This window comes from Cyanistes caeruleus, chromosome 17 (assembly GCF_971803275.1).
Source record: "Cyanistes caeruleus chromosome 17, bCyaCae1.hap1.1, whole genome shotgun sequence".
Classification (NCBI taxonomy): domain Eukaryota; kingdom Metazoa; phylum Chordata; class Aves; order Passeriformes; family Paridae; genus Cyanistes; species Cyanistes caeruleus.
In genome coordinates this window covers 5823325-5885843 of record NC_141717.1, presented here as the reverse complement: position 1 = coordinate 5885843, position 62519 = coordinate 5823325, and the positions used below count along the sequence as shown (strand labels likewise).

Sequence of the window (62519 nt, the reverse complement as noted above, 5' to 3'; positions counted from 1 at the left end):
TGCTGATGGCAGCTGAAGGCTCCTGCAAGAGCTCTTCCCTTTGTCTAACTGAAAGGCTGCGTTTTCCCAGCACCTTGGAACAAGTCAAAAACCATTTCCTCAGTAGCAGTGCAATTACACCTGCATGAAATGAGAGCTGGAGGAGCTGAGAGTGAAGTGGTTCCATTCCAGGGAACAGCCTTCAGCAGCTTTTCCACACAGGAAGGTTCTGCAGAGAAAATTGCCCAGTGGCCACAGAGACTGGAAAGTATTTCTGCCTTACTGCATAGAAGAGATGAATATCATAAGTCTGAACTATTAAAATAAGCAAAGCCCTAAATTGTTCAATTAACATGAAGCAATCAAGGTGAGAGTTCTCAGTGAAAAAGTACTGAGGCACAGCTTGAGTTCATAGCAAGCATGATAGCATGATGGAGTGAAGGTGTGTGACCTTCAAACAAAGCATGGTGAATTCCCAGAGTGTGTAAAAGCCATTTTCCTCAGGTTCCAGAGCTAAATACGATACATAGGATTGTTTACTTCAGTCATTAACAACAATTCTCAATAGATGAAGCCTTAGTACTTACATTCTGGGGAAAAGGTTTTGCTACAGCCTAGGTCTTAAATAATATTTTACTTCAGATTCTTGAAATTCCAGTTGAATTTCAACAGAAAAGATGAGTAAAATTATATTGGTGCACTTTTAGGTTGAGAACAAAGGCTCAATTACAAAGAGAAATGCTGCAGCAAAATTGACTTGATGTCTTTTCTTGTAAAGCTGCTTTTAATGTAATAAAGATTAACATCATTAATGCATTTTACATCACTGAGAACCATAGATATAAATTGTGCTGTAGTGTTACAAAATCCCAGATTTCTGCAAAGGCAAAGCAATAAATATCATCACTTATTCTACAGAAATACACAAGAATTCCAAATGTGAGAGCAATTAACATCTGTAAACAACTTCCTTATCTTTTCTGCTTTTTAAGGTAAAAACAATGATAAGAGATAGTTCTTTACTTACAGCATTCCCAAAATGTGCATCCACATTTTCTCCAAAGAAGGTGGATGGGGAATGGGAAGAAGACAAGGAGATGCAGAGGGGAAAGTGTTCCCAATGTTGTTCTTTACAGCTTTCTTGAGCTGCTCGTGCCTGAGACACCAACAGCAGCTCTGGCAGCTGCCCAAACACTCACCTGAGCCCAGGTACACCTCACAAGGTGTTCCAGCAAAGGGAACACTGAGTTTTAACTGTTCCCAAGCCCAGTTCCCCCTCCCACTGCCACAGCCAGCAGTAATACCTCAGTCACAGAGCACCTCTGCCTCCAGGAGGGAGGCACAGCTCATTCACCTGCATGCCCAGACTTCAAAAAAGGGATATAAATTTCCATTTTAGCCCTAAAGAGACAATATTTTCCTTGAACTACTGAATGCTTCAGTGGCTTCACTTGAAATCCTGAGCGTTCAGCAGCATTCCTCTTCCCAGGGTCATGCAAAGTTTATCTTTCCAAATCACTCAGTGCATCTGTAATCAAACTGTATCTTGGCTGTAGTCCTTGGGTTTACATCTTACTGTCTGTCACTTCCTTCACAGGTCTACAGGAGGTCAGAGCCCCCTGTCCTTCACATCTTCTCTCACTGAAAACATGTCTAGTTAAAGCCAAAAGACAACTGATGGAGCCTCTCACGCATGACTAGAAGATTTAAGATAATTTCCATAGTGGAAGGTTTTCCATAGGGTTTTGGTGTTTTTTTCAGCTGCCAAGTGGTTACTTATGCAAATTAAGTGTCTCATAACTAAAAGCATTTCCAGGGATGCACTCAGTACCCCTCCAGATCATTATATTTAAAGTTGTTGTGATGTTCCTGATTTAATTCAGTTCTTACTGTGAAAGCTACTAGGTTAATCAAAATACGAAGGAGCCCACCATCTATTTTTAATGAATAAATTACAAGTTATTGTGTAATCAGTAAGATTTCATCAAGGTTAAAATTAAGTGCTCATTCCATGATCCATGAACACAATTTTCAGCTGAGGATCATGCAACAATGCCAGAAGATGAAGAATGTAATTCCAAGCACAAATGTGACTGTCCCTGCAGCACTGTAATAAGGTGGCCTTGAGCTCACATGAAAGCTTTCAAACAGTTAAGGTTGCTTTGTTTCAGAAAGTATTTCAAGGTGTGTTTAAAATTCAGCACATCTTTCAGTCCCATTAATAAAAGAAATGTCTTTTAAACATATCCATAAATCTAAATAGAGACATCACTTTTTGCCTGACTAGACAATTTAATGAAACATTTATTTTTTCTGAGCAGGGGTTTGAGCCCCTGAGGAAAGCAGCAGCACGGGCAGCAGCACCCAGAGCCACCCACGGTGCAGACCTGCATTTTGGCCACATCCAGCTCCAGCCCAAACCTTTGCAGAATCCTGGAAATGCCTCCTCAGAATCCTGTTTTGTTTACATCAGCCTCCTCACCAGCCTGAAGAGAGCTGCTGCGTTCTGTAAAGTGAATGACATATCTGTGGGCTGGAGACTGATGTTTATATTACCTTCAGTGACTCACAGGAAAAATTAAACATTCCGTCTTACAAGGGCTTCATCTCTTTGCCTCACAATGTCAAGACAGGGCTCTGCATCAACCATTCACTGCAGCTACTTCAAGGATGGCTCTGGAGAGGGCTGAAGTGACTGTATTTCTTTAAAGATAACTCCTAGCTAAGGAAAAACTATAATTACTCATGCTGCAGGTCTGAGGTTATGATCTTCACACAGAGCAGCAGGACAACAAGCAGAATTTTTGACTCCATTTTAGATAATCAAAATACTTGTTCAGCACAAGAATTGGAGCCCTGACACCCATAATGTGACAGTGCACCCTCATGGTGCTCCCTTACAGCACTGGTTGGGCTGTACAGCCCCCCAAGGCCAGCAGGGCAAGTTCTGCAGCACAGAATGTGCTACTCTCAGAATCAGCCTTAAAAAAAGGAAACTTGCATAGAACTACCATTCACTACAAAAGGTGTTCCCACATGCAAAGTACATTTATAGGTTGTGCTGAAGAAGACAAAAATTCTTACATTTTCAAAAAAAAAAAAAATTTCGAATTGAGTTTGAAAAATTTAAATTGCTTTGAAAAGCAAATCAGGTTCTGGGTCCTGATAAAATTAAAGCCAATAGATATTGCAATTGATTTCAGTCATGGACTAAAATCTCTCTGATGTCTGGGGGAACTTAAAACTCACAAACTCTTTTGAAATAAATGCTCATGCTTTTCCCCCAGGTTCAAAGAAATTGGAGAATGATACTAATTCTGTATTCAAATCAGCCCATGAGGATTAGGCAAAGGTAGCTATTATCTCTGCAAAGCATGTGCATAACAATGAACATTTAAAGAGAAAAATCTTCCATTTCAGTAAAATTTTATGAGAACACGAAAAACAGTAAAACCTTTATCTCAGACACCTTATGCAACATCCCCCTCCTAGCAGCACTTTTCTCTCTGATGGGTTTTACAATATCCTTATTCAAGAAACCATTCTTTCCACAATGCTAAATTTCCAGAGGTACATTCTCTTTTCACTGTGTTTTAAAAAACAATAATTCGGTTTGAGAGATGTCAATGCTTTTTGGTATTGGAAGTGTAGATAAGGTAAGATTCAGCATATTTTATTGGCTCAGTTTTAAAAGTCTTGAAAATCAACAATTCTCACTGATTACAGCCTGGTTTGGGAAAATGTGATTTTTATTTAAGGCAATAGCTACTTCTCCAGCTACTTTGCAGTGAAATATTGGAATTCAGCTCTGACAGCGACTGTGGGTTTTTATTATTAGGAAGATATTTGGACAATATGGATTATTCTTAAGCTAAATCCAAACAAGTGCCAAGAACAAGTCCAACTAATTTGTAAATATAAACAAACCCATACTGCCACAACTCCCAGGAGCTTCCAGGACAGCATCATGCATTGCTTCCATGTCTCAGCATTGGCAAAAGTATTCTGTCGCCTGTGACTGCAAAGATAACTTGAAAATGTTCCATATCAGAGCAATAAGTGGGTTTAAACCCAGAAAACAGCTTTTATTTCTAAATTTGGAATTTTTTTCAGTCAGCTCCGTAATTCCAGTGTTTCACTCACAGGTCAAAAGTTTTAAAAGTTTATTTCCAAACAGAACAGTTTAGAAAGAGCCTGGACATGGCACTCAGTGCCAGGGTTTAGTTGATGAGGTCTTAGGTCATAGGTCAGACTCGATGATCTCAAAGCTCTTTTCCAACCCAGTTCACTCTGTGATTCTGTGATTCTCTTACATTAAGGGTTCTTGTATCACACTTGACATTTTTCACATTCCAATTCTGAAAGAAACATAACATCAATTCAGAAAAAAAATTACTGAAATACAATCAAATTTCCTTTAATTTAAAACAAAGTGGGAATTTTCCAAATCCAGAGCTTCCCTGTGGCACGAAGTGAGGTTTACACCTCCTACCTCATCCCCCAATAACATCAGCACACAAATACCTCCCCCCAGCCCTGCAGACCAGATCAGCAGTGAGTCCCCCCATGCTCACCTGCACTTACCAGCTCCTCTGATGCTGACAGAATGGACAAACCCTCTGTGAAAAATGGCATCAAATTATGGACACATGAGAAAAGCTTTGGTTTTTTACTCTTAAAACTTAACCTGTTCCTTCTTTTACATTGATTTTTCCATTTTCCTAGGTAAAGAGATAAATCTTGGCTGCCTGACAGCATGTAGAGCAGATAAAAACCCATTTGGTCTACTCTGCTATGGATCTGCTCGTTAGAGTACCTTTGGAGAATGTTTACTTCTCTGGAAGTCTGGAAATATAAACTTACTTGAGAATATGTTTTTCTGCAGAATTTTCTGCTGAAAGGTCAAATTCCTGCCATTTCTTCATTTCCTGGATTCTCTATCACATACCCCAAGAGTGCAGATTACCACTGGCCAATTAGCAATTAGAGGTATGGGATGGGTCTGAGTGGGTTTCATTGCTCTAAAACAGATTTCCCTATCAGCTATTGGATTCAGGATTCAAATTTTTAATCCCTTCTGGAAACTGCCTTTTTTGGGTCCTGCTTTCCTAAAGCAAAATAGAATATTCCTAAACTCCCCTTTCCTACAGCAGGGCCAATGTTCAAAGGTAAATTGTCACGGAAATGGTACCTGCAGGAGCTTGCTCTGAGCTGGACCTTCCTGCTGCCAGCTGTAAATATTCCCCACAGGAGCTGCTGAAGGATGAAAAATGTTAGCTCTCTCCAGACAGGATGCAAGGCTATGCAGTTCTGCAGGGAAACTGTGGGAATTGACTTCCCCTTTAGAAAAAAGGTTAATTACAGAGCCTTGGGAACATGTTTGGTATTTACTACAAGCAATAAAGAACCCACCTTTGACTTGGATGGCAGTTTAGGCCAGAGATTAAGCTTCCTAGTAATCCAGTTTTGCAGCTGAATAATCCTTGTTGTGGAGAGGGGATAGGGCCATCCCACCTGCTCCCAGTGACATGCTGGAGGAAGGTGATGTCCCCAGCACCCATCCTGCCCACCATTCCTGATAAATGCTCCCCAGGGGAGGCAGCCAGCTGAGGGCACAGCCCACTGTCACCTGGCAGTCAGTGGCAATGGGCACAGTCCCTGGATGAGCCACTTGGGCACTAAGGTCATTCCTGGTGCCAAACACAGCCTTGGCTTCTGCCAGAGCCTGAAGGGCCGGCCTGGTAGCACTGCAGCATTCCCAAAGGCAGCCAGAGCCCTCTGGCATGCACCCTGCAGAGCTCAGGGAGAGCTTTTGGGCCAGCTGAGCAGCCTGGCAGGAGGCACTTGAGTCATTCAGCCACCTGGTTTGACCAAACACTGCCCTTCTCTTTCTCCCTACTTTGTGTTCACATCAGTTCTCAGCTGAGTTTCACAGGGAGAAGATTTGATTTGTTTGGCTTTGTTTTTCCTCACAACAATCTCTATGAGCTGTTGGATCCAGCACCTTCCTCTGTGGCCGTGCTGACAGCCATGGACAGGAACCCTGAGGGCAGATGGGCTGCGGGGACCTCGACAGCCTGAGCGTGGCTCCTTCATCTTGTGGGGAGGAAGGGTGAGAAGCCTGGCTGCACTGCTGCAGTGCTGTGGGCAGCTGGTGTTTCTACCCTTGGAAAGGTGAAATGTCCCCTAGCAGAGCACTGGGAGTGGGCAGCACTGCAGAGCCCAGCCCCGAGGAACCCCTGCACAGCTCTGCTCCTTCTTGTCCTGCCAGTGCCAGCATGAAACCCCACACCAACAAAACCAGTCCATTCCCCTGATGAAGGCAACAACCAGAAGAGAAAAATGGGAGGAAAAACAAACCTGATCTTATGACATTTGTGACACACTGACAAGAACACAAGATGGCAAGAGGTCCTATTTTTAAAGGCCATCATCCTGCTGCTGTCGGAGCACACTTGTGTCAGCAGTAACCCACAGCAGCTCCCTGCATCACTGGCTCATCCATGGCAGGAAGCTGCCTCCACAACATGCCCTCAGGGCTAAAAGCTGGGCTACCACCTAAAGTCACTGCAACATGCCTCTATTTTGAGGTCTCTCTCAGGGAAACTGAAGTCTGTGGGTAAAAAAAAAAAATTAAAAAAATAAACAATGAAATTATCCAGTATTTACTTTATATCTGTGTGCTTAAATTCAGCCATGACTGATTCTGCAGAGGAACTCTGGCCTGTCCAGGAGAGAAGCAGAAGAAGGCAGAACCAAGATGCCAATAAAGAGCCAAGGTGTAAATAGGACTTACACACTCACAGAAACATGAAAAGAGCCAAAAAAAGCTTTTGCAAGAGTAGCTTCATGGTCTTACATTGCAAATGAACAGTTACAAGGAAACTAGCATTTTCTTAGGCTCTCCAGGTTAAGAATATATTTTTAAGACTTCAGATTAATGAGACCTAGTGCACTCATTTAAAGCAGGAAAAATTCTTCTTTAATTACTCAAAAGAAAAACCCAATAATTAATAGCCACCAGAAATAATAAATCAGCCATTGTAATCTCATTTCCATTACCCTTATTAGCTCAAGAGATTGGTAGATCAAACCCAATTTCATTCTTCCAGAAATAAATACACTATTATTTTTAGCTCATTTCCCAAGACTCTGCAGTCACTGTGCTTGAGCTCCCTGCCTGTTTGTCCACTCGGATAAGTTTGGAGCCTGCTGGCCAAGTTCAACTTGAATTAAGGACAACATAGTAGTCTCAGAGATGTTATTGTCAGACCTGTGACCAATCTCTGGCCAGGAAGGACTCAAACAAATGCCCCTGCTTTGGCAGGCAGAAGCAACGTGGTGTGAGCCCTTACCTGATTGCACAGGAATGGGTGGGCACAGGGAGAGAGAGGGAATACAGAACCACACATGAAGGATATAGACAGGTCACAGTCACCAATTAACCAGTAAATATATCTGTGACTTCAAACAGACTCACTTATTATCATACCATATTTATTTATCTGTAAAAAATTCAGATTATTTTAATACTAAAAATATTCCATTACCTATAAGGCAAAAGATATGTTAGAAAATTTCGTGACACTGACCCAAAATTCCCACAAACTTGGGGGGATAATCCTTAGCAAGCTGATGAGCAGGTTTTGTTCCATGAAGGAAATTCTTAACCTGTTGCTTACAACCTATTTCATGTTATTACTAAAATATTTACTGAATGGATATGATGCAATATCTCCTTCTTTTTGCAAAATTTTCCTAAGACCAAAAATAGGTTATGACTTAAAAATAACATGCACCACATTGGAAATCAATGAAACACTCTCCAACCAAGACCCAATAACCAAGTCATGAGCTGTCACACTTCTATTTTTAGGAATGATCATGTTTTTTTCTGGGCATTGGCAATGACTACTTCATGTATCAATTCTGTAACGAGACCAACCATTTCTAAATGAGATGTTTGATACACAACCTTGTGACAGTGTTTATGGCAAACACTGCAAAGTTAACGGCCAGCATTACCCAGAGGTTGGGCTGGAACACCAAGGTGTGCCTTGGGTAAACACCAAACTTCTCCCAGGTGCCTCTTTAGCTGGAGTGAACCAGCAAAGGGGATGACAAAACAGATCACACAGGAGCCAGCTGCTCCTACAGTCCCATCCATCCATGTTCTCCCTGGTCACAGCACTTGTGGCTGAGAGTGCTGGACTTGTACCAGGAGAGAAAAGTCTTTGACCAGCAGGAAGGAATGAGCAGAACCCACAGAACATCTCAAAGTCCTGCATTTGTGGCAAAGACAGCACCCACCTTAAGTGCTACATGACCTCCAGAGAAACAAATGAGGAACAGGAGCAGTGGAGCAGCCCAAACCAGCTCAACAGCACGGTTGCTTGGCTCTTACCATTTAGCAGTTGAACAGAACTGGCAGTGAAAGGCTGTAAAAGGCCCTAACCACCAGGAAAACTCAACAATCCCAGCATGAGGGTGATTCCCAGTCTGCCTAGCAGGAATGATCTGGGGAGGGACCATGCTGGGGACAGTGGCTGGCTGGATTTCCTCTGCCTTGGCTTACCACCAGGGAGTGGAAAGCCACTGTGGACATGGAGTGAGAAACTGCAAGAAGGAAGAAAATCAGTATTTACAAACTCACAGGGAATTTTTTCATGAGAACTTGTTACATTTCTGCTCAAATCCTTCTGCACTATACAATGGCCTTTTATGTTTGGGTTTTTTTCCTTCATTAATTCTGACTTTGACCATTATCACATCCTGCTTTCTGTAGTAATTATAGCAGACAAGAGAGATGAAACATCACTGGATGCAGGTAACACTTGACTTTATGGTGTTCCAAATCAATTCTCTGTAATGTGGACTTATCTTGAGCAAACCAAAAGCAATCTGTGAGAAACTAAGTGCAGCAGAGTGAAATGCGGGTTGGTAAGCACAGCAGATGAGGTCCCTGGCCTCCCTTTGGGGAGGATGTGACACATTAAGGTGCAGATACCTGAACTCTTGCTGGATTCACTGGGCAGTGTAAACTCAGTGTGGTTCTCAGCCCAGACCCAGCATGATCAATCCCACAATAGCTTAAACACATGCTAAAGGGATTACCTGGCCAACATGACATTTCACGTGGTGCCAGCTCACCTTCAAGCACGTGGCAAAATGTGGGCAATAAATTCCAGGATGCTGGCACAACATTCTAAATAACACCACAGCACTGAGCAGCTCTAGCTCTGTCAGTGTCACATGCTGTGACAAATTCAGGCTCATCTCTTTTTGCCCTTAAGGAGCATTTGACAACTAAACAGCAACCTGCTGAGATGCTCTAAAGCATCCTAGCCAGGACTGAGATGGGGATGTGACTGAGAACTCCTCTCTCCAGGTTTTGGGATTTCTCCTAGACCTTTACCAGCTCTGTTATGAGATGTGCACACATGTGACAAAGCTGGGGACCAGGAGCTCAGCACTGTGGCACCATGCTGATGGAAGTGTTTGTGGCTCTTGGCTCTCCAGTTCTTCCAACCTACAGCTTGCAGGTCAAGGCTCCAGATACTCGAATCTAATGATTTCACTGGTGACTCAGCAGCAAACAAGCATTTTCTGCACTCTTTAGTCCAGCAGCAAGATACATAGTTTTCAAAAAGTAAAAACTTGTCTTTCCTTGACACAAGGGAGATATATAATCACCTAAAAGTAAGTAGACAAACTCTAAAATTATGTCTTTTTACAGTTGCTGTGCTGGTTACTCTAGACTGATGTACCATGCCTTTACAACTGATTGCAAGTAAGATCTTGTCTAAATGGAGAGCAAGATTCATAAACAGTTGCCAGAAAAAATTACTTTTTGATTTCCCTTAAAACTCTAATTTATCAATGTTTTAGTCCATGTTTAGCCTTATTCCACATAGTCTTCATTAACTTTTGCCACTAACATTTCATTAACTTATACTACTAATATTATTGCTCACCAAAGTCTAAAGGAAAAGATGAGCCTGGGAATGGAAAACATTTGTACATTTTTATCCCTTATGCAGCATGCATAAAAGGAGTGCAGTTTCTGTTTCTCTGCCTCCCTGGGGGATTCACTGCTCCAAAAAAAACCCCACCACCTGGTGAAAATACCTTATTCCTTACCTTTCTCATTTGCCTGTAACTCTGAAAATAAAAACAACAGACTTTTGCAGGACAGCCAAACTTCAAACTGACCTGGTGAAGGGGGAAAACTCTGCAGCACTTCTGCTCCCCTTGGGAGAGATTTTGACTGCATCCTGACCAGCAAAACCTTGGAACAATTTCAGTGTAGCAGAGCTGTTACAAATCCATGAGAGCACAGCAGAGCTCAGAGTGGGGCCTGTCTCAAATGGCAGTTTCACACAGCATCCATGTGTCCCTTCTTAACCAGCATCTCTTAAAGCCTGAGAGCAAGAGCACACTGCCACTGCCCCCTCAGAGGCAGAGTGACACCTTCTGCCTCTTGCCATTCCCCAGAAATGCAGAATTCCACGTACCAGAGACAACAGCTCCACCTGGCAAAGTGAGAAAGGAACAGGGAGGGTACAAATTAAACTCAACACCACTGGAAGTGCTTCAACATCTACTTGCAGCAAAGTCCAACAAGGATGCCTGTAAATGGTTTGGAGTTATTTTAGTAGGAATGATCTAATAGTCAAATTGGTTTTGCACAGATCATTGTTATAATGGGTAGCATGAAAAGGAGGGAGAATTATGCTTCCTCCTGAGCCTCCTGTATTAAAGTTAATTTCATCAGGATAATCATTGCCTGGGAGTACCCAGCCCTGTGAAGACCTTTCTTTTTATGCATTAGTGAATTATGTTTTAATTCCTCATTATCAGTGATGGAAATACTATGCAGAAAACCCATCACACACTGATAATTTGGGACCATGCACCTATCTTTGCCAGCTGCCTCACCAAGGAGCTGCTGTGCTCCACACTGTCCTCACATGCCACAGCAGCACCTCAATTAACAATTCTGTGTCTCATTACCTGGACAGAATGTATTCTTGATCTTTGACTCCTTAATACAAAAAAATGCAATAATAAAGTGCCAGCCAGAGTTGGCTTTCCATAGATCATTCAGAACGCTTTTCTATTCCAAATTTGAGGCATTTAAAAACACTCCTACTCCACTGCTTATTGAGTCCTGTGGATGTTTCTTATCTCATCTGCTTCTCCTTGTCTCATCCTGTTAGAGACCCTCCCTGTTGGATAAAGTTATCAGGTCTTTGAATAAGGAGAAACAATTTCTTTCACTTGATTAACTGCATGACTTAATGCTATCAGCTCCATTAGGGGACAGGAGCATGAGACAGGCTATCAGGGAATCAAAGTCAGTCACAGCAACACAAATCTCTGCAGCAGCACCATGAGGTTTGAATAATCAATTGCACATTCCCAGGGAGTTTGCCTCCAATAAGAAAATATTTCTTGCCGCTTTCAAAGGTATTGTGCTGCACAGGAGATTGACAGTAAAAACAAAACTCCTACAGCATCACTTCTTAGGTTATTTGCAGAGCTTGACACAGGTAAGGTGCAAATTTGGGGCAATTCAGATATGAGAACATGACATTATGAGAAAGATATATGTAAGTAACTGCAGTTATTAAAATGAGATAAATTAACTTTGGCTCTATCCGGGTGCCCCTGGTCAGAAGAGCACCTATTGCAGAGTGAACTCTCAGCTGCCTGAAGGCTAAGAGAGTCCTGCCCAGGTTTTCATTGACTAATTACCATTCTTGGTAAGTGTGAGGTCCAAGGCAGTGCTAACCTGCTCGGTGGTTGTTGAGGATTTGAAAGAGAGCTGCCCAGTGCACCAGGTGGGTGTTTCCAAGCCCCAGGGAGCCACACAGTTCTGCCAGTGGAGGTAGCACAGCTCGTGTTGGACGTGGCACACAGACCCTGAGCTTTCCTGGAGCCCAAAGACAGCCAGGGCAGCCCCAGTGCCCCCAGTCCCTCCTGCCTTAGCCATGAGTTCCTGTCCCTCCAGACCATGAGCTGCTGGGCTGCAGGGAGGGTTGGGAGTTCTGCTGGGGAGGAGACAAAGTGCAGCATGCTGGCCAAGACAGATAAGGCTTTTGCTCTTAAACCAAGCAGTTTGGTTCAATCACTGATACACACAAGCTATTTTTGTCTGATGGGATTCGTCAGTCAATTCTGGTACATCAGTATCCACGTCAAAGCTGTCACATGTGGTAGATGTCTCAGGAAAAGGAACCAGGACTGATAAAGTCTAATAAGGCCAACCAGGACTTCAGAGAAACTCTGGAAATTTGGAGCCCAGGCCAAGAACCCAACTTGGTAAATTCCTGTCTGAAATTAAAACTTTTGTACCACCTCATTCCCAGAAGCTTCCCAGAATAAACATCACTACAGCTACCAAGAACATGGTGTGAACTGCAAAATAATTAAACTCATCATGTGCCAAGGGAAACCTGACTGATTGCTGCAATGCTGATTAGTTGCCCCCCCTGCTCTGGAGTGCATTAGCATGAGAGCAGAAGACACCTTTGATAGGCACTGAAATATCAAGGTTATCTCTTTGGCAGTGTGGCTGAGGTTACTGTCCCAGGAAAGGCTGCTTTCATCTCAGTATCACAGCCTCTTCCTCTCCTGTTGCCCATACCTCTGTGAGGGTGAGGCATGACCACCCCAAACAAGAATCCAGTCCAGTCTTGGGCACTTCCAAGCAACCAAAATTCTTCCTGCCTGCTGAGGACACTGCTCTCACACAGCTAGATGGCACAGTAACTTACTCCACTCTGCAGCAGCTGCTTGCCAGAGATTAGGACTTTCAGCACTTTTTCTTTTTAACTAAAAGAATTTACATCTTCAATTCCCAGTCAATTCTCAGCCCTGCTGAAGTTCAGCCGTCTGACAGAAGCACACCAAACCTCATGTTTGGGAAATTCTCATATACATATATATATAAATATATAAGTTCTCTAGTAAGATATATTAATTATCTGAAGCCCAGCCTCCAGGCCTTTTTCAAAGCTGCTCAGCTCCAGCCATCGCGTGCTGCAGGAGGAAGCAATAGGTCTCATACACAAGTAGATTAACTCTCCAGAGCTTTTCTAATTAGAGACACCAGCTCCTTGCCAAGGAGATGTGCTTGCTGCAGCTTATTTTAGCTCTGCAGTTCTGACAAACCAGACACTTTTCTTCTTATGATCTTGTGTAATTGGAAGACAAACTTTTTCTGAATAATGAATGCTCAGAGACACCACTGTTCATGAAGCAGCACACTTTCATGATAAAAACAGATCTACAAAATGATAGCTTAACTGTAAAAGAGAATTTGTTCCTGTAAATCCCAGAAGCAGTGAATGATGGCAGGAATCCCCACTCCAGCCCCTGCTCAATATCAGGTCAGGTTGCTCAGGGCTGTGCCCAGTGCAGCTCTGAGTGTCTCCAAGGACAGAGGTTTCCCTGCTCTCTGGGTCCCCATGGCAATGCCTGACCACACTCACAGGCAGAACAGTTTTCCTATCTAGCCACAATTCCACTTGCTGCAAACAGCTCATCACTGCTCTTTGCTACACAGCTCAGAGGAGAGTCCATCTCTAGTCTCTGCAATTTCTCACTAGATTACATTATAGTCATTCTTTGAATTGATCTTTGGCACTCTCCACATTTTTAGCTTTTAAATAACAGGCTTTATCTAGTTGTGAGAATTACTGGGTGGAAATGGGAAGAGATTCTTTTCTACAGGAGTGACTGTGGAGTGTGAGGGTCCCTTCTGCAGGGAAACACGGTGAACTAGGACCACAGCCTGAACAAAAGGAAAAGGAATGTACATTTTCCAACTTACCTTTCCTTTCTGCCTTACTCTGAGGGGTGTTTGATAGAGCTCCCCAGGAGCAGAAGCACAGCTCCTGTCACCACAGGGCACCATGCCCAAGTCTCAGCAGAAATTCAGTGCCTCATCCAGACAGTGATGAGGATTAACATGCTTTCCAAACTCCTTTTGAGCTTCTTCCTCAAGAAGAATTCACAGAAGAAGGGCTGAGGAACCAGCAGATGCAGGTCAGGGGTGTACTGGCTCCTCAAAGGAGCAGCCCAAGAGCAGGACAAAACCAACACTTAGGTGTTAGGGAGAATACCAGCACAGAAATGAGATTTCCATCTGCCCTGATGGTTTCACTCCGTGTGCTACCTGTGTGCCTCAAACCTCTGAGCTGAAATCGAGCAGGATCTGCAGTGCCCACCCTTCCCCACAGATATTGTGTGCCACATCACAGAAACCAGAAAAAGATGGGAGCAAACCAAAGGTCAATGCAATACAGAGGGTTTAATAGAGTTTTCTGTGCTTTTTCCCTTGGACAACACCGAGGGCTCAGCCTTTTGTCTTAACACACCATTACAGGTTTTGGCAGGTATGTAATAGAAAAAAATACCACAGGGACATTTTATTGTGTTTCCTTTTCTGCTTTTCTCCTTCCCCTCACTGTCTTGGGAAAAAGTAGGAAGAGGAATTTCAGCCATTGCCAACTGCTGTATTAAAACAATAGAATTTTGGGAAGCCTCAAAGCATTATTTGTAGCCACAATAAGCACAGTCTATAACTAAGCCTTTCACATCAGCAGATCACAGCAGGGCACTGAAGAACTGATTGTGCACCTAAGCACATTTGCATCCCACCTAAATATTAAGCATTAATTTAAAGTGTTAAATGCCCACAGCCCACACACAGCACCCTTCAAACTGCAGAGGGAGAAACAGCTGAGGTGAGCTGAATAGCAACCCTGATGTGCACCTCAGGCTCTGCCTCCTGCAGAGTGAGCCTACAGGGAATGCTGTCCCCTCCCATGGAATAAATGTCAAACCTCAGTGGGATGAACCCAAATCCTCCTCCCAACAGCAGCTACTGCCACCCACAGCTCCCCAAACACTGAGGCTCTTCATCTTCTGTATTATTTAAAAATTCAGCTGTTGATTCTAGCAGTCTGTCACATCACAGCATATTGCTCTTCTCTCTTTAGAACAGATAGTGTGGGGCGTGTAAAATAACAGACACCCCCTTTTCTCCTCTATTCAAGCTTTAACTCCACAGAAGCCCTGGCTCCTCAAACCTTTGCATGCTGCTCCTACATGCAAAGTACAGCCTAAGACAGTGACCCTGAATGAGCTCCTGATAGCACAAATTCAGCAGCAGCACCAAAGCACACAGCAGCTCTTGTAATTTGATTTCTACTCATTTACATTATACATTAATCTAACACTATACATCAGTCAATAGGTGAGAAGATTTCACTGCTCACTGGTTATGAGGAACCGATTAAAGGAGTGATAAAGAAGATTAATTTATTACAGGATCTGCTAGGAGGCTAAATGCTTGCAGGAGGAGAAGGATTATTGACTTAGATTTAACAGAGGAATAATTCCCATTCGTATATGTGTACATATATATAAAATAAGATGTAGGAATATATGGACCAAGCAGACTGGAGATGAAGGATTGAGAAAAGCAGCATGAAGCTTCCTTCTCTTGCAGGCCTCTGCAGTTCTGGAAAAGCACCACTGTTATTCTCTGAATGCAGAGACATGGAAGCCTTTAAGTGCTGAAAGGTGATAAAAGCCCCAGCAATGAGCCTCTGTGAGCTGTGCTGCTGTCAGGCTCAGCAGGGGCACGGGAGGGGACCAGACAGTGAGTGGCCCTGGGTGGGTGGGTGGGTGGGTGGGTGGCAGCAGACAGGCCAGCACAGCATCACACACGACACAGCCCCAGCGTGACCAAGCAGCAGAACCCATCCAGCAGCTGCACAGCTGGTTTTACCACCTCCAGCAGCCGAGCTGCCTGTTCAGTGTGCTGGGACACAGATGTGCCCCAACAGCTTCTGCATAAATTCTGCTCACAGTGCCAACCTCCAGGACTCTCTTCTGCATCTACCAAGCCATGGTGGGCTTGCCCCTTAATTCATCTACCTAAAAAAAGGGATCAGTTTTCCACTGGGATTTAAGTGCAGCCTCACAAAACCTTGATGCACACGTGGTACCGCTGGGGTCACTGGGGGTTAGACCACAGCAGCACAAGGAGGGACATCCCCACCAGAGCAAATACACACAAAGGCAGTGTCTGGGGGCCACGCTGGGCAGTGACCCTCTCCTGGCTGTGTCCCTGTGTGCCAGGCTCTGGAGTGCCTGCAGACTGTGCACGGTGCTTGTGGCACAGCCGGGACAGAGCGAGAGCCACCACAGCGTGAAAGGATTGGCATCTGCCCAACGGGCTCTGCTTAATGGGCTGATCCTAGATACATGTATTTGGACAGGGAGCAATCGATATTGCACAGAGCAGCACAGCACATGCATTGTCTGCAGCCCATTATGCAGCTCTCTCTGCCGTGCAATATTCATTTTAATGTTACCCTGAAAGGAGGGAGCACGGCAGGTCAGCCAAGGAGAGTGGCAGCGCTGCTGTACAATGCAGCCCTCACTTCTTTGAAAACTCATGTCAATCCAGTGCAAATCCTGTCAACCAGGCCCTTACAGAGCACAGTTCAAGGAAATCCATTAAGCCTTTACCCTGTTCACCGTCGCTGCCGTTTTGTCTTGCCGGTGCCACGCGCGCCTTTTGGGCTCTGCTCCACACCCAGCACAGCATCTCCCTTCCCACCAGCAGTAACAGCTCCACAGGGAAAAACAGGACAGTCACAGGGCCTCAGGTCACCCTCCTCCTCCTGACCAAGCCCAGGTTGTTTAGAGAAATATAAATGCCCAAATTGAGCCTGGATACCTGGGGGCCTTAGGCTGTGCCTTGGTAAGTGGCTATTGATTCACCCAGCACAGGGCAGCACCATAAGGAAAGTTGTATTATGGGACCAAGAGTGCTGCTCTGAGCCAAAGCACTGCAGTCTGTTGGGTCACAGCATCCTTCATCTCTTTGCACACCAAGTCAAAATCCATAAAATGCCTCCACAATCCCTTTCTCCCAGCCTTCATCTGACTCTTCTTCAAGGCTGAATCTCCCCTCACAGTGCTTGGAACTCAGTCTCATGCTACCTGGCCTCTGTTTTAAAGGCTCAAAATGACAAAAGAAAAAAACCCAACACCTAAAGAAAGCAATTATTTTAATTACTCATTTTGGGTATAAAAAGACCCTCAGCTGTTTGAAGCCCTTGATTCAAGGGTACGGCTATTACAGGCAGCTGACCAGCACAATACATACTGCTGCCATGCCCTCTGCAGTACCCAGAGGTGCTTCTCTATCCAAATTATAGGAAATTAACATTTTCAAAAGCTTTTGAGTGTTCCCAGGCAGGAAGCATTACAGGAGGCAGCAGAATCAGTATTATTTATATAGATCCCATTATTACAAAGAAGAACTCCACACTGTCACTGTAATAAAGCATTACCCAGGAGGCCACTGAAAAACCTGAATAAAATCCTGTAATACAGGATGAAATAAGAACAAAAAGGAGGCAGCCTTTCAGATGCCTTGATGTTATCCCTTTAAATGAAGCTGCCTTGACATATGCTGTGCATCACAGGGGACTGGCACGTCAGCAGAGCACTCCACGACAGCCACAGGGCTCCAAAATCCACCTTTCCTTCCCACCTGTATTTTTGAGTTTAATTCTTCCCATTTTGTTTTCCTACTGATGTGAATATGTCTCCTCTGTTGGGGGATTTGGCAGTAAGAAATCCCAGGGGACAGCCCTGGCAGGTACAGCCTGATTTGAAGGCAATACTGAACAATCTTCATGCAGAACATCCCTAACAGGGACAGACTGAGGCAAATTCCTCCTGAAAGACCAGGCTACTGCTCTGCAGAGCCCCACAAGCTATGATGTGCCCTCTCTTTTCAAGCAACCAGCTACAGAAATGACAGCAGCAGCACGTGCTGCAGAAATAAATATTGCCTGGCTCTGTACCCGGCCCAAAGGATGAGCAGCTCCTACCTGTGCAGCAACCAGGGTTTGTGCTGTGGCTCCAATGTGCCAGTGCTGCTGACTTGGGCACAGCTGCAGGCTTGGCTGGGGGTGGGTTTACACCTATGGACCAGGTGACTCTTTATTTTTAGGCACAGGCTTCCCAAATGCACCTCTGGGAGGTGGAGACCCCTTCCCTCAGCTCCAGCTGAGCCTTGAGCACCCCTGCAACAGGCAAGGCACACCCGGGGGACAGGGAAAGCCAATATCACTCGTGCTGTGGCTGAGGGAGCTGCAGAGAGAAGCCTGTTAGCATTGATACAGAAACACAAAACCAGGACACTCTGGCCCTGCTATTTGTAGAAGCAATAATTCTCTGTAGGTGCTTAAGGAATACAGAACAAACCACGTGTGGAGTGACCTCATTTCTGATCTGGATCCATTCCAGGACAGTTGTGGACAATTATCAACATCTGGTGATTTGCAGCAGAACTTTCAGCCAGCATCTCCATCATGCCCATGGGAGGCCCTGAGGACCCTAAGTGGGCTGCTCCAGTGAGAGGCTGAGCTGGGACTCTGCAGCACCCACAGCCCCAGCCCATGAGTGCCCTGGCAGTGCCAGCCCAGCCTGGGAAGGGCGGCTGAGCAGGGTCTGCCAGCACTGCCCTCCTGCCTGACACAGGCTGGGGACAGAGCCAGCTGGGACAGGCACAGCCTGACCAAGACAGCCAAAGTAAACCCATCCACAAGCACCCACCGAGCTGGGGCCAGCTATAGCTGCTAATTGTCACCAACAAGGTTGTTGTATTTTAACTCTCAGTGTGTTTCACAGCACTGCTGGGACCTTCACCTCTGGCCAGAAACACTCCCCTTATGACAAGCTCTCACTAAACAAACTCCTAAAGAAGCAGATTTGTATTACTTCCCAGCAATCATGTAGAGACCAGGTGCCAAGGAGATCCCTGAGCAGTTCAAGCCAATTATTAACACATTCAAAAAATATAGCAAGATCCACCTGAGGACTATGGATAAAGCTCAGTATAAGCCAATACCTACAAATAAATGGGGTACTGGGGACAGGTCAGCTAAAGATCAGCTAATCTGCATGTCGTCAACCATGGAAAATAAAATGTCAAGTAAATCAGGTGTTTGGGTTGCATCAGTACTTGGACAGAGACCTAAGCTTGAAGCAGACTTCCAGGTGCAGCAGCTTTTCAGTCTAAAAGGATTTTATAAAAGAAAAAATGCCACTCAAATTATTTTTAAATTAATTAGCCGATAGGTACTACACGATAAACAGACACATAGCCAAATGGTTTCTGTCCCTGATCCAAGCCTGTTCAGTACATCACTCAGTAATGTGGGAAATGAACAAAGCCATTGCTGATGCAGTGTGTGCACGGCAGCACTGGGTGCCAGGAACAGCATTGATGATGGGAACAGATCTGGAAAGCCGGGAAATATCCGTTTATTTGAGCAAAGTGCTCTCAATAGCTGCAAATGGCACAGTGCCTGTCTAAGGACCAAGTACACAGGTCATGCTAATCATACAGATAACAGCAATTAAGGAAAGGAAATGAGGAGGTTTGTACAGAACCAGCCGTACATGAACTCCTCATGTGATGCTGTTACTAAGAGGGGAAAAGCAATCCAGGGCTACATAAATAGGAGATTAACCAGCAAGTAGAGGGAAAGGGTGTTATTTCAGCATCCGGTATCCAAGATACCACTGCTAAATGCTGTGAGCAGCTCTGGTGACCATATTGCAAGGATAGGCCTGAAAATATGTGGAGGATTCAGACGAGATTCTGAAGTCATATTGGCTCTGGAAAAGTTGCCTCACAGTAAGAGGCTTTTGTGGCTCAGGCTCTGCAGCTTTCCCAAGAGGTGGCAGGGATAATTCAGCCCAGTCTGCAATTACCTATGAGAGGATGAAAATCTGAGAGCAGGTGGCTCCTGGCCCAGCCAAAATGGACACACTGCAGAAGCAGTAAATGCAGCAAACATTTTAAAGCAGGCTGTGGTCAGCTCCACTTCACTCAAGAGCGAATGGAGAAGCGTGAATGACATGTGGACAAAATGCCAAAGTCAGGAGCCCAAAGCAGAAGGTGCAGGTGGAGTTTTGATGAGCAAAGCAGCACCCCTTAGCTTGGACACACAAGTGAGCAGGGTGTGGGAGGTGACAACCCCCTCCCAGTTGTGCTTAATGGCCCTGCCCCATCTCTGACCCTTGTGTCACACATCCCTTAACAGTATCAAAAATGAGGTTAATGGCAGTGGGAAAAATTCCAAGATGCTCCAAGGAGAGTACCTGAGGAGCCAACAGCTCACACTGCCTGTCAGGGCCCTGTACAGCACAGGACATGGAGATCCTTGGGGTTTATTCCTCATATTGGCACGTGAACAACCTGAGGATGGTTTGTGGCTGTGTTACTGTGCCTTTCCACTGAGACCACTGCAGGATTCAATGAATTTAAAAAATGACAGATGATACCCAGGACAGTGCCTCCAGCTGTCTCAGCAGAGCTGCCCAGCAGCCTCACAGCCTCTCCCCAGGTCCACATGGTTTGCCTGACACCCACAAAGCTGCAGCAAAGTCACTGGGAGGGAGGAGCAGGACAACCCCCTCCCCACTGGCCACCTCACATCTGCAGAGCTGCAGCTTCTGACGCCAGCCTGAAGGCAGAAATACTCATTTCTGCTCACTGAAGAGTGCACTGGGGTCAGGTTATCATACACAAGAGGAGCACATAAAGCCTTTGTGCCCAGTCATACACAAATGAAGCACCCTCTGCAGTCACACATCTCTTGTGCTTTCCAACCCACCACAAGCACTTCCACCCAAACCTGTGCACGGATTAGCGCGGGGGACTCTGCACATCATCCAGTTAAAAGGAGGGGGAAAAAAAACCTGACAAAGCTCCAGAATGATTAGGCAACATTTCACGTGTCAGAACAGCAGATTTAATTCAAGTCTGGAATTTGTTAGAATGCTTAGACTAAAAAGAAATACAGGCTGGCATTATGATAGAATATATTGTAATGGAATCTGCAGCATCAGATTTTTCCAGGCAAAAACTACTTGTTACAATAAATTATCTAAAAAATCAGTATTCATATAAGAATCTGTGTGCATCCACAAAATAGGAGTTGCAAATACATTAGTTTTAAAACAATCTCAGAAAAAACTCATTTCCAGTTAAGTTCCCCCATATCCTGCCCTCTCAAATGACTGCAAAGAGCATCCATAGTCTCAGAAATCCCATTATCTCCCTGTTCTCGTCATAAATTCAGCAGTGTTTCTTTGATAAATTACATTCTTTTCTATCATATTATTTCAGTAAAAAGTACACATCAGAGCTCTTAATTATAGTCCACACCTGTAAATTGGATATTTTAGATATATATAATTGGAATATATACATGTGTAGAATATAAATATAGTGCATACACGTAGAGATTAGATCAGGATGTTCCATTACCAAAACAGCACTATCATTTCTACAGCTCTAAAAGAGCCTATTGTGATCTGTGATTTATGTGTTTGTGGGAGCTGTGCTTGTCACCCAGAGCTCCATGCCTCCTTCATTCCTCTGGTTAAAATAGATCAGTTTTTTTAGTTTGTCTATGTGATAAGCTATTCTGGAAGAGTTATTCTTGTGTGGATGCCCTCAGTCTGAAATGAAATACCTTATCATTTTGATTTAGCTTTATCCATATGCTCAAAATTCCCCTATTCCACACGAGGAAACCAAAGAATAAACTGAGCAGTAAGTCTGCTTCCAGTCCAAATGTCCTAACACTGGTGCTGGGCTGAAAAAGCTCCTCAGTAACAAGGTACCCTCACACACTGGCTGTGTGCACCCTTCCCTGGGAAGGACAGCTCCAGCCAAGAGGAGAGAGGTGCAAGGGAGGAAAGTCTGTACAAACACTGTCACAGGTTACAGAACACACCATCATCCTTCTTGTATTCATCACATCTGGGAGGCAAATGCTGCACTTGCACCCCTTTTGCAGAGCAGCAGCTGAGGCTGATACCAGAGAATTCTGGTATCCAGAGGATTTGGGACTCTCATCACAGGCTTCCATCAAAAGCCCACAGTAGTTCCAGTGACTTGCCCAGGTGCACTGTGGCAGTGCAGGAAATTAACCCCAAAGTGGCTTAAGTCCAGCTTTGGAACTGGCCTTTGCAATGCTCCCACTTAACACAAAAGTGGCTTCTTTAGGAAAAGTGTCGCTACAAGGCTTTCATTTTATATGACTTTACTTAAATTTAGCATACACCAGGCATGTAGGAAACAAGAAATTAAGGAAAAGCACAGCAAGACCAGCCATGCAGTTTAGATGTATTTTGCAATAGGTGATGGCAGGGTGAGCCCTCAGCCTGCAAAGCAGTGGGGCTGCAGTTCTTGGAGCACATCCCTGAGGTGTGGGCTGGCACAGGGACACTGTGACATGGGACCCTGGCACACTGTGCCTGCCACATCCCCCTTCCCTTGCCAGCAGCACAGAACCTGCAGAGCTGACTTGCTCTGGCAGCAAGGCACAGATTCATCTCCTCTCCATTAGCTCTGGCTTTGGGGATGCCCGCTGCTGGGCTGGGGCAGCACGGGAAGTGAGGCAGAGCCAGCGGCCCTGGGACAGAGCAGCACAGGGGACAGGGCTTTGCAGGGATAGATGGATGGATGGATGGATGATGGATGGATGGATGGATGATGGATGGATGGATGATGGATGGATGGATGATGGATGGATGGATGGATGATGCATGGATGGATGCATGGATGCATGCAAGGATGCATGCATGGATGGCACTCCAGAGGCTGCAGGAGCGTGTCCCACAGCCTCCCCTGCCCCGGTGAGTCACGGCCCTAGGTAGGTCAGGCTGGAGCCGAGCAGTCCCTAAAGCATCCCCACAGGAGACAAGCAGCTCATTCACCTCTCTTTCCCCAGCCAGCAGAAATGAAAAACCCAGCCAGGAGCTTTACAGCCTCTTTATTTAAAAGATAAAAATGGAAATAAACTTTAGGATGACGTTAACTAAAACTTTCTAAAATAAAACTTCCATTAAAAGGGGAGGCTGAAAGCAGATATTTCTGAAGCTGCCGCATCCTCCAGAGCGCTCGCGCTTTATCGCATCCCGAACCCCCGCCCCCGGAGGAGCCGCTGCCTCCCACCGCTCCAGCCTCGCCTTCCCTGCTCGAGTTGAAATAAAAGGGAAGGAACCCTGCCTGCAAACACTGGCTTGCCCGGAGCCCAAGCTCCCAACGATCAAATCGCTCTGTCAGATTAATTAGCACATAAATTAAGAAATGCTTTGCTCACAGTAGTACCAGGCACAGCCAGAGCCCTCCTTGACACGGCACAGAAGGAAAGCTGTGGGGATGGAAATGAATGAAGCACCAGGGAGCCAGGACACAACTTTCTGTCGTATCTATGGCCTGTGGTGCAGTCTCTCAATAAGCAAAGCAAATTTAAAAATTCACCCTGTTTCTATCATAGCAGCTATTTCTTTCTTGATTACAATTCTGCTTAAAAAGTTAGGACATATTTTCCAAATATTTCCAAAATGAGCATCTAAGCTATGCTTCAACCACCCTCTTTCTGGAGCCAGACCATGGCTGGGAACCACTCTGAAGCTCCACCACCATGTCATCCCCTCCATCTCAAACCCTGCCACCACACCAGTAGAAACTGGTACATCTACAACCACCTTCCATTCCACATTGCCCCCCTCACACCCAGGCAAGATTTTGGACACTGGCAATATCTTATAAATACCTTGGGTATTTTTAGTTATTTATATTATTTTTATGAAGAACCATGAATTATATACATCACTCAAAAGAAACCTGGAAAGCAAGGAGGTCATAATGTCGGTGTTCACAATAGTGAGCAATTCCACTCAGCTGCCCAAAATTTTCTTGAGGTTCCGTCTTACCTGAGGATGGCACAGTCACAGAAAAGACTCGAAGAAACTTCTTCTTCTGAATTGAGAAAAACAAAACAAAAATACCTTACCAGTAATACTGAGACAGCCTGCCAGAAGAAAATGGAAGACAAAAAATATGATTAATGATGCCTTAATCTTTTAATGCAATAATTTCTGCCTTCAAGGGACTTCTGGTAAATAGCACAAAGTCTCACCAGGAAATTCCCAGACACATTAATCTTGCTGCTGGGCCCTGGCAGATTCTCTGTGCAGCAGATCACAGTCAGGGGCTCCTCAGTGCAGCGAGGGTGTTGCTGGGCCAGCAGACAGACATGAAAAGCTATTTCAGCTCTAAAAGCAGCACAGGTTCAAAGCCTGCTCCAGCTCCTACCACAGGGAACCCCATCTGGAGCTCTGCCACCCCCTTACACACTGTCAGAATCCTGAAATTCCTGTTGTCCCCACGTCAGCAGCTCCTCTATAGAGCCTGAGGTTATTTCTGGTGCTCCGCCATGGCATACGCAGGCCACCCCTGACTCACTACCCCTGTTTGCTCCATGTCAGGACAGCAGAGTTCCTTCAAGTGACTCACATCCTGCGTGACCAAGCCTGTGGTCCATGCAGTCACACCTCCTAGCCAGCATGAGGAGTGACAACCCACCAGGAGTGTTCCCATCACTCTCCTGCCTTCATCCCTGTGGGGCAAGTAGGGCTGGAGGTAGCAGACACAAAAGAATTGAAAGCTGTCCAAAGCAGGGTGAAGCAGCTCAGAAGAAAAAGTGGGTTCATGTGAGCCCACCATGAACTGTGCTTTGCAGAGCACCTGTTAATTTTAGGAGGAGCATCAAGTGATGCAGCTGAGGGTTGGAAGTGCAAGTCAGTGTCACACAAAACACAATGCTTTGTGGAAGGGATCCTGGCCAGGGAAGGGAAGGACAGGGATGGAGAGAGAGGATGGGTACATGCACATAGGTAGGTTTTCTTTTGACACATCTTTGGTCAATAGACACACATAGAAGATTATGTAATTTAATTTATTTAAATCTCCTGATTTGCACACACGTCATCCTCTTCTATCTTGCTTCAGATAGCAGGCCTTGAGGGCATGGATTTGAGGGATTGGGCAGCAGCTTTACAAACCATTTCCCAGAGATCCTTAGCCCCAAACAGGCAACAACAATCAGGTGAACACTAAACAAACAAGGCACATGTGGGTTTAGCAAAATGAACTCATGCACATTGGCAAGAATCAGCTGTACAAGAGTTGCCCACGTGAGAGGGGCAGAGATTAAAGGGTAGAACTTTAAGAAGTGCTTCCAGGCATGCAGGTGATCTCACCAGAGACAGTGACAGCAGTGGACAGGAAGCAGTGGGAGCTGGTACAGGAGCAGGTGAGCTGTGCTACACCATCAGCCCAGACAGCACCAGTGAGCTTCCAGGGCAGAACCACACCCTGGTGACAATGGGCACTGGACTGGCAAACCCTGCTCTGAGAACTGCCACCCAGCAGAGAGCTGCTCCTGGAAAACAGCTAAGCAATGTCTGCTGCAGATTTCTACTGGCACAAGACCATGGCCAAGTGCCCCAGCACAGGGAAAGGAGGGTTCCTGCAGCAGCTTGGAATGCTCTCCAAACATCCCATTTAAGCCAATAAACTCCACAGTTTTACAATAAGCTATACAGGGAGTTGCATACACATCTTGCATATGTACCCTGGGCACCCCCTGATATCTGCAGATTAAGGAGCTTGACTGTCTCACATTCTGAAATCCATACCACGAACTCAGACCATTGGAAAGATGGCACCCGTGGCATTCTGCTTCTATTGGGGATGCTGCCATTCTAATGCAGTTTAAAAATGTGTGTTGCTGTTCCCACCTCCTCCATCTCCCTTCATACTTCCTCACTGCACTTCCCCCAGTCATCTCAACACATCGACATTCATTCATTCATTCATCATCCTCCCCAAGCTGCCTTTATTGGATCCTGCTTTGTATTTGGTGCCCCCAGACATTTCTCTTTATGCCAAAGAATAACCAGAAAAATAAACCTGTAGAAGAACATAAATTTACCTTTAAAAGTAAAACCACATTACCCTGAGACAGCTTAGCAGTATGTCAGTATCTGAGGAGCATCCTTATTTTCTAACACTTTTGCTTTATTTGCAAGCCCTTGAAGGCCAGGCTGTGAGATCTGGGGGACAGAAAGGGTGAACAAGCTCAGATGGGCCAAATATCCATTACCAGAAAGCCTCAGAAGTACCTACAAGAACAAGAAATATGCAGGTGAGTGGTAGAAGTGGTTAAGTAGAATAGTCAGCACATAATTATCAGGTGAGCATTAAGGGACCAGCACCTGCTCCAGAAGAAAAGACTGTTCTAAGTTCCCAGAGCTCATAAACTCTAAAAGGTTCCACTGATGTAATTTCTCTCCCTTCTCTCTCCTCCCTTTCCCCTCCTGCCCAGTCACGTAAGCAGAGTTTGACAAAATTGCAACTAAAGTTCCAGGCTGCCGGCTGTGGCTGCTGAAACTTGCCCTCCGTGCTCATTTGCACAGGGCTTTAGCAGACTGCAGAGTGCCATCTAGACGGAGGAAGGAGGATGTGCTGGAGTCAGCCAGCTGGAGGTAATACATCCTTCAGGGGTGCATCACTGAATGCCTACAAGATGCTTTGCAGAACAGCTCTTTGCACACTGCAGATTGTTTTTTGTGGCAATTTTTTTTAAAGTACTCAAATCCTCCCGTGGCTGAATGAGCAATGGTCTCAAATGGTTTGTGGGATGAGACGAGAGCACTTTTAGTTTATATAGCATTTGAATATTTATGCATTCTCATAGAGAAACATTTTAGCTCCTTATTTTTTCCAGGCTATTTAAGGTTCAGGTGACCACTGAATCAGGACAGTTTTTAATGCTGGGCTTCCAGACAGAGCCTCATTAAAGGGCATGTGGACCTGAATGAGGCATTGCGTGCAAATTAATGAATATTTTTACATATGTGCAAATATTTGCCTATCGAGAGGTATTGGAAGGCACAGACTCCAATGAGCTGTGGATTTTTAGTGACAGGGTAAAAAAAATCTTACCTATGTGATAAGTGGAAAAATATTAATCTGAGGTGACCATAGAGATGTGGTGGGCAGCAGCTGCTGCAGCAGAAGAAGCCTGCTCCAAGGGACAGTGTTCCCACAAACCTACAGTAAGAAACCAAACCACATCAACGCCAAAGTTCTGCTCTCCTGTGTCAAGAAAACATCATTCTTATTTCTGTAATGGTATGAAAAGTGCAGGAAAGTCTCTCCTAAGCTCATGCATTTCCCTTATACCCAGCTGTGCATGATCACTGCCAATCCCAACCACCCCACAGAACACCAGCAGCTCCATAGCCCTTCACAAACAGTGCTGAAATGTAGTGACATCCTAAATGTTCTTGTGCAAGACTGAGATGTGCCTTTGCTGCCCAGGACAGCCCTTTTGGTTTAGATTAGCCTGAGGACAAGCCAGTGCTTGTGGAGGTTATCAAGGAGGATGAAGTCCCCACGGATCTGCTCGGGCTGGAAAGCAGGTCCTGCTGCCCCATCACCTTTGTTAAATCCAGCATGGAAATCACTCCACTGCACCTTCCTGCCTGCCCTTGCCCAAGCTCACACAATAACCTCAGGAAATATTCAGCAGAAGGCTGAGCTGGGGACACAGCAAGCAGAATAAATGTGTTCACCTTCCTCCTGTCAAAACCAGACCTGACAAATTCACCATCTGAACTAAGCAGTGCTGAAACAGACCCATGAAATGGTTTGGGTGAGAGGGAACATTACAGATCACCTCATTTCAATCCCCTTGCCATGGGCAGGGATACCTTCCACCATCCCAGGCTGTGCCAGGGCCCATCTAACCTGACCCTGAACACTTCCAGGGATCCAGGGACAGCCACAGCTTCTCTGGGCACCCTGTGCCAGGGCCTCCCCACCCTCACAGCAACAACAGCCAAAGAATGCCTCGTATCAAGAGTCCAGATCTAAGAGCTGCCCTCACAAGCACAATCATTTCTTTGGGAGTTATAAAACCAGGCACTGGCACAGCAATGTAATAAATAATAGAGCTTGGTGAATAATGCAAATAAAACATTTTCTCTTCCTATTTTTCATGTTTCTAAATATATTTCCCTCTGTTGCTGTCAGGCCTATTCTGCTTTGCCTTTTACAAACTTTTATACAGAGCAGGAAAAAATTGCAAAGGATTTGGGAGAAAAACAACGGGGCTGCTGTCACCCCTGCCTTGTTCCCCCTTCTTCTGCCTTGTTCCCCCTTCCTCTGCCACACTCTGTCAGGACCAGGAAGCCGGGGGCTGGATTTAGATTCAGCAGGAAGGCTTTCCCAGCCTGTAATTATGCTGACAGCTCCACGAAAGCTTTACTTTGGGTCTAATTAAAACTAATTAGATTGGAAAACAAATAGAACTTGGTTCTTTCCAGTATGATAGAGCCTTTACATGTTGCAAAGCAAAAAGGTGAAAGCAAAAAAAAAGAGATGGAAATTCAAGAAGGAAAGAAAAAAAAGTAAAAAAGAGGTCAGTGTCCAGCATTTTGAGACAGGGCATGCAGCCCTTCATGAGCATCACATTTGGAGATGCTGGGATGGTGGCCAGAGGGACAGAGCCTGACTTAGAGCTCCTCACTGGTTAGGGGCCACTTGCACATTGCTTCCCAGTACACTGTGGTTAATGCTGTGAAGCAGGAGGGAAATTCAGCCTTTCAGAGTCTGATGGCTGAGAGATGAGGCAGGAGGAGAGGCAGCACACACAAGTTCTTGGGGTGAAGGGCTGCACTTCCACATCTGCAGGAGAGAATGCGCAACCTGAGCTTGCCTCGGTCAGCATGAATGTCACCTTCGTTTGTGTACTGAATACCTAATGCCGGTGCAGAGATGGACACTAAAGCAGAGTTTCTCAAAAAGACACTCACAGGAGCCTCACCAGACACCAGCAGATGAAGTTCAAAGCAAAGGGGCAGGCTCCCACCTGGTGCAAGTGGATTTCCCTTTCCCTAGAGAGACACAGACAATAAATGCAGTTCATTCACTCTTTTCACAGACTCTTTTCTCACATTAAGAGCAGAAGATGATGAGAGTGTGTGTGCTGATCTGCAGTAAAAATCCATCCTTCGGCAGCTGAGCCCAGCACAGCTGCTGGAGTGCCAGTGCCCTCTCCTGTTCAGTGTGCACCAGCTCTCCCTGCTCGCTCCACAGCACGTCTGCATGCCTTCAGAGGCTGGGCAAACATTCCCAGCCTGACATCCTGATAACAGCCCATTAAAAATGGTGTTTATAAGGTTAAGGGAAACGTAAAAATGCTGCAGAACTTCTCTGGGTGCTGTGTCCTCTTTGCTCTCCAGGAGAGTTATTGCTTGCATTAGGCCATTTAGGAAGAAATAATCCTCAAGCTATCCCATGTCATGTACAGCAGGTTGACATCTTCTTTCCAGAGCACATCTTCAGTGACATTCACTTTTACTCTGTGTGGCTGTAACTTGAACTCCAGCCACTGCCAAATGTATTCACAAAGTCACAGAGCAGGAAACCAAAGCCAAAAGGAGTCATCAGGGGTCTGACACCGGGGTTTATCCTCCCACCCTACCTGGACAGATTTCCAGACTTTTTACACTGTCATGTAATTACAGCAGCACAGATTTATCCTCATTTTACCACAGTATGAAAAGCAGTGGTGATGATACAAAGTGTTTCCAAACAGCTCTCCTCTCAGCCCAAGGATTTCTGAAGGGGAGCTGTGATGAAGGTTTCTGGTCTGATATTATTTATTATGCATCCTAAAGCAGCTGAAAGAATTAAAAGAATTAGTAGCAAACCTTTTCACTATTGGAAAGTGGGAATATTCCCAGGGCCGTGGTCCCTCAGATGCCTTTAGAATAATTATTGATGTGTCAACAGAGGGAACATTTTTTCCTCCTTCTGAATCACCACTGCCTGGAGCCATGTGGTAATGTGGGAATTCCAGCCACCAGGCTACTACAATGAATGAAGGTCTCCAGCTCCCATCCTTGGCAGAACTCACTCACACTTAATGACACATGGCAACACCCTTAATGGCTTAAAACTAAGACAAAAAAACTCCCAAGGCTCCTCAGCTGAGCAAGGTTTCTGGCAACATCACTGCAAACTGAGTGGTGAAGGCCCTCCATTCAAACAGCATTCCCCAGCTCCTGACATGTCTGTGTAACCCCTGCAATTTATTTTCCTCCTGCCTCCCCTCAGTGCCACAGGGCTCACACAACCTCATTTCCCCAGGGGACAGGGCCACCCAACAGCTCAGGGAAGAGGAGGTGACACACAAACTGCTGAGACCATCTCAGCCCTACCCAGATCAGGGTACAGACAGCCCTGATCAGCTGGATACATGGAGAGCAGAAAAACCCAAGTTAAGCAGAGTAGGAACATGTTTAGCACACCTCAGCTTTAGGAAGCTTACAAGCACCCTTGTGCAGGAAGGAGGAGCTCCTTGAGACCCTGCTGGGCAGAGCACTGTCACCAGCACCAAGAGAAATTGTCCTACAGGGAGCCAGGGTGGACAGTACCTCCTGGCAAAGTCAGGCTCTCCTCCTGGGGATGCTGGGCCATCTGAAAGCTAAACTGCTCCAACTGGAGCAATACCAGTATGCCCAACTGAAAACCAGGGCTTGGATAAGCTGGCAGAAACAGCTCACCCTGTAAAGTGATCTTGTGCCTCTCTCACTGTCTCAGTTATTCTCACCAGCACCAGCATCAACCAGCTATGGATGACAAGAGCAGGGCTTCTGTGATCATAAATGGACAACCTGACATGATGTGTTCTTTCTTTTATTTCCTCTATGTTTTTCTCCAAGTAAAATTAATAAGGTCAGACGAAATTTCATACTAAAATATTGCCTAGGATGTTGGTGCCACTATATTTATACAGTATCTCTCACCTTAAAGGATGTATTAACCTGTACAGTAGCTTAAATTAATTCTGCTTTGTGTTCTGGCAGACAGAAACAGCAAATACAGCTGCTCTGCTGTCAGCTGCCAAGTCTTCTGCCACTATCCTTCTATAAACCTATTTGCTGGCAGCTCCTGGTGGGAGCAGAGACCTGGTGTGGAGTTCACAGGGGTCACAGAAGAGCAAGGCCACACTGCAGCCCCTGGGTGTTACCAGGGTGACACCACAGAGCCTTGCTCCAGCCAAAGAGCAAAGCTCAGAGCACAGAGCACCTGTGTGAGGACCTTGGTGGTCACACCTGGGGGTACCCACAGCTCCTCATGTGCAGATTTGGACATCTCTAACTTCTTTTTTCTGCAGCTTAGATCTATGAAAGGAAGGTAATCTGTCCCACTTTGGATGCTCACACAAAACCCATCAGTATTCCAGGGTTTTCCCAATGATGATTTTGGGTTTTGTCAGTTCTTTACATAACATATGCTCACATTGCAATAATTAGGACAAGATCTGGAACTTGCTGAAAGCCAGCTGGGAAATGGAGATTTATCCAAGAACAAGTTTTGGGACTCTTACAAAACAGGGGAGATGTTGCACCAAACCAAACTGAAAGTTTAGAAGACACTAAAGGTGTTTCCACAGCACAAACTGTATTGGTTGGAGTCTAAAATGAGTTCTATGCAGTGACTTGTGGCTGTTACTCCAAACTCCCAGTTTATAGGAGCCCATTATACCACTCTGAGGAAAAGCCTAACAAGGGACTTCATGTTCACCATCTGTGGATGCCAGGCAGACATGCAAGCAGGAAGCAATGCCTCATATTTCTGAGCAAATCAGTCCCAAAGTAAAATATGAAGGGAAAGCCATGCATCCAGGAGCCTACCTGTGCTGAAATGCACCTTCATCAGGCCAATGATGGCCAGTTTCTGGCCAATTTCATCAGTGAAATCATCTCCTTTATGTCAAAACCATCAGGTTTGGGGTCTTCTGGCCTGAAGCAGCAGCAGCAGAGCTGGAGCTTCCCAGAGCTGGTTCATGAGGTGTGGGTATCCCCTCCTACCACAGGGCACCAGCCAGGTTAACCCAGGGAGGACAGAGCTGTCCTCCAGGAGGTGACACGCACCAGGACACCTCAGGTGGCCATGTCCCCTGCAGCTGAGGCTCCTGCTGTGCCTCCACATCAGAAAGCAGAGCAAATCCAGCACAGGCTCTGTGGCAAGTCACCCCACAACTCTGCTCCAAGCTCTGCATGGCTGCTAAGGGAAGCTGCTTTCCTTTCTGTGGGACACAAACATTAATTATTATTAATTAATTACTCCACTCCAGTATTATTTTGCATGTTTTAAGTCATGTCTCCACTCCTGAGCACACCCTAAAGTTTGACCAACCCTAGTTGTAGCAGCTGAGTAAAGAACTGATTTGTAAGAAATGGAGGAGGAAAAGCTACCTGCATGGACTAATAACTTTATAAGGCTTCCCAAAAGAACATTGGAAACTATGGATCTTCTAATATCTGATCCATCCATTCATTCTGATTTATTCTACAGCCACAGAACATGAAAAATATGTCAGAATCTGTGCTCTAAGTTGCTGAAATTTATCAAAATCAATAGGAAAGCTGGAACAAAGCATAGCTCCCATTGAGATAAAAACACCTCATTCCTGCTGGCCCTTTTGTGGACTTTGTCTCAAAACTGTAAATTATGGACTATGTAATATAGATAATAGAAATAGATCATTTCAACACAGATTTATTTAAAACAATGAAAAAACTAGAGGATATGAAGAAAGGGAAGAAAAGGTGAGGTACAGCTGAGTGAAAACTGAGTAAGGAGGTACCACAGGGGGGCACAAGGGAGAAACGATTTGCCAGAATAAGATGCAGATCCACAGCTTTGATTCTACTTACATAAATGGTTAAAAATAACCATTTAACAGGTTAAAAAAATGTACTTGTTTGTGTTTCCTGCTCTGAAGTCCACATGCCTCTCAAAGGCTATTCCTTCAATCAGAAGGGTCACAATAATACAGTGGTGCTATTCATTGGGATTACTCAGTGCCTGGTTCATCCACACCACGCGTGGAAAGCAGCTCTGGCAGCCCCTCACCTGGCTCCAGGACAGTCGGGAGGGATTTCACACTGTATGCAAATTTATTTAACCAGAAATTTGAGCTCAGAGCTTTACCTCACCAAGGGAGGAAAAGGGAAAATCCATGTGGTGACAGCACACTCAGCCAAGCTCCAGTTTGCTGCAAAAAAGTGAGTCCTGTTTCCTGGGCTTCACAAATATGGAATCTGTAGAAATAGTCTCTAAAATGGAATTTCAGTTATACCTGAGCTGGAACTATTGAAAAAAATTCCTTTTGCTTTGAAGTCCTTGATGCAGAGCCAGAGCCATTAGTGCAGATTCAAGCTCAGGAGTGATTTTGGTTTGAGGTGAACATCTGTTCCCTCCCTGTGCCCCTCAGGCTGGGCAGGAGCCAGCCTGGCTTTGGCTCACGTTCTCTCTAAGCGTGTGTAAGAACTCCTTGGAGTGGCAGACCAGACCTGTTTAACACAGAAGCAAAGGTGGCAGCACAGCCCAGGTGGAACACACACCACAAGTTTGCCTCAGAGGGGCTTCACTCAGAGTCACCACGGCCGTCTCTGCCCCGTTCCTCACACGCTGGCAGCCTGCACAGAACCTTTAAACAACCACCAAGCCAGGCTGCCCGGCCAGGGCTGAGCCCAGGGCTCCCGCCAGCCCCGGCACCGTCACTGTACCTGCAGCACCCACAGGGAGCCCTGGCAGGGCCAGAAACCAAACCCTGTGTCCCCCACGCCACACTGACACCTCCAAACAGGGCTCCTCTGCACTCCTTCACTTCTTCCTTGGAATAAAACACTGTACTAAGGTGGTACATCCATGTCTAACCCCCAAATGTGGCTCAGGCCTGGCAGCTGCGGTGGGACCCGGCCTGGCTGCCACGAACCCTTCAGGAGCAAACCCTACAGAGCAGGCTGTGCACGGCAGGATAAGGCTGTGGGACACTGGGATAAGGCTGTGGGACACTGTGATAAGGCTGGGGACACTGTGATAAGGCTGGGGACACTGTGATAAGGCTGTGGGACAGTGATAAGGCCGTGGCTGCCCGTGGCCAGCACCGAGGCTCTGCTGGCTCACACCCTAGATGGCAGCAGCACCCAAGGAATGGGCTGGGAAACCCAAACCAGCCCATGCCTGATGGGGTTTCACGTTCACATAAATACCATCTGAAGGCTTTCACCTAAAAGGAAATTCTGGAAACCTGACCAAAAGGAGCACGACGTGAACACAGAGTGTTTCTGGAGGCTGGGAACCGAGGTGTCAGATCCCCTCATGCCAGCACAGCAAGGACAGAGCCGGTTCTGCCAGGCAGCCTGCAAAGATCACAGGGACATCACAGGGACAGTCTGCTCTTTTCTGTCACTAACACACTTTTCTGGCACAGTAATGGCAATAAACTTGTTGTGAAGGGGTAACTGGGAGGGCTGAACCACTGGGAAGGGATGACACCCTCAGCATGTGGAAACCTTGGCCTATTTCTCTGTGTAATTCTTTCTAAGTCATACCCACACCTTACAATAATTGTACTCATTTCAGTACTGGTGCACCTCTTGCCCAGCTCCCTGATGGTTTCTCAATGCCCAGAGAAGAGGACAGTCCCAGCCCAGGAGCACAGACCTGGCACAGGGCACACAGGGGAGGTGTGCTGTGGGGACAGTGCTGGACAGCAGAAGCTGCAGGGACATTCCTGTTGCATCCCCCCAGGAGCAGTGCATACACACCCTATCAGGGTTTTTCCAGTACCATGGGGTAGAAGGTGATGCTAGCTGCCATTCCCATGCTGACACACAGGACAGGCACTGCACAGCACCTACTTTACTCTGCAAGGCGTCAGAGACCTTCAGAGAGTCCAGAAAAGTCAGCTCACACCAGATTCTTTTCTCCTTGCCCATACCTCTGCTCTCCAATGCTCCTGCAAACTCTGCGGTACTGCAGTCAGGGCTGCTCTATCCCACCCCTCATTCTGAAGAAACATTAATATTTTATCATCAATGATTATTGATTTTATTTTTCCATCTTGCCTTTCTTAAGCACATCCTGTATGGAAACAGACTTGAGAGAGAAGAAAAGAGAGCAAATAATGTTTAATTTGCAATGTATTACCAGCTTCATGACGTGAAATGCTAAACCTGGACTTTTCCACATGGATTAAGTGTCACTGTGGCAGATAATGGACACAATACAAAAACAGAATGAGATACAAGTAGCAGAAGTGGGAAAGTATCACTCCATCCACTGCCTCATGAATCTCCCTGCAGCAACCAAGGCACCAGCCTGAGCCTCACCCTGCTGGGCTGGGCAGTGCCACAGCTTTTACCAAATACCTCAAAAGCATCTTGGCCATCTTGGTACCCATTTCACTGCTGCCTGACAAAAGTTTGCTTTGGGTTAGATATTCAAGAGTTACTCTTGTATAATAAAGTCATTAATATGAAGATTACACCAACTCTATATGTTTGAAAGTTTCAATGCAAGAAACACACAGGATTACCAAAAGTGACAGTTTCAGCTCCAAGAGCCTGCAAAGTTGCCTTCAGCCACTGAAAAAGTAGGCAAAGCAGGCTGTCAGGATGGGTTTTGATCTTCATAAAGGCAAGATGACAGCACACTGTGCTTCTAAGGATACAAACACAGCTAGTAAATTCAAGATTTTTTGTTGCACAGTTCTGTTCATCTGATAATCTTAGGCGTTCATCAGCTAAAAAAAGCATTGATTTCCCAGCAGTCACAGGAGCAGGCAAATGCACTGTTAGGAAGCAAACCCACGGGGAAGGGATGCAGCACTGCCATCACACAGGGCAGAGCATCTCTAGGCACAACCTGCTGGATGCCACATTCCAAAAGAAAATCTGGGCTAATACACAAGAAGCAAAACTCCGAACTCTGTGAGAGCCAGGACTCCTTCCCCACACCTCGGGCTGCCCATACCACTTCGCCTTTTCTCTGCCTGCTAATACGGGGACAAATGCTTCTTTTCAAAAATATTTAGGCAGCAGCTGGATTGCTGCTACATTATAGGCATGCTCTAGAGTGAGACTTAAAAAAAAACCCAGGAGCTCCACCACCACATGGGACTTATGGGACATGAGATCTCTATCTGCACCCTGCAAAGATCAGTGAGCTGCAACACAGTCACCACTGGCAGGTTCACCCTCTTCTTTCCTGGAGGCTCCAGCATGGGAAGAAGCTCCTCCAGTTCATTCCCAAGGAGTGGAAATTGGCAAGGCTCCATAAGGCAGCTGAAGATCTGGCTCCACTTGATAGTTTTATCTGAGATCATGATGAGCTTGACTAGAGGGTGCCAGCTGGATTGCTCTGGGGAACCTTATTTATAGATAACACTTGAAAGGGCAAACTCAAGGTGATGGCCCCTGGTGGCCCTTTTTTGTATTCCTTCAAGAGATCCTTATTCACACCTACTCCAAGTGCTTGCCAGGCAGGTTGCAAAGGCAGCAGACGAGATCCCCTGGTACTCTGTGCTTTCTCCAGCCTCCTGGCAGGAGCACTGCTGCCATCTTGCCCTACACCACAGGCCATGGACAGCTGACACGTAGCTGCACATTCTTCAGACCAAACCTTCATTTTTGTGGTCAGAGCAGCTTGGGATTTTTTTCTCAAAGCAATGAGATTCTCAGTGCAGCAACAGATCACCACCTTTTACAGCCACCACCTGCTTGCCTCTGAGCACAGTACTTGCTACTTGACTCTGGGCATTTTGTTTCACAAAGAACATTGCAAAATCATTGGCAAGAATCACCTGAGGAATTGTTTGCTGAAGGACTGGTTTTCAAAGGGGTAAAAAGACTAGGCATGGCATCAAAATAATCCCAAGGGCTCTTTGCATTGCTTTAAAAAACTTGGGAGATATTTTAAAGATCAGCTTCACTCCCATGAAATCCCCTGTGGCACAGAGATGCCTCCACTGAGCCTAAACCACGAACCAAAGCCATAAGCTTCAAAAGGAGAAAGGATTCCATCCATACCATTGCTTCAAGGCTTTTTTTGGGAACTTAGGCCACTTGGCTTTGTGTAGCTCTAATACTGCACGTGAACCATTGTAAAAATGACTTTTTGAAGTCACCCAAACCATCCATTGGGAGCTCCAACCAACACTGAACCAGGAGGAATACAAACCTACCCCAACCTAAACCCAGAGCTACTGCAGCTGAGGGCAATGAGAGCCCACAGGAAAATTCCCTTTATCTTCCAACGCTCCTGTACCACCTCTTGCACATCACTTGTTCCTTCTATTTTTCAGCATCTCCTGCTGACCATCTGTGCATAGTCTGGGCTCACTCAGGTATTGGAACAACTTCAAATGATCTGAATTTCTGGAGATTTTAGGCTGAAACAGAATAACTAATCTGGGGTCTACTTTTCAGGCAATATCCCAGGTTTATGCAAAACAATTTCAAGAAGCCAACAGCCTACTTGGTGCTTTCCTGAGACACTGTCCAATAAGTAGAAAGTTTTAGACCTTTATAATAGGTATAAAATCAGAGTTAAGGTATCTCAATAAGTCATGGAAGAAATGGACATAACAACACCTAAAGCCTTAACTGATTATGTGTCTAATCCTCAGTGTTCTGCCCTTTCCCCTGTATCAAATCACATCAGAAGGCACATTAACAGAATCCAACATCTACAACGTTTCACTCCCCAGTTCACTGTATTCGTTGCCAACCTGCCAGAACATGAATGAGGAGGGGGCTTGGCCTTAATACAGAACCACTGAGAAACATTTAATCGGAATTTCAGCCCTTAGAAAATGGCATTTTCATGCCTTTATCAAAACCAGGCTCTGGCAGATACTCTTCCTTTGGAGGTGATGATTCCATCAGGTGACACAAACTGCCAGCACACACCTGCACCTTCACAATCCAGCCCAAATCCACCCAGTTACTTCAAAGCTCATAAAACGTGCAAGATGGAGACAAGAAATCCATGTAGTCAAATTTGGGATTGGTTTCTGCTTTGAAGGGCTACCTAAACTTAGGAGCAGCAAATTTGATGACAACCTTTAAGGTTCCAGAGGAGCATGTGCCTCAGGAAAGGAAAACTCGTTCTTGTCAGTGGTCAGTGTCTTTGAGCAGCAGGTATGGCTTGGCAGCAAGGACAGCAGTGCCTTTTACCCCCTCACTGATAAAACTGTGTTGAGAACGACAGGACAGAGCAAATCTTAGACTAATTCAGGTGGAAAGGCAGTCTGGGAGGTTACCTGCTCCAATCTGTGCCCAAAGCAGGTCCAAGAACAGGATGGAGGTTGCAGTATCTTCAGGGCTGGAAGCCCCACAACCTGCAGGCAATCCAAGATGATGTTAACTTGGAAAAACCACCACAAATTATGTGAAAACACTTACCAGAAATACCTGGATCTTCAGACAGGCTGTGTTCAGCACAGGGGGAAGGTTCTTGGGTATGGTCACACACAGGAGGAAGAAAACCAGATGCAGACAAGGCTTGTGAGTTGACCAGGAAAGATCAGGTCAGCCTGGAAACTTACTCTGAGGGAACTCTTAGGTCTTCTGTTGAAGGTATTAAAGACCCAGTTGTTGGGATTTAAATATGTTGAACTCATTTTTCTGGAAATTTTCTACACAGGACAAATGAACTCATATTTTGGGATATGTGTCTAGGCCTAAGGAGTTCTGAATTCTGGCAAGACTACATCAGAAGCTGTAAGCAGATGCAGGCAAATCACGTTTTAATTAATAATCTCAGACTCTAAATGAGTTGCATCCCTGCACAGTCATCTGGAAGCACACAAGCCTCCGCAGATACAACATTCAGAGCATCTTCAGCAGATTCCTGCTCTGAAAACTGCAATCACTTAAATCAAAGACTTTGAAATTCATTTTAGCAGCAAGATACACATCTTCAGTGATTCACAGTAAGGACAACAGTTTCTCCAGGGAGAGGAAAAAAAGCCTGCCTACCCCATGGGAGATCACAGATGCTCTTTCACAGGAAGCAATTTAAATGTAGTCAGGAAAAAACAGGTTTCACTGAGTGAGCTTTTTCAGCAGAAAAGCTTAGAGATGAAAGTAAAAATACAAAATTATAGTTCCCTCAGTAGAATAAACAGTTGGATTACTGGCAGAGCATTCAGTGCAAGTCTCTAGAAGATGGTCCCCCTCAGATGAGAAGTTCATTCACCTCTAAGCACAAACCATGTATTTCTTTTTGTTGGGGCTTTCAGAGAAAATAGGAAAACAGGAATTAGAACACTTTTGTTGAAAACAGCATTAGTTACCTTCAGCTGTACTCCATGAAATAGATATGGCAATATCACTCTTGCAAACTTATGGCAAAGCTCTCTCCCCAGAGCTTTGAAGTTTGAAATATATTCAAAAAAGGACAGCAGATATTTTTTTAATAACGGCCACAAGACTGGCCTAAAGCATGCCGAAGATGCAGAGATTTTTGTGGTTTGAAAGTGATCTAGAGACCATAGTTTTGCAGACAGCTAACACTAGAGAGTATGAGTTATTAATTATGAGATCAAATAATTACTCAAATGGCAGAACTTGGCATTTTCTCCCCACCTTGATCTCACATACCCCATTATTGATGGTACTCAATGAATACACTTCAAAACCAGAAAGCTAGGTTTAAACAGCAATATAAAAATGGAAATGCCCATGAAAGTAACAAACTCTGACCTCTGGACTGGGCAGCACTGACCTGTTCTGTGAGCACAGGTACACAGGGCTGCATGGGCAGCTGGATGTGGCCCTCTCAGTACTCCAGTAAAAACAGAAGAAGGTTCTGAGTGTACCTAGTTTAAATGCAAACATTTTGGATCCTCTGCTTTGATGCTTTTTAGAAAACACACCAGGTGTTCAAAGTACCAAAAACAATTCCTGTGGCTTAGGTTTTGGAGCTGGAAAAGCATTGGGAGTTTTCCTAAGATGGAAAGTTGTTACACCATGACAACACCAACAAGAACCCCAGGATTCCCCTTCATGAATAGCTTGCTGTTCTATAGCATTCAGAAACAACTTCACCTTCAAATAAGTGTGATAGATGAACAGTGAGATATTACAAAGCATGATTAAGACTGGTCTTATATGCTGTTTTAACCAGCTGATCGATGCATTTAATACTGAGTTTTAAGGTTTTCTACAAGGCAGTGTCTGCCCAAAGGGCTCACAGCAGATTCCAAGGAGATCCTGGTACGTTGTGTGCTCCCCCCTTCCACCCCATTGTGACCAATGAACAATCCTGGCGTTCCACAACACCGGTAACTGCTGGGACAGCAGCACCACCAGCCAAAGTCCCAGGGGACATGCTGCAATCTCACTATCCACTGAGAAACATCTGGCTTCCATCTCTTCTCCAAAATCCCCCAGAGCCAGGTGATGCTTGCCTGCGACACAGAAGGGACTCTGGTTGGTTTATTCAGTACAGCCCACGTGCCCTTTTGGGACAGTCTGAGAGGGGCCCAGTGGGACCAGGGCAGCAGAAAGCACCAGTGTTGACTCAGGGCTCTGAGGGAATTCCCCAGGCTCCAAATATCCCCAGGAGCCGCGTGCAGAGCCAGGGAGAGCCAGGGCCTTTCCCTGACCTGGCACAAGCAGAGGGCTCTGGAATGAGCAGCCCACGGGGCCTTGTGGCTGCCCCACACAACCCCACCAGCCCCGCCTGGTGCGGAGAACCACGCAGAACACATCAGGCGTGCATTCCTCAGCCCTGCCAAAGGATTACTTAGCTCTAGGCTAATAATTGAAAGATGCTGGGGTTTAGAAGCAATTTAAGAATCTTTCTAAATTCCTGTTGGAACATTTCAGTGGCTAAGTAAGTGAAAAAATGCTGACATTAATTAAAAAGATACGTTTTAAACTTGAAAGCTCCTATGAAATAAAGCTTTCCTTCATAATGGAATTCTAAAACCTGCTGATAAAGCAAGTAGAAAATAGTTTGCAGGTTTAGGGACACCCACATGAAGCAGGAAATACTGCTAATTAAAGCACCTGATTTCACTTAAGTCCAAAGAGTCTGTTGCAAAAGACTGGAAAGCTCTCATGTTGAAGTCACCACTTAACTTCCTAAACTATGCCACTTAAATCTCTTTAAGATGCTTCTTTTAAGTATTAGTGATGTTGAAGTCTGCAGAACATCTTGTACAAATGTAGTACACTCCAATTTTTTTGTACCATCATTAGTCCAAAGGAGACAAAACAAAAACCTGTGTGTAAAACAGCTACCACCAAAGTGCATTCAAGCAAAGTCCTGATCCACACAACCAAGGCAGCCTGTCAGCTCACACTAATCACATCTTGTCTGGGATTACCCATGGACTGTATTATTTAGAAACTTAAAAGAACTACAAAGCAGCCTGATTAGTTGTATTTTTTTTTTTATTAGGTTTATTATGACTTAGAGTTTCTATTACTCCAGCTGGGTAAACCACATTTGAAAGTAAGTTTAACTGCAGGACTTCAATTTCAACCAAAATCATTTTTGCATTACTTTATTGTAATATAGATTTAAATTGAACATTTAAAACTTACTTCATTAATAAGCAAGCCAAGCTCAGTAGCTTCAGTGCAGGATGTACTTTATGTAACTGCCGCACATTCAGGTTAGATTGGATGTACATGGAGAAGAGACCGGGCAACTGCACGAGTCAGAGGAGAAAGCAAAAGTAAGCACCATTTTTACCAAACTAAACAGTTCTCCAGTCAATGTTCCTTACTGAAAATCAACTCACTTCTGGCTCCAGGAGCTACAGTTTGGATAATAGCTGAAAGCTATTTCCAGAACATCAGTTTTCTACACTGCCACAAGAAATAGTCTTCAAAGCAACAGGTACTGGACTTTTTTTATTTTATTTTTTTTTTTTAACCTGTTCTCCTGTGTTTATCAGGTGAATACATGCATTTTTGATCATTCTGGCAGAGGTCAAAGAGCAAACAACAGTTGGGGCTAAATGAAAAACAATCAAAAGTTGCCAAATATTTAAGGTACAAGCAAAAAAAACATTAATGCAACCAGTTTAATATCAAAGTCTGCTTTCTTTCAAAGAAAGATGGCACAAATTAAATAAAAAGCCAGAAAAATTTAGTTTTAGATGGTAATAGACTGAATTAATGCTTCAGAGCATTAACAAGATTTATTTCACTGTAAGAAAGGGGAGCAGTAATTTGAACAGGCTCTGTATTTGGGCCAGACCAGCAGCACCGCTACAGTTCAGTCCCCGTGTGCAGAACTTATAGCAGTACAATGTCACCTTTACCACATCAAGAATAAAGTGTGTTAGAAATTGCAGAGCATAAGCATCTTACTTGTACAAGCAAGTTAAAAAAATAAACAGAAGAGCTGAAGAATGGTTCTCACACCTGTCCTTTCTGTTCAGACTCCACCTTTCTTTTAGAACAGAAAAATCCCTCTGCCAACAGTCAAATAAATACTAACACATATTCAGATACCATCTTCAAAATCTTTGCTGAAAATGCAGTCTCCAAATGAAAACTAGCTTTATGCAGTATTAACATCTTACATAAACTAAACTTTATGAATTGTAGTTAATAGCAGTAACTGAAATTAATGTATACTGAGTCTTCAAGTGATGTGCAAGTTCAGCTATGTAACACAGGTGGGGGTTGGAGCAGTTCTTACCACTTTGCTTTGGACAGTTCTGGCAGCTGTCCATGAATTATAGAGCCTCTCACTACAGTACTGTGCAACTGCTGACATCTTCAAGGGCTCTTCAGTGTAAAGAAATGTGATGGAAGCACCACAAGGCAAGGAAATCATGCTCAAGTAGAGAGCCTCGAGTATCTCACACAGCATTGCTGTCCTGCCTTGACTACAGACATCAATGAGAGGGCACCAGGGTCAAAAGGGCAAACCTACAGTGAAGTCTGCTTCAAACAGCAAAGATAATACAAAAGAGATCTGACCCTACAAGCACGTAAGCAAAAGTCTTTAAGAGCTGTGTATTAACATGGAGCTCAAGGTGCCTTAACTTCACCAGAAACCACAATTTTTAGTACTGGGAATCTAGCACAGCTATATTCAATCCCAGGATCAGCCTATGCTTCCAGTTAAAGCATGCATACCACCTCTCTAAATACCCCTTTCCCAACGTGCAGGGTTGGAGCTCTCCATTTTCTTATTCTTCCTCTGTTATCCCTTTCTGAGGCAGAGATTTAGAGGCCCTAAAGCCAGAGCTCTCCACCAAAGACTTTCTCCCTCTACGTAAAAAAATAGTCAGGACACTCTGAGACCGACATCTGTCCTTCCCCATTGAGAAACAGATTTGCAGCAGATCAGTCTTGATCTATAGTTCAGTTTCAGACTACGCTTAAGTTACGGCAGCCAGAGTTCAATCCTATGAATGTAAGCTAAACACAAAAAGAAAGCCATTTATCCTTTTTAATTCATGCTTACAGCATGTTTATCCAGAGTTTTATAATCAACTTCCAGTTTTAAATTATTTTCTTAGCACTTCACAGAACCTGCATGTCACTCCCTCCTGAAGGGGATGGCATCACAGAATCTTGTTTAAGTTAGTCCAAGTTTCCACATGTGACCAGAAGTCTTACTTGTTAGAACACACCCCTTTTCCAACTATTCCCCACATTCCCTCTCCTCCCACCCCTCCCCAGCAATGGGCAATTACTTCACAAGAAATGTAAAATAGGATATGGGTGTACACAAAACCTACCCTTCACTAATACTGAACAGAAAAGCCTATTTTCCAATTACAGGACATTTTTCTCTAAATTTAGGTCAGCACTGGTGCAGTCTGCACTGTGTATGATTACCACAAGGATAATACCAATAAGTACATATATTTTCTCAAACTGATTTAAAAGCCTATGAAGTTAATTGGGGAAAAGTTTAATATTGCTACTTCAGAGCACTAGAACACACAAAGTGAATCCAATAAAGATCCTTGTATTGATTCAATATTAATTGCATGACCATCATAGCACCTCTTTACATTATCACACAATCACCAGAATTATCAACTGCTTTTAAAACTAAAAAGGGTACAGTCCAATATTTATAACTTGCACACTGTTACTATACAGAAATTAGGTGCATGGTACAGTGCTGCAAAAATGGAAGCCTGCAGTTTTGACAAAGATGCCAAGTCATGTTGAAGACAATTTCAGTCAAACTGGCAATACTGTTTAAGCAAATACTCAAAGCAGGAAATAAAGGACAAAAAAACAAAAATTCTATAGCCAAATAAACATCTGAAATTTCCTTTCCCTTTAATAATACAAGTAAGGTCACTTTTAGCCTTGGAACAGATACATGTTCGCCTATGATGATCTTGCTAACTACTACACAATATCTGATGTCCTCTGCTAAGAATATAGTTTAAGAAAGCCGTAGTTACAAGAGGCATCTAATGTAATATCTAAAATTTCCTTTATGGCATTTATCGAATTCTTTGTCTTAAACAGTGAATATGGAAAGATGGCCTCATGTTTCCTTTTCAATAGTACTCTGAGGATCAAGTGGCTTTCAAGCAGCATGGTGGGTTTGAAATTTTTGCAGTTTAGATCATTCTGTTGCGTTTATGAGTTGGTGAGTCTGTAATGACATCGCCACACTGGGCTGAGGTACGCTTTCTAGTTCCACCATTGTCCAAGTGGAGTGCCATTTCTTCTGATATGAAAGTGTTCAAATCAACATCATGGAGTCCATTTCTCCTTCGACTAGCATTGGAGCCACTGCTCACGTGAGTAGGCGAGCCTGGGGTACTCGAGCGAACACTTATACTAGCCATTGCACCACTAAGACCTGGGGAGAGAGAGAAAAAGGGCTTCAGTCAGACAGCACAGAAAGTTCAGTTCCCACGTGTGCCACACAGGATCACACTCAGCCAATTCCGCTGAGATCTTAAAGACACTTCATCCTACTGCACCATTCCAGTGCAGAGCACACCTTCTCAGCTTTCAGTCTGTGTAATAATCCAGTAATTACCAGAACTGCATTTTATGATGTTAGAAGTGAGCTTATGCATCAGGCTCTAACAGCACAATCTGGCAAACATTAACTCCATAAGCATGACATGATATTCAAAACATGGACATAACTCAAGAGCAGGTAATTCCAATTTAAAGTCTTCACTCTGGACCAGGAGTTACACAGCCCTGCCAAAGACTTTCCAGTTGAACTGACCTTGTCTTGTGTCAACACCACCACCCTGCTCCTTTCACCCCCTGAAGGAAACTGCAGTATGGCAGCAGGTCTCACATGTACACCACAGCTAGTTTATACATAGCAGCTTTTATTCCATGGCCAACACTAACAGCCAACACATTAGTATTATTCAATTCAGAAATGCACTTAAGGAACAAGCAAGAAAAACCACATGATAATCACCCAAAATTTGTTATTAACAGATCAGTGTCACAGGTACCCCCGTAGGTATGCATGTCTGGTTTGTATTCATATTAATGGTGTTTGATTCTAACTGAAGTTTATTTCCTGTAGAAAAAAGGCCATAAAAAGACAACCATGAACTTTCATATAATTTATCCTCTGCTTTCTGTAACAGTACAATTTCACAAAGGTGGGACATTCCAAAACATAAATTTAGTAAGGACTAATACACAAAAGTCTAACTACTCTTCTCAATTTCCAAATCAGGCTGTATTTGGAGATAAACAGGAGCTCAGCGATAAGACAAACATCTTTGCAATCATAACTTCTTCAAATCTGAGTATTAGTAGGAGAGTACAGAAGCATCTGTTGGCCCTAGGAAAGATAAAGAAGAAAGATCTGCTTATTTTCTAACAGTAAGAACAAGGAAATATTGAACTGTCAGGAAGATTCCACTCTCAGTAACCTTCAAAATCTTAGAGCTCTCTTCTTCAGTCTCAAGTATTCTATAGCTCTGTCCAGCCATCATAAATCTTCTTGTGTGTGTGCATTAACTCACATCTCCATGTACTGCCAAATGAGAAGCCAAAAATCACTGACTGACAAGTCAAGCCTAACAAAATCCAATCCATCAGCTGCTGGTAGGCCAAATAGGCAACTTCAGAGGCTCTGGGATGAGACAACTGCTCGAACTGCAACATCAGTCACCAGAAACCTCAGTTAGAAACTGAAGTCCAAAAGCCACCTGCAGCAATGGCAGGTTGATACACAAGTCATGATGGAGCAGGCCAACCAACTTCACCCCATTGAACATTTCTGAATGAACATTTAAAGCTTCAAACTTTTAACAGCACAGGAAATAGTTTTACACAAAGCTGGCATCACACAACAACCAGTAGACAAAGACAGTAATCGCTGTTTTTTTCTTAGGGCTTTTGCTTACAGCTCTAAGTGGAGTTCAAACAGGGCTCAGAAGCATGGTCTGAACTCCAAGAGGCACCCTGCAGATTTTATTAATAGCAAAATCATCATTCATTCACAATGGCAGAAGGTATTTAAACAGAAGAAGCAGTTTTAGTGTAAAAGTAACTTCAGAAGTGAGGTTTGTGACAGTATTCTCAGGATTATGGTCAAGCCTAAATTCAGAACAATCAGGAAAGGAATTTCCCATGCATCTACAGAAGAAAGTAAAGCAGCTACTTGATGACAAATCTATGAGAAAAAGCCAATTCAGATACCATACCTTGGATAAACTACTAACATGCATAATTTGGGCAGGTAACAAATCACTTCACAATTCAAAGACATCAGTAGTTTAATTTCAGCTGGCATGACATACATTAGAAAAAACATTTTCATCCTGTACATTTAAATTGGAAAAAATCTGACAGCATACAGGTAACATTTTTTCAAATCCAAAATTATTGCTGAGAATTCCCCCCACATCCCCAAAATTGCTGTGACGACGTAAGTTCAGTGCCATTACTTATACTTAAAAGCCAACAATTTATATCACTTTTCAGTCATTTACTGTTATACAACTCATACCAAATGAGCAACACAGCAATTCAGTTTTATCTGAATGACAGCTTTTTACTACATCTACTGCCCAAATAAAGGGAAAAAACACTACTGTAAATAAACACCAAAACTGACCTGTGATGTGAAAAGACACTTTTTTTGGCACCACTCAAGAGCTATGTTTTTAAGTGGAGCCTTTTCGAGTAACAAGCATTCTTTAAAATACATTTAAAAGATGCACCTGTAATGTGCTGCAGCATATTCTGAACCAGACTGCAAAGTTCACAAGCAATGCCTAAAGCAGTCACTGACTTCCAAGTATTTAGGTAATGCTGAATCACTGTACATTTAAATACACAAACAACCTTCAGGAGCTAATTAAAGTTAAAATCTTCAATCCAACTTGATGTCTAAGGCAGGAGCGTAGCTTTGAATTAATTTCTACAGATTAGAACACAAGGATATTGCATCACAGCATGGACTTTGAGCTACAGGTTAATCTTGCATCTCACACAGGTATTTAGTACCAGCAAGAGTCATGGCTGGGTACACTGACAGACTGAGTGACAACCTCAGCTCCTGGCAGTTAACCAGACTACACAGCACTGCCCATCCATCCAGGAGAGCAAAATTGACAAATGAAACACTCAGATCACAGTTTAGGATTAGCTAATTGAGCTAACATGAAAGAGTCAAAGCCAACTCAAGGCATACATTCAAATACGAAGATACCATTTCACAGAACCAACATATCTGAGAACAAACTGCAATGCTCAAAAAAAATTCTACTTTTGGTCGACAAGGAAAGGAGTTACATATTTCCTTGGGAAGCTGTGGCAAAACAGAGGAAATCTGAGAAAAAATATTTACTGTGAATGACTCTGAGTTTAAGCTTTCAGCAGACTCAGAGCTCTTCCCAAAGCATTTAAAGCAGTAACTGACACTAGGAAGCAGTAAGACGACATGACCGTCAGCAAACACCATTTCCCAACCTCAAATTTCTATATTGTGATTAATATGGCCTAACCACAGGCACACCAGTTTTGTCCATACAACTGGACGAGATCCAAACAGCAGCTGAAGTGGCTTTGCTTTTCCCGCAATCTAACATCCACCTCTGAAGTCTCCCACTCCTTTCTACCAGGGACATCTCCTCTAGTATTAGAGGTTTTCAAGAAAGCACACATGGCTCTTACCACCCCCTTTTTAAATTGGGAAGTTTTGAAGTGGAAGGCATATTTCAAACATTTTACAGTACTTCAATGGATTCCCATTCCTGCTGTATCTTTCAGTCATCAATAATATGACATTTCATAGACAATGATTTTACAAAAAGGTATATTCTAAAGGCCTTATAGTACTATTAGAAAGAGCTGTGATCAATACTAGCCAATTTATAACTAACTACACTCCCAAACTATGAAGATATTAGAATGCTTGACTGAAACTATGTTTCACAGATTACAAAATACTTAAAACTATCAACTCAAAATTAGCAAGTTTATCACCACTGGCCTAACAAACTGTAAATACTGTTTCATCTGCACTACAATCATGCCTATGTACAACTTATTCAGGTCACTAACACAGTATAATATACTGGGTAGCTACTGTTCAGTATAGTAATAGTACTATTGTTTTCTAGAAGTTTTAATCAGGAAGTATCAAAAGGAACATTCATGCTTAGATAAGTGTGACTAAAGCAGGAATTAGTTAATAACCCAGATAAATACAAAATGGCATGCAGAGAGATCCTTGTCACTCTTCTGTCATATTCACCCTTTCATAATACTGACTCAAAAGAGCAAGTTTTAGCAGCACATACCAATACACAATTCCATCACAGCTATATATACACACACAACCTTTAAATTAAACTGTATCAGACCAATCTGAACTCTGTTCTCCCATCCTCTCTTTTACCAACTGCTGCTGCTCCACTCTGCTAAGTGCTTCCATTTTAAACTGCACTTTAATATTCTGAGAAGCAAATATGAAGGCCTAGTGGAAATTCAGACTCTTAAGGGCCAGGCCACACAATTCTACATGTAAATGCTCTCCCTACCCCAAAGAGACCAAATCACATGAATGATATACATCAACATTAAAGCTAAGAAGAATTAATATTCTCTCACTGAATTGTTCCCTCATTTTCTTCCCAATTTCACCCAATTTTTGATTAAGAATGCTCAAGTCAAATGCATTGCATCATTACCTTTCCAAGCTTGCTTCTTCCCCCTCCTCAAATCACAGCATTTTCTCACATGCTGGGAGTACGGTGTGTGAAACACGGAGCACATCTCAGTAAAGGACACGGGCCGTGCACCACACTTGGTACGCCAGCTACAGCCAGGCACAGAGTGGCCAAGCACGTGGCAGTGTTTGAGAATCCTGTACTGTTAGCTCAGATTGATGTAATTCTGTCATTTGAAACTCATCTCTTACAGAACTGGAAATGTCAGTTCACATCCAGAGAGTAGGTGATGGTATTGTCCATATTTTCCCTAGCTGCAATCACATTTCAGGGACTAATGGAAGTTAAAAAACTAACTCTGTAATTGAAATGTTGGACTGTAAAGGTAGTATCTTCTAACACATCTTAAAACACCAAGCATTAGTCTGATGTTTCATTAAAGTTTCAGAAAACTGCACTGGCACTTCAGAGTAAAACATCATGAATTACCTTGAGATAACTACTCAGCTTTTCTAAAAGGCTTGGACTTCTTTCAAATATTCACAGTTCAAGTCACCAGCCATGCTTATTTCAAAGGTTACCCATCAGCATGCTAACAGTGAAAAGCTGATAATAAAGGAAAAGACATTGTTTACCAAAGTTTACTCTCTCAAGAACCAGGTTCCAAAGTTCATTCTCAGTAAGTAACACTGAAGATTTCAATAACAATTACAGCATATAGTTGCCATGGAGTTAAAAGGGAGATCACAAACATCTTAAATATTCTCATGCCTAATTTTTTGTCATAGTTTTGCTTTTAGCTACTACAACAAGTTCTTCTCTACTGTTCTCTTTCAAGACCAGTTTTCTTGTAATAGAAAGACTTGATAAGCAGAATCACAAGATTAAATTCTGGATCAACATTTTGTCCAAAAAACTGTCAACCATCTTGCAGAGATAAAATACAGGTCAGAGGTAACAGGGCTGGAGACAGAAGATGCAAGACAAAAAATCCAGTTTTAAGATATTTCTTTTCAGATGAAGCAGATAGTTTAAAGACTGTACTGATGCCTAAAGGATGCTATTCTCTAATGTTTTAGTCTAGGGCAATACCTAGAACTGTGTTTGATGTTCCAGGAAATAATAAATTATTAGCTATTTTGTTACCACTGCTTCTGTCAAGATTTCCAGATGTGCTTATGCTGCATTTAGGGGCTTACATGATAAAAAAAAAAGAGGTATTTTCCACCATCAAAGGAGAAGATCAGCAAGTTATAATGCTCTGGTCTTTAGACAGATATGAGCATCTATTTCTGAGAAGTCCATACACCAACTCTGCTTCCACTGAGCTTTACCTGGTGCCATAGGCTATTTATACCTATCCCTGCTTCACTGAAAGAGATCTTGCTGCAAGCAGCAAAATTTTAGCATTATCCCTCAAATCTAATCCAACCCATCCACATGATCAATAAAGAAATACTCTATTCCCACCAGGAAGTCAACCAGCACAAAACAGCCTCCCTCCTTTACATGCCAGATGGAAACTCCCCTCAAAACCTCCGAGCCTGGACTGCTACTCACCATTATCAGGTTTTCATGTTCCCTCATGATACCTAGCAGCAGCACTTTCAAACAATGTGCCAAAAACTACAATAAGCACAGGTCTAATGAGGACAATGTTCACGCACCTAAAGATCCGTGGTAGGTTTCAAAATCAAAACATAGTTTTGAGAAGCTCTACAATAAATAGGAAATGAGTTCATGAGATCACTTAATCACAACTTCCTTAAGGTTCAAGAAAAAAATGGGGGATAAGCTGGAGTAATGCAGACATTGTAGGGAATAACCTAAAAACAGTTATGAGGCCCAAACAAGCCTAGTCACTAAAGGATTAGTACAAAAGCATTTGTGTCAAGGACCAGATTGAAACTGATATGAGAACCTAATCCAGAAGGTGACTGACATGTAATCCTGTCAATCAGCTGATGAAGGGGAAAAGTACATTTTGAGCCCCTGCCGTGCCACTACTGAAGACAGAACTTCCTCATGACCCTATATTACATTATGAAATACAGGAAACTTCATACATTATTGTTCACATCCTCATGCTATGGAGAAGTGACTTACATAAACCACCTCTGTACAAAGCAGATGCTAGAAAATTATATACAGACACAAAAAGAGCCATATTACCAATAAAAATGCCTCTGAGTTTACTCAGAAAGCTCACTGTGCTGAAGGGAGTCTAAGCTTCTTCTCACCTGAGACTGAGCCTTTACAGTTAAATCCAAATCCACAGATTCAACTACATTTTCAGAAAATCATTTTTATGAGGGTGCTTATCACAGTTAGAGCCAGCTTCTGCAACTGTTCTCATTAAACCAATTTTATCTACACTGAGTAAGCAACAGTGGTGCACAGGAATTCCCTAGCCCCCTTCCAGTATGAGACAGGAAACTGCCAAAACCAACATGACTGGGTGGGGAAGCATGCTTGGTTTAAATGGCAACAGGGTAGAAAATAATACCAGACTTAGGCCGACACATCAAGGCTGTCTGGATTGTGTATCTTGCAAAACCACCACAGCACAGCAGAAGCCAAAACTGCATTTTCAGGAATTCACTCTTCTAATTAACTCATCAATTCTACCCCCAACTGAGACTATCCAGACAGTAAATATTTCATTTAAGCCACACTTCTAGAGAGCTTAATTTTTACTTTTAGAATGGTCTAGGGTTCGTACCTCAAGATATCTGCTACCCTTTTGAATTTTAGAAGGCATAAAACCCAGAGGTGAACTGTCTCATCTCACCTGAAGAGCAATTTAAAGCACATTTGTCTATCACTTGCTAAATCATAATCCAGTACAGAATAAACTACTGAATATTCATGTCTGAAAAGAGATACACCACCAACATTGCTGGTGATGGAAGGAAGGCAATTCAGGATGACACTGGAAGACATGTAAATCTGAAAATGAACTAGAACAAAGTTCTGAACAGGACTCAATTATTTCAGAAGTGTGTAAGTAAGACACCCTTTCCAGGATACTTTAAGAAGAATGCTGAACTTCATTATCCAGCACCTAACAAAGGTACTACAGAGCTAGAGACAGAAGCCTCAGACAACAAACCCCCTCCCTAAGTCCCCCAAAAATTTGCTAGTAGTCAAATCCTACTATTTAACTAGTTGCTATAGCACTGCCATTTTCCTTTAGCATTGGCATGAATGTAAAGTCTCCTCATGCTTCAAAAAACACTACCAAGACTTGATACTTAACTGCTGAGTTCACAGCTGTACAATACTACAGAGCCAAATTTCATTTTTATTCAATACCTTTTCTTCATTCAAAATACTCAACTATACAAATTTTTCACAGCCAACACAAGCCTTATACATGCAAAAGCTGCCTTAAAGAACGAAGGGGATACCTTCAGCTGGAACACCAGGTACATGACATGTTATGATATGCCAAACATGCTTCAAGAACCCCCACCCAATTTTAACCAAGTAGTATTGAAAAAGTGACTGTTACCATGCAGAGCTATGGCTTCACGGAAGGGTTGCAAATCAGTCTCTACAGATGAGCTAGTTTCTGTTGAAGTAGCTCGGTTAGGGGATACTACAGTCAGTCTTGGGGGAGCTCTAGAATTTCTTGGAGGAGGGACTTTTCCACAAAGGAAGCTGATCAAGTCTTCTCTTCGAATAGTTCTTCTGCGTTTTTTAACCCAGGCTAACACATCCTTATTCCGACGCTGATAGCCAATCTGAATTCCTAAATCAAAGCTTCGCTGGTGGGCATCCACACTCTCTGCAAGAAGACAGAAAAAAGTTCTCTTAGTGTTACACAGCAATGTACAGCAGGCACAGCACTCTTGTAGCTTCCTGTCAACCATGGGAAAGAAGAAGTATTTACATCTTCTACAGGTTACACCATAAGGCAGCACCAAGGTGGCTGCAGCAGCAAAGAGAAGAGAGTATTAACCAAAACATTCCATCCTCTACATGTCAGACAGCCAACAGCAACTCCAGCACTACTTAAACAGCATTTACTAAACTTCAGGTCAACACTGCATCACTGTTTATTTACATTAAAAACACACTTAGAACTCATCAGACTGAGAAAGATACTTAAATCAATGGACAACAGACTTAGACACACAAAGTGCATCAATTCATGCAGGGAGCCCCAACATAAGAAAGGAGTAATTGCCTTTCTTCATTCTGACAGGTAAGGAATGGCCAGAAAACTCAAAATTTCTTTCATGTTCTTCCATTTTCAATTGAATTTCAATTGCAGAAGTTTCAAAACTAGATAGAACACAAGTGTCCCCAATGTCTTTCAACCAGCCAACATTTAAAAAGGCTAAGAAAGTTTCCTTCCCCATTTAGGATCTCACAGCAACGTTGATATTGTAAGTACAGACTACTTACAATAAATCCTACTACAAAATGTGATTTCACTCTGTCTTAATGTAACTAGTCACCTGTGCACATCAGTTATAACTGCATCTCCAAAAGACTTAAATGCCATGTATTAAGTTGCTTTCAAACTTCAGGAAGTGTATTTCTGGCTACCAGTTTGAGTAAGTTTCAAACCACAGTAACAGGTGGGACAAATCCTGTTCACTACATAATTATGCTCATCTTATTCCTCATAGGTTTGCTGACAACACCTATTTCAGTTTCATGTAAAGTACTGTTACGTTGTTCTTGCTCCTTAAAAGACATGAACATATCCATCCCAATTTTTACTGGAATTCCATAGATCATTTCCAATGCAGCAAAGCTGATTTAAACAGCATTTTATATTCCTGCTTGATTAATGAAGCCCAAGACAAAAGCCATTTGCCCAGAACATGAAGGTCTTTCCTTAAGAACAGCTATCCCAAGACAATGGTGACATACACATCTAATGTAGCTTTGTTACACACTAGAAACCAAAAAGAACTACTATTAAATGCTATTCTTGGACTTATTTTCTAAGGCACCACTGCACAATCCATAAAAGACAGCACCGAAATCTACACTGCCAAAAAGCAGCACTTCAAACCTTACACAACAGACCAAAACCACCTCAAACTGAGCTGAGTTAAATCTTGGAGCTTTTGGGGCATAAGAGCAACAGGTACACAAAGTACACTTAACCTGTTACTTTGATCCACTAAGAGTATTTTGCCTGTACTACTTTGTAATCTCAAGGCTACATTTACAAATGCTAATTCCTCTGCAAGCAATGGCAGCACAACAGATTATTCCTCCTGCCATTTTATACTCCACAGCAGCCCAGACTCCAATGCACTGGCAGTAAAAGCTGCCCAAACACTCTGGAGCCAACTTGGAAACTGAAAATACTCCTTTAATCACTTCCTGAAATACCAGGAGTGTCCTTCCAAGGCTTGGAGGCCGTCTTTACGTCAATACCCTGGCTTTCTTTGTGTACGAGAATGCTTTACAAAGTGCTAACTGTGAACTAGGTATGAGGTCAAACACTGACTGCTGATGCAGCCCAGAGAAGTTTCAAGCATCATTACCCCGGGTAGATTAGATTTGTATGGTAAAAGCCACAACTACTTTGTTTACAAAGTTAAGCTGGCAAAACCTAAGCAGTCAAGCTGCATTTATTCTGAAATTACTAAGTCAACATTAGAAAATATTCAGGGTTGTTTTTTTTTTAATAAAAACAAGGTAAATTGTAGGCTCAGGAACCCAGAACTTTCCACAGTGGCCTTAAGTTCTAAACCCGACATTACAAGCCATGCCTTCACTCTTTTATCCAATCTGCAAGACAATGAAGTGCCTTGAATGCAGTCTCTATTACCAGCACCAGAAATTCAGGACGCAAGACCATCAGTGTGGATATTAAACTTCTATATTCAGAAGAAATGCTGACATTCAAGACATTATGGCATTCTCATTATGCACCATTCCTCGGGTTCCTCCTGTTAAAAAGATGATGCCTCAAAAATCCAAGTATTTATCAGATCAGAAAGCAGCTGACAAGGCAAAAGGCAGTTTGTGGTGTTCAGTTCACCACACCAAGTATTCCCCCAGTGTTTTGACAGAATCCTCCAAAACAAACAGTACTGAGAATGTGAAAAACAGGAGTTTTTTTAAGAGCCATGTTCATCACTACAGAAAGCAAGTTCACAGTAAGAGACTCCAACTTGTCAGATATGACAGTGTTCAGCTGGTACTACCATGTTATCACCAAACTTCTACTGATTTGCAAGTTCACTGAAAATTCAAAGGTGGCATTCCTGAGTAACTTAGGCACTTTAGCACTTTAGGATCTGTTTGAAGCAAGCATTTGTTTCAGGTGTTGATTTTTGAAGTATTACATTATACATGACTGAAGTCAGCTTCCAATTCAAACTCTAGTTTCCCTGATCACCTACCCTTCAGTTAATCACATCACTGCCAACAAAAAGGCTCATTTTGCCTAGAGCACAAGTGATCAAACATTTTAACCAGAAATAAACAGCCTAAGTCTTCATACTAAAGATGCTGTAAGGGAGAGCCATGTCATTTGTAAAGACAAACTGTAATTATTCCAGACAATTTATTAACACTACCTGCTGCTATTCTAACACCATTCTCAAATGACTATTGTCCCCAGACAAGTTCTAGTGACCCACTCCCTCAGGCCAGCACCTTCCTGCTCTGAGGTCTGCCCCTTCACATGACCTGACATATACACACAACATGCAAATGCACTTTCTGCAGGAGGAAAGACTCTGGCAGTGAGGGTTGTGCACCTACATCTCCTCCTTGATCTGTCCACACCTGTCAGAAACCTGATCTCCCACCACAAACACATCAAGTTCAACTGCTTAAAGCAAATCCAAAATGACAAAACTGGAGGCAAATGAAGGAGTACAGAGGTAGAAGTAGAGATCATGCTGTACAGACCAAGAAAAAAAAAACAACAAGAGGAAAAAAAAAATCAAACTATAGGCCAGAAACAAATATCTTGAACTTTAAAGCACTTCCCTTCCTTGGAATGGAAGGCAGTAACAATAGGAATCACAATGTGCCAATTTCAGCCTTCACTGATATACATCATTTTAGCACAACCTTTTAAACAAAGTAAAAACCACTGAATGATCCTTCTGCAGACAAGAATTCCTGTGACAACCCAAAGAACCGCAGAGTTCAGAAACACCCAGTAAACCAGCACTAAAGCACAGCCATATGCAGAGCACATTCCTATCAAAGTTCTGGCTAACACTGCCTTCTTACAGCCACACTGGACACAGCTATAATGACATTCTAGTGCTTAAAATAAACTGGGAGGCTTACTTAAGAAGCCTCACTGCCACAAAAAAATAAAACTTTCTGTCACATAACATCTATGCAGAATTTTACGAACACCAAACCCAACTTTGCTTTACCACAAAAGAGAAGGCATTATACTGACACCCCAACATCTAATGCACCGTGAAATATAAACAATGCAGGGAATTTCAGTCCTGTTTAATAAGCCCTTGTACGCTTTCCTTGAATTCACAAGAAACAGACACATATTCAAGATACCCTTTTTCAAGGATCTCAAAGTAAAACAGTTTTTAAGTTTATGAGTCACTGACATGAGGCAACAGAAAAGATTCAGCTACCGTCAGCTAAAGTGGCCCAGGGAAAACCTGCAAGATTCAGGAAGCAGTCTCGGGTTAGATTTTATCAGGGTGAATAAGAGACATTAACAGGCCCTACTTATGAGTAAGCCGGGGCAGGAGACAGAGTGGGGCCCAGCTCGGCAGGGAGGGCTGCTGGGGCAGCGGGGGGGGCAGCCCCTTACCTTTGTAGAGGTTGGTGACCGCAGTGGCGGCGTTCTGGAAGGGGACCCAGAGGGAGAGCCCCGGCTGCTGGCACACCCGGTCTGCAGGGAGGGAAGGACACACGCTGTTTATTTTGGAGTCACCCGCTCCGAACGGCCATGTTAGGTTTCGCCATTTTGTTCCACCTTCCGGAGGCAGCTCCGGATCGGGGCCGAGCGGGGCGGGCGGGCAACGGCCCGGCCGGGGCAGCGGGCGCGGTGTCCCCAGCGCGGCGGGGAGCGCCCGGCCGCCCCCGCCCCGGCCCCGCCGCACAATGAGCCGTGCCCCGCTTCGCCATTTTGTCGGAGTCTCTTCCCGGGGCTGGGCGTCGAGAGCCGCCGGCAGGGCCGGGCTTCCCGGCCCCCCCCACCGTCCCCGGCACTCGGGGCTCGCCCCCGCCGCCCGGACCCTCCCGGCGCGGCCCCCGCCGGAGCGCCCCGACACCCCGCGGCCGAGCTCCGGCCCGAGCGCTCCGACAGCCGGGGGAGGGGGTGCGGCCGGGCCGGGGCCGGGCCGGCGCAGGAGACGCCCCGGAGGCCGCGCCGGGCGCTGTCCGGGCCACGACCGCGGCTCCCCCTCCCTCTCGCCATTTTGTTTTCCCGTCCGTCTCTGAGGGCGGCCGCGGGCCGGCAGCCACTCCTCCCGCCGCCTCGGCCCCTTTGTACCGCTGCGGGCACCTCCCCACCCCGGCGGCTCCGCGGCGCCCCCACCCCCCGCTGCCCGGGCCCCGAGTCCACCGCGCTCGGCCTCCACCGGCCTCTTGGCCGCAGCCGCCCAGCTGTGCCCTCCCCAGGCCCCTGGCCGTGCTCACCCTTGTAGAGCTGCGCCACGGCAGTGGCCGAATTCTGAAAGAGGTGCCAGAGCTTCTGCTGCTTGTGCTCGGGCTGCGCTGCAGCCTCGTCCTGCAGCTCCGGCGCCAGCGCCTCCTCCTGCTCGGCCTCGGCCAGGCACTGCCGCTCCCACTTGCTGAACCAGTGCTCGGGCCCGTGCTCCTGGATCTCCGCCTCGCCCTCCTCCTTCTTGTCCTCCATCCTCCGCCCGGCTCCGCGTCCCACCGCCGCGTACACCCGGTCCCGACAGCCGGCCGCGCTAGTTCCGTGCGCCGGCCCGGCCCTACCTCACCCCCATGCCGGGCCCGCCCGTCGCTCCGCCGGCCCAAACACTCCGAGCGCCGGCACCGCCCCGAGCGCACTGAGAACCCGGCCGAGGCGCCTGGGAACGCGCAGCCGGCCCGCCCCGCCTGCAGCGCCCGATTGGCCGCCGTCTCCCCGGCACCGCCGGTCCGTGCGGGATTCCCAGCGCTCATTGGCCTGTGCACGTGTCCGTCAAACGGGACACCCCGGGGGGCGGGGCTAACGCAGGTTTGGTTACGCCGTCACAGCCCCGTGCCGGGGGCGTCGGCGCGGTGCGCGTGCGCACTGCGCTGCCTCGCGCGGCCCCGGCCCCGCCCCTGGCGTGAGACGGCCCCGCCCGCGCCCCCCCCGGCAGCGGCCCCGGGGCCGCCCCGAGCGGGCGAGGCGCTCCCGGCCGCGGGCGGCCCCGGCAGCGCTGTCCGCGGCCGTACCGGGAGGTGGCAGCGGCCGCCGCGGCTCCGCCGAGGGGCAGAGCCCGCCCGGGAAGTGGTTCCCTTGGCGGCCCCGGGGGAAGATGGCGGCCGCGAAGGGCCCGAGGGCCGAACCGTGTGACACGGTCGGGCCCGGGTCCAGCGTCCGGCGGAAACGTCTGAGGGGTTTGCCCCGAGAGTTCACACCCACGGAATCACTTTTCTACCTGTTTTACACATTATTTACCATTTCTTGATTCTGCGCTGTGCCAGGCACAGTCCCAACAAGCAGACGGAAGTCACAGCTGCTTTGCGCACCTTTAAAACCCTCGTTTTCCTCTCGATCTCGTCACTTTGCTGCTGTGAAAATGCGCTTCCCGGCTGCTCCGGCCACAGGGGCAGTCAAAGCCAATGTCCCGCTGGTGCGGAGCGAGGGCCGGGCACACCCGCAGCCGCAGCGGGGTTTGCAGGAGCGGTGCCCGGGCTGTGCTGCCCGCGGTCAGGCGGGGCGGATCGGCTGCCACACCGCTGAGCTGGCTCCGGCCCCGTTCTGGGGGACACATCCCACCCACGGCACCAACGCCCACCGCCTGCACGCGCTCTTTCCTCCTCTGACAGGCTGTGTCGTCCAGAACATACTTGTTCCCTTTTCCAACTCGGATGTTCATACAACTTCCTAAACATTCAGGAATTCAAGCCTAAATCATATATAGTGGGGAAAAAGGTGGTATGAGGGTCTAGTTGGAACTGTTGGGTTGGGGTTTTTTATCTCTGAGGACAACTGAAAACAAAGATTAAGCTACTGTATTTATCCTAAGCCACTAAGGCAAATTACTAAGGACCTCTTACGGTTTATGCCTTGGCACTCCATGTGAGTAGAAAGGGTAAGAGCACCCATATATTTGTGCATGTCTTCTTAAACTGAAATTGTGGCTTTGACTTTTAATATAAGTATCTCAGACATACAACACTAATACACAATGGATATTCCCTTCCTTTCTTAGGTAAGAGCCTTAGGTAAGGCTCTGTCCAGTTCTTGTTTAAGATTATGAACTTCAGCCAACTTGGTTTTGTAAATCATCCATTGATCAGAGGGGCAGTAAGTATGTATTGTGGTGCAACATGCATTTTTCTCCTGTGCAACTGTCTTAAGAAAAGCAAAGAACAGAAGAGGAAATATTCTCTATTGAATGGAATTTCTTATAAAGTACCTACAACTTGGAAATACTCATTCCTTATACTCTGAAATTGCTGAAATATTGTAAAGCATCACACAGGAATATGTGATGAGATTATGTTACAGTATTTTCCAGTAAATCTAGTGCTGAAATTCATCTCCCTCATCAGCAACATAGCAGAATTTCCTGTCAGCTTTCATGGGCTTTGCAGTCTGAGATCAGAAGTTGGGGCAGGGAGAGGAGAAGACATGGCTATCCTGGACTTTGTGTACCACACATCTGTTTTTCTGACTATTTCTAAAGAGTTGCATAATGTTGGCAACTGTGAAATAAATAGTTCATTCCTGCAATACAATGCAGTGTCAGTCATGATTTATCCTGTCCTGAAATTTGGCTATGGTTGATGCCCATTCAGTGCAAATCAAACAGGGAGCAGTAATACATCTCTGGGCAATGCTGAGTAAAAGCTTAGCACACAAATTTCCTGCTTTAATTTAGACAAACCTGGCTGCACACCGTTCTCAGGAGTAGCTGATAGAAACTGCTGGGATTCCGAGGGTTGGTTTCCTTTCTACACATTACACCAGGTGGGGTGGGTAATGTTGGAGTTGTTGTCTGAATTGTATTTATAGTTTTGTGAGTTGGCCATTGGTGATTTCTGAGATAGTAATGGAGAGAAGCTTAGCTGAGAACATAGGAATACTGAATTTTGAAATTAGAAAAATGTAATTCTCTGGTAAAATAAAGAACTTTAGTTTGGTCTACAGACTTCTTTATGCCACCTGAAGATAAAAAGGGTGTTGGGGCTTCGGGAAAGAAGCCAAGCACTTTCTGGGATTAGAAGAATGATGTACCCAAAGAGTCCTGCAGGAAGAGAAGGAGAATTAAATGGAGAATGAAGAAAATATTGATTGACTTTTTGAGGTTATTTGTGGAGGAGGCAGCAAAGGAGAGAAGAAAAACTAACAAAAATACCATGCGTAAACTCCCTTAACACACCCAAACACTCCACCCCGATGCCTCCTAAGCAGCTCTGAGCAATGCTGATTCACTAAAGGGTATTTTCTCCCTAGGAATAAAGAACAAGTTTTGTGCTTTTGACCTGCCATCAGTGGCCTGGCACAAGCACAACTGTGCTGGTTTTGGTTTGCTGGCCAGAGTCAGATGCACAAAGACCTTGAGAGCACTGATGAGCACAAGGCAAATCTGGAATCTGAGTAATCTTAGTGTTTTGCCTCTTAATTTCCCCCATGGGAATGCTGTAGTGATGAGAGCAGTGTGGCATCCCAACTGAAGTATCAATGGAGATAATTACTGGAGCATGATGAGAATATGCTAATTGTAGAAAGCTCTGAAGACTTGTTTTATTCCCTTATGCAGACTCTTACTGGGAGTTGCATTTAATGATAAATAAGGGAAAACTTTTATAATATGAAAATATGGAATGGGAGAATAGAAAGGTTTATTGATTACACAATCTATCCAAAATGAACACTAACATTTTAAATTATCTGAATATGTAGATGGCTGGATATAGACATGGGAATGTTTTCACAGTGCTGCAGCCAAACTTGGACACTTGTATAAGAGAACTTTCATGATATTTTCAGAGGAGGAACTGAAGGGAGTAGATATTCATTTCACCAGAGGGAAAAAACAGATCTGAGTGACAATATTTTCATTTCTCTTCATCATTTTGTCCTTTGGGATCAGACTCTCAGTATGCTGTCCTCCAGAAAAGCAGGTCAGCAGGGAAGGCAATTACTCCAGCTGCAAATTGTAATGTTTCTCAGACAAAATTTTTCATCCTGGGGAAGTCTGACATAGTGTGGCTGAGCAAGCAAGCAGTAGGTATTTATGAGAAGTCTGGCTCGCAGAGAACAGCCGTGCACTGACTGTTGTATATCACATAATCAAGACAGTTTAAGCTCCTCCTGATGTGCTCAGATGAGTTTTTGTGTCTGCTGGCTGTTACTTCTGTTCCCCACTGAAAAATGTGACGATAGAGGAACCCTTAGTGCAAAACACTTGATCAGTCTGAAACAGAAACCGATTCCCAAAGGCTGAGACCATGAAAGCCTGAGGCTTTCTTATGGCTGCAAGAGCTTCATATTTTCCTGGTTTTGAGTCAGGGAAGTAGAAAAGTAAGGAAATAGGATTAAAGGATTTCTTTTCTAATATGTGCTCCTAGGTAATGGTTTGCCCTGAAAAACCAAGTGAGTTTTTTTGCAGGTAAGCGCTGCAAAAATGTTAGTTGAATGCTGTTTTGAATTTTAAAATGTTGATAACCTTAAATAAAAATGTATATTGCAACAGTTTCTGCATCCTTCCTGCAATTTCCTGGGAGCACTTTAGTAACAGCACTTCTAAGACCATGACCAAAATGGTGTCACATAAAAGCAACTTGAAACTATGCAATTAAAGCTTGGTCAATTTGGTTTTGCCTAAAATAGTGATCCAGAGACTTTGCCCAAAAGTTGTTCTCAGTTTGAGAAGGAAAACAGTTTAACTGTGAGAACAAGATTCTCCAAACCTCATGTCAGGGCTCTGATACCAAAATCATTAAACAATCCAGACAAGGAGCAAGACTCTCCTTTTGTAGGAAAGACCACGTGATTCCTATGAGATGCAGGTAATAGATGTGTGAGTTCAAACTCTACCAAAAAAGAGTAGGAGAAACAGTTTTCAGTTTTACTGGGTAGTACCTCACTACATATTTGGTTCCACTGAAATTAAAGATATTTCTTGTATAACAGGGTAAAACACAAGGTGAATGTGTAGTTGTCCTCCTGCTCAGTATTTCAGAGCAGACTAATCCTTCTTCATACCTTAAGAACTCTGAAAGGAGAACTTTACTTGTCTATAAAACTTCTCTAAGCAGTTCATTTATTTTTTCTAGAAATTCAAATCACTATTGCATCATCAAAAATATAAAGATTTTACATAGCACACTAATCAAGATTTGCCAACAAGGTCCTGTTGCTGAGGGTTGCACAGAAATGAAAGAGATGGTCTTTGCTGTGAAGGACCAGCAATAACATTTTCATGCTATACAGAGAACGAGAAGATGACTTCTAATAAC

At 44.4% G+C, this 62519-nt stretch overlaps 1 protein-coding gene and 2 long non-coding RNA genes across 6 annotated transcripts; all 3 read right to left on the bottom strand.

Moving 5' to 3' along the window:
• Positions 1-3710: 3710 nt before the first annotated feature.
• On the bottom strand, positions 3711-5326 carry LOC111936313 (uncharacterized). Of its 2 annotated transcripts, XR_015277210.1 has the most exons (3): positions 5171-5326; positions 4554-4598; positions 3711-4337 (listed from the first exon to the last, which is right to left on the bottom strand). It is a non-coding gene; the product is annotated as an uncharacterized LOC111936313 (long non-coding RNA). The 2 variants fall into 2 exon arrangements; XR_002868089.2 differs by having other exon boundaries at positions 4554-5326.
• Positions 5327-22851: 17525 nt separating this feature from the next.
• Positions 22852-40050, bottom strand: LOC111935928 (uncharacterized). 3 transcript variants are annotated; one of them, XR_015277208.1, is made up of 9 exons: positions 39865-40050; positions 38076-38153; positions 34879-34909; positions 33105-34170; positions 31654-32048; positions 28765-28845; positions 26891-26998; positions 24021-26067; positions 22852-23912 (listed from the first exon to the last, which is right to left on the bottom strand). It is a non-coding gene; the product is annotated as an uncharacterized LOC111935928 (long non-coding RNA). The 3 variants fall into 3 exon arrangements; XR_015277207.1 differs by lacking the exons at positions 33105-34170; positions 34879-34909 and having other exon boundaries at positions 25901-26067; XR_015277209.1 differs by lacking the exons at positions 31654-32048; positions 33105-34170; positions 34879-34909; positions 39865-40050 and having other exon boundaries at positions 25901-26067; positions 38076-38158.
• Positions 40051-41199: 1149 nt separating this feature from the next.
• On the bottom strand, positions 41200-58118 carry HAPSTR1 (HUWE1 associated protein modifying stress responses). The gene is made up of 4 exons (XM_086853767.1): positions 57528-58118; positions 56698-56778; positions 52435-52710; positions 41200-44620 (listed from the first exon to the last, which is right to left on the bottom strand). The coding sequence occupies exons 1-4, from the start codon at positions 57745-57747 to the stop codon at positions 44376-44378; spliced, it is 822 nt and encodes a 273-aa protein (XP_086709893.1). The 5' UTR covers positions 57748-58118; the 3' UTR covers positions 41200-44375.
• Between the last annotated feature and the right edge of the window lie 4401 nt (positions 58119-62519).

What these genes read in the sequence shown, in the direction of transcription:
- HAPSTR1 (XM_086853767.1), bottom strand. Translation starts at nt 57,747, where the DNA reads ATGGAGGACAAGAAGGAGGAGGGCGAGGCGGAGATCCAGGAGCACGGG. An exon ending in CGTGGCGCAGCTCTACAAGG is followed by an intron (nt 56,779 to 57,527) that starts GTGAGCACGGCC and finishes CCCTCCCTGCAG; the next exon opens with ACCGGGTGTGCCAGCAGCCG. An exon ending in GGTCACCAACCTCTACAAAG is followed by an intron (nt 52,711 to 56,697) that starts GTAAGGGGCTGC and finishes GTCTTCTTGCAG; the next exon opens with AGAGTGTGGATGCCCACCAG.